Genomic DNA, 72,089 nt, shown 5'->3' with positions numbered 1-72,089 from the left:
TGACAGAAGGTTTTTCACCTTAATGCATAGGATGCATTAAGGTGAAAAAACACGAGGGTTTACAACCCCTTTAAAAAAAGGCCCAATTCACGTAACATAAAAAACACACAAATGAAAACTCCAAAGTACCACTTCTGAAGCAAAAGCCCTGAACTCTGTGTATTACTTAATCCTGAGCCCTGAACTCTTTGCATTATTTAATCTTGACCCTGAAACTCTGTGCATTATTAAATCCTGGCCCTTTGAATTTGAAAATTCGAAAATTCGGAAATGCAAAATTCGGAAATTTGGAAATTCTAAATTTCGGAAATTGAAAAATGCAGAAATGCAAAAATTTCGGAATTAACAAATTTGTCAAAATTAATTAAAAAATGAATTTGGAACTAAACGAATTGCACATGTCTAATCATTGGGCAATACAGTACTTACAGCAGATTCAGGTCACCCCAGGCATACTATTAGGGGGATCTCGGTGTGACAAATTTAAGAGTCCGTTGCATTTTTTGAGAAGACAGGGACGTTATACAGGAGTCGGATGTACCACCATTTTATCCAGCGAGGCCAATCACAACCAGATCTTAATAGGGTTTTGGAAATGCTACAAGCACACATAGAGTATCCCTATTAGAAGAGAAAAGGAGGAAGAAAAAGGAGCAGCACATACCAGTCTTTTCTACCCCATATAGTTTGGAGATCTATAAAGCCAGAAATATAGTTGAATGGTATATCCCTCTGCTATTTAAAGATGGAATTTATACAAAGACCTTGAACAAAGGCAAGCTCCATCTCTAAGTCAATATTTGTCCACTAGTGATTTTTCCAGTAATTTAACTAGGGGCACTCACATTTAAAGATAATTTAAAATGTGGTAGTGATAATTGCCCATGGCAATGGCAAGGTGTTTGAAATTAAGTCATTCATGAATTGTAAGGGCCGGTTCACACAGGGGGCGACACGAGGCGACACGACTTGCCGTGCCGCGATCTGACAAGTCGCCCCCGTTCTGTACAATGGAACCGTTCTGAGAGGAGTGACTCGAGTCGCTCCGACTCAGAAAAAAGGTTCCTGTACTACTTTTGGGCGACCTCGGGGCGACTTGCATTGACTTCTATACAGAAGTCATTTGCAAGTCGCCGCTGAGGTCGCGGCAGGTCGCGGCGAGGCAAGTCGGTGTCGCCTCGCATCGCCCCCTGTGTGAACCGGCCCTAACACATGTAATGTGGTATATTTAATTACATGTACTAAATATGCTACACAGTATGTTAGACACACAACAGGGTGGTTGCGGGACTGCCTTAGAGACCACATGTTCGATACATTTAAAAAACATGACACAAACATAGCGAGACACTTTAATGAGGCACATGGAGACAATACCATGTTTATATGTATACAAGCCATTGAGAAAGTGAATACCCTGAGGAGAGGAGGCGATGCATTTAGGTTGTTATGTAAGCGCAAAGTGCATTGGATATTCCACTTGAAAACTAAGATACCAGAAGGTTTAAACTTTGAATGGCATCTCACACATTTCTATGAGTAATCTAGAATAGACATGGTATAAGCTTAGATGTCTAATAATGCGCAATTTCTGATCTTTTACTAGAGGTATAGGTCAATACAGGTGTACGCATTGTTCTATCTGCGGGGCCAGTACCAATAAGTTAAGGAGGAGTGATTAACATTTCATCATATGTCCTTAGAACATATATTATATGTATTTCTGCAGTGAGTATAGAAATATGGGATGTTTATAGGGTTAAATATGTCAGTTTTATATGTGTCCGGTTTATTTGGTCATTTTTTAATTTTCTTGTTTTTTCGTTAACTTATTTATTGAGTATATAGATCTATAGCATCAACTACCCTTTTCAGTAAAATAATACTTTGTAATATTTGTTTTAAACTTCCTTCTAGTTAGTTTTCAGTCATGTCCCCATGTTTTTCCATTTTGGTTTCATCTTGAGAAAACTGCCCTCCTGTACCTTATTCAACCCCTTATATTTAAAGGTTTCATTCATGTCTCCCCTTTCCCTTCTTTTCTCCAGACTGTACAAATGAATCTCCTGAAGTTGCTCTCAATATGTTTTATCCCCCAGACCTTTCATCATTTTTGTATTTTATCAATATCTTTCTGTAAGTGAGGTCCCCAGAACTGGACACAGTATTCTAAAGGAGGTCTCACTAAAGATATATAAAGGGAAATCGGAACCTCCTTCCTCCTGCTGGTGCTCCCCTTTAGTGATGCATCCTAGAAATCCATTCACTTTCCCCACTGCCTGGTCACAATGTTTGCTCATTTTGCAATAGTCTGAAATAAGCACCCCCAAATCTTTTTCCTCTGTAGTGCTGACCATCATTGTACGCCCAATATTGTACTCTCTCAAGGGATTCATTTTCCTTAGGTGCATTAATTTAGATTTAGAAACATTGAACTGCAGTTTCCACTGCTTTGACCAAACTTCCAGCAATGCCAAATTTTAAAGACACTTCCAGGGATATCAACCCTATTACATACCTTTGTATTATCAGCAAAAAGACATACCTTGCCCAACAAACCTTTAATTATATCACTTAGATCAATATTAAATAGAAAGGACCTAGTACATAGCCTTATGGTACATCACTAGTGAATGCTCTCTGTTCTGAGTGAACCCCATTTATAACCACATTCTGGTATCTATCCTTTAGTCAACTGCGTATCCACTTCACCACCCAAGGGTTACGTCCTAGCTTATACAACTTTTGTAATCGATCATTATGTGGAACTATGTCTATGAAATCAATATATATGTTATATTCGTGGCCCCACCTGGTCCAAAACATTGGTAATATAGTTACATACATTACACAAGGAATTCAGTATAAAGGGGGACACCACTGCAAAATAAAGTATAAGGAAACTGCTATTGCTGAAAACAAGGATATCCCATACTAGGAGGCTGAATTTGCTAACCACCTTCTACAGAATGAGTTGTCTATCTGTCTATTTGGCTTCAAAACTTAGCCACTTAAGCCCCGAACCAATTTGCAGCCAAAGGAGCAAGCCCCTTTTTGCGATTCGGCACTGCATCGCTTTAACTGACAATTGCGTGGTCGTGCGATGTGGCTCCCAAACAAAATTGGCGTACTTTTTTGCCAACAAATAGAGCTTTCTTTTGGTGGTATTTGATCACCTCTGCAGTTTTTATTTTTTGCTCTATAAACAAAAGTAGAGTGAAAATTTAAAAAAAAAATCAATATTTTTTACTTTTTGCTATAATAAATATCCCCAAAAAATATATAAAAAAAAATTATTTTCCTCAGTTTAGGCTGATACATATTCTTCTACATATTTTTGGTAAAAAAAAAACGCAATTAGCAATTATTGATTGGTTTGCGCAAAAGTTATAGCGTTTACAAAATAGGGAATAGTTTTATAGCATTTTTATTAATATTTTTTTTTTTTTACTAGTAATGGCAGTGATCAGCGATTTTTATTGTGACTGCAACATTATGGTGGACACATCGGACATTTTTGACACATTTTGGGGACCATTGTCATTTATACAGCAATCAGTGGTATTTAAATGCACTGATTTCTGTGTAAATGACACTGGTAGTGAAGGAGTTAACCATTAGGGGGCAGTGTAGGTGTTATGTATGACGTTATGTGTTTTTTTTATTGTAGGGGGCATGGCCTGGCATGTGACGTCACTGATCGTCTTTCCCTATATCAGGGAACAGACGATCGGTGACGGCCACAGTAGGAAGCATGGGGAGAGGTTTGTTTGTGTGCTTGTGGTCCTCCTTACATCAGTGTGTCCCCCTCCTTACATCAGAATGCCTCCTCCACATCAATGTGCCCCCCACATCAGATTTCCCCTTCGCCTTACATGAGCATGCCCCTCTAGATCAGTGTGCCCCCTTCTTACATCGATGTGCCTCCCTACATCAGTGTGCCCTCTTCTTACGTCAGTGTACCCCCCTTACATGGGTCTGCCCCACCATTACATCAGCATGCCCAACCTAACATCAGTGTGTCCCTCTTACACCAGTGTGCCTCCCCCTTACATCAGTGCGCCCTTCCCCACATCAATGTGCCCCCCACATCAGTTTTCCCCTCCTTCTTACATCAACGTGCCCCCCTTCCATCAGTGTGTCCTCCTACATCAGCGTGCCCCCCTCCTTACATCAGCGTGCCCCTCTACATCAATGCGCCCCCCTTACATCAGTTTTCTCCTTCTCCTTACATCAGTGTGTCCCCCTATATCAGTACCCCCCCATCTTTTTACATCAATGTGCCCCCCTTGTATGTGTCTGCCCCCCTTAAATCAGTGTGCCTATGCGACCCCTTTAGTTATATTGTTACGTCACTGTTTATCTTGTTGTGATTCATATGAACGGATTTAGGCATGTTTGTACAACTCTCACATGACACTTATTGTTTGCAAACCATTGCATAATGATTCTGACTTTTTCAATGCATGTGGGCAAGGCTTCCTTGGATTGGGGCTGTTGTACTATATGTTAATGAATTTCAAAGGGCATTGTTTATTACATCAGCTGAAGACCGACTGAGAATAAGGATTACGGTACACTACAATCCTAATATGAAAGATAAGAAGTAGATCAGAAATATGGTATTTAGTTTGTATGATGTTAGAATCATTGTAAATTAAATATTAAATGGCCTCCCTGCAGGACCCAGCAGGAGATGGAAGGGGGGAAGCCAGCTGTGCTACAGGCAGAGGGACGGACCAGTGGAGCAGTGCCTGGACAAGGTCATCCATTACCCAGGGAGAAAATGGCCAACTGAACTTACATCAGAGTTCCCCCTCACATCAGCGTCACCTCTTACATCAGAATCCCCCCTTACATCATTGTCCCCTTTTGCATCAAAGTTCCCCCTTATATCAATGTGCCCCTTCACTCAATTACATCTGTGTGCCCCCCCCCTTACATAAATGCACCTCCCTCCTTACATCAGTGTGCCCCCTTCTTACGTCAGTGTGCCCCCTTCTTACATCAGTGTCCCTCCTTCTTACATCAGTGTCCCTCCATACATCAGTGTGTCCTCTTCTTACGTCAGTGTCCCCCCTTCTTACATCAGTGTCCCTCCCTACATCAGTGTGCCCCCTTCTTACGTCAGTGTCCCCCCTTCTTACATCAGTGTCCCTCCCTACATCAGTGTGTCCTCTTCTTACGTCAGTGTTGCCACCCTTACATGGGTCTGCGTCACCATCAGCATGCCCAACCTTACATCACTGTGTCCCTCCTACCCCAGTGTGCCTCCCCTCTTACATGAGTGTGCCCTCCCCCACATAAATGTGCCCCTCACATCAGTTTTCCCCTCCTTCTTACATCAGTGTGCTCCTCTTACATCAGTTTTCTCCTCCTTCTTACATCAGTGTGTCCCACTATATCAGTGTCTCCCCTTCTTATATCAGTGTGTCCCCATTTTATGTCAATGCGCCCCTTTTCTTACGTCAGTGTGCCCCCCTTACATGAGTCTGCCCTCCTTACATCAGTGTGCCTATGCGACCCCTTTAGTTATATAGTTAAGCCACTGAGGCACTGTTTATCTTGTTGTGAATTCATATGAAAGGATTTAGGTATGTTTGTACAGCTCTCACATGACACTTGTTCTTTGCAAACCATTGCATAATGTTTCTGACTACATGTGGGCAAGGCTTCTTTGGATTGAGAGCTGTTGCACTATATTTTAATGAATTTCAAAGGGCATTGTTTATTACATCAGCTGAAGACTGACTTAGAATAAGGATTACACTACAATCCTAATATGAAAGATAAGAAGTAGCTCAGAAATATGGTATTTAGTTTGTATAGGAAAAACGGGAATTGTCACAATTCCCTTTTTTCCTATCTGATTTTGTGTATATTTGGTGTACATTAGAGTTGCAACTTCCGAGAGACCCTGTGTTTTGGGTATTTTGTTCTATCTCGTAGCGCAGTTTGCCTTCCTTTTTCTTATTTAGTTTGTATGATGTTCAGAGTTCCCCCTTATATCAATGTGCCCCTCCACTCCATTACATTCATGTGCCCCCTGCCTTACATAAATTCACCCCCCTCTTTACATCAATGTGCCCCCCTTACATCAGAGTCCCTGCCGTACATCAATGTGCCTGTGTATTTAGATTCTAAATGCTTGTCTGTAAAATGGTGTATCATTATGTCATCTGATTTACTCAGTATGCCTTTTTTATATGTTTTTAGAGATGGCGCTACTTTTTAAAGCTTTGCAATAAATATAGTTATTTAAAATTTCAGTTTTTCGTATCTCATTTTCAATTTTAGCACACTCAAAGTCCCTTACTACCTTGGAGAGTGAGGCTGGGGGTAGTGCTCTCCATTTGTAGCCTCTCTTATTTTATTTACTCACATTGTGCCAATCCTTACATCAGTGTGCTTTCCATTACATCATTGTGCCCCCCTCCTTACATCAGTGTGTCCCCCTCCATTCATTAATGTGCCCCCTTCCTTACATCAGTGTGCCCACATCATTCATGAATGTGCCCCCTCTTACATCGGTGTGCTCCCCCTTACATCAGTGTCCCCCCTCCTCTCATCAGTGTGCACCCTTGTTACATCAATGTGCCCCCTCCTAACATCAATGTGCATCTTCAGTACATAAACGTGACCCCCTCCTAAAATCAGTGTGCCCTCCTTACTTCAATGTGCCCCCCTCCTTACACCAGTGTGCCCCCTTACATTAATGTGCCCCCTTACATTAATATGCCCCTCCTTACATCAGTGTGCCTCCCCTTATATCAGTGTGCCCCATCCTCCTTACATCACTGTGCCCCACCTTACATCAGTCTGCCCCTCTTCGCATCAGCATCCCCCTCAACTTACATTACTATGCCCCCCTTATATCAATGTGCCCCTTCTTTACATCAGCATGACACTCCACACCAATGTGTCCCCCCATATGTTTTCCCCTCCTCCTTACATAAGCGTGCTCCCCTTACATCAGTGTTCCCCCCACATTCGCATGCCCCTCCTTACATCAGTGTGCCCCCTTCTTACATCAGTGTGCCCTCCTAATTTAAGCAGCATGGCTGTAGCAGCATCAAAACTGGGAGGCTCCCATTACAGGCCTAAGTCCACTGTCCAGAACACTATGCATTGCAGGCCTCCTGAGACCACCATCAAGAGCACAGTGTGCATTACAAGCCTCCTCAGAACATCGTCCAGAGCACTGTGCAATGCATTACAGGCCTCCTCAGACCACCGTCCATTATTTTATTATTGTACTTGTTAGTGTGGATTTATTCACTTACTGGCACTTAGCACTTTGTTGTTGGAACGCAACACCATACACTGATTTTCCTTGATTTATTTTGGGTGGAGTTTGCACCCCTGTCAGTGGTTTGCTGCATCCAATTTTATATATATTTTTATTTTCTTCTTTATCCTAATAGCACGGGAATATCTATAATTTCTTGGTCTGAATATGTTTACCACAATTATGATAACTGGTAGCATTTACTGGTTATACTATGTGACATTATGCGAGGTGAAGTAATGGATAATCAGTATATTTCACCTCGCATGCGTTCTATTGTAATAGACTGAACCGCAATCCGGCCTGGGTTTTTCCAGCCTCTGTGGCAGGCTTGGTTCCGGTCTGGGTGTTGTGGTCTGCTTGAGTCCACGCTCAGGTGGACTTTAAATGAGCAGGAAGAGAGCACAGAAGGGCTCTGGCCTGAGACTCAGAATTGAATCTGAGAGAGAGGAGCTCTGTTTGAATTTAAAAAGATTTGCTTTACCACATGTTTTGTGGGTGATGGGGACCCAGCCCCACACTGTATAGACAGGAGTCTACTAGTTTACCACCAGACGGCAAGGATTTACTTTACTGTTTTTTTGTTTGTTTTCATGACTTTGCAAACCTCTTCTAAATAAAGCTGGCAACCAGATTAAAAAAAAAACTGCCTGCATGCTGACCCTAATTCCCAGAAAAGGTGATCCCCGTGAGCTAATCTCCCATAAGTATCGTAGGACATACAGTATTCCCTCTAACCGCAACCCCTCCCTTCCCTTCTGGCCTTCTTCCCTTCTGGCCCCAGGGAGGGGATTTATTTGTGGGTGCTGTCTTGGGCTAGCTCACTTCAGGGTGGGACCTCTGGTTGCAGGAGGTTTGATGGAGCCCTATTAGGTCCCCCTCCTTCGCCAAAGACCTGCAGAACAGAACCACGCTGGTCCTGTCCGTGTGGACAGAATAACTAATCGAAATATCGAAATGTCGAATATGTGTCAGCCTTATAGCATTTCCCCTAGTGGGAAATGTTCAATATGTACTGATACCGTTTTTTTCCCGCTTGCACTAGTCTATGCACTTTGCCTGTTTCTTTATATTTCAAAACTATTGCCATTTGTATTCCTCTATTCTGTTATAAATAAAGATTACTTAAACCCAAACTCCATATTCCAGACGAGGTCTTACTAATGATTTGTAAAGGGGCAAAATGATGTCTCTCTCTCTCTCTCTTGTCCATACCCAGATCTAGGGATGAGCTTCGTGTTCGAGTCGAACGTACTTTCGACTTGAACATTGGCTGTTCGTCGTTCGGCGAAATCCGAACATTTTGGTCCGTTCGTGTCAAATTCGCGTGGCGCTCACGGCCCACAATGCACTGCGATGGCGCAGTGCATTGCTGGCTCATGATTGGCCAAGCATGCACTGTGACCCCGCATGCTTGGCCAATCGCAGCACCAGCAGCGAGGAGAGCCATGATTGGCCACAGGCAGGATGCCTGTGGCCAATCATAGCTCAGGCTGTGTACTGCACGCCCCACACTATATAAGGCCACCATTGCGGCGGCCTCGTGTAGTGTGTTGGCGTCTGAAGCAGTGGGTGTTCTGTGTACCTTTAACACAGTACACACCGATAGTTTTCGGCTGATTTCCTATATTGCTGTTGTGTAGTGGCTATTGTCTGCGTGCCCTGACCGCAGTATACACCGCGATATTCACCTCACCTATATAGCTAGTGATCTATCTTTAATAATAGAGCTTGCAGTCAGTAGTGTTAGGAGATAGTGCGTGCTGTCTGCGTGCTCTGTACCCAGTACATACCGCTATATCCACCTACATAGCTGTTCTCTATTTGAGCCCAATTGCCATCTGCAGGAGTTATTGGAAGTTGTGTGTGCCTCCAGCACAGCACAGTATACATCTGTATATACCCCTTTATCTCTGCTGTTTTCTGGTTGTTGTCTGCGTGCCCTGACCGCAGTATACACCGCAATATTCACCTCACCTATATAGCTAGTGATCTATCTTTAATAATAGAGCTTGCAGTCAGTAGTGTTAGGAGATAGTGTGTGCTGTCTGCGTGCTCTGTACCCAGTACATACCGCTATATCCACCTACATAGCTGTTCTCTATTTGAGCCCACTTTCCATCTGCAGGAGTTATTGGAAGTTGTGTGTGGCTCCAGCACAGCACAGTATACATCTGTATATACCCCTTTATCTCTGCTGTTTTCTGGTTATTGTCTGCGTGCCCTGACCGCAGTATACACCGCGATATTCACCTCACCTATATAGCTAGTGATCTATCTTTAATAATAGAGCTTGCAGTCAGTAGTGTTAGGAGATAGTGCGTGCTGTCTGCGTGCTCTGTACCCAGTACATACCGCTATATCCACCTACATAGCTGTTCTCTATTTTAGCCCACTTGCCATCTGCAGGAGTTATTGGAAGTTGTGTGTGCCTCCAGCACAGCACAGTATACATCTGTATATACCCCTTTATCTCTGGTGTTCTATAAAAAAGGCATCTGCAGGAGTTAGTGGGTGTTGTGTGCCTCCAGCACAATATAAACTACCCAACTGCTGTTTTACCCAACTCCCTTCAGGCCATTACCATGTCTGGAAGGCCAGCAAGGAGAGGCAGACAGGCGCGAGCCGATAAAAGAGGGCAAGCAGGCTCTGTGTCTAGAGACAACAGTGCTGGTCGTGGATGCGGTGCATTGTCATCAGCACGTGGCCATGGGACATGCTTGTCCTTCTTTTCGGCAGCTGAACCGCAACATGCCAACGACTTGGTAGAGTGGATGACCAAGCCCTCTTCATCCTCCTCATCCTCTCTCACCCAGTCTCAGGGTAGTAGCAAAGCAGCTGCCAACGCATCATCTTCCCTCCTCTCAATGTCATCATCAGTGACTCCTTCCCTAGACCCACCACGTCCTCCTGAGGAGTCTCCTGAACTCTTTGAGCACAGTGTTGGGTACATGCTCCAGGAGGATGCCCAGTGTTTTGTGGGCTCTGATGATGACACTCAGCTAGAGGAAGGCAGTAGCGTGAGCGCAGAGAGAGGGGATGCTCAAGAAGGACAGCAATCTGGCAGTCATGTTCCACAAGCTGCAGCATACTGCCAGGTTTGCTACAGCGATGAAGAGGGAGGGGATGATGAGGGCACTGACTCCACGTGGGTGCCTGGAAGGAGGGAGGAGGAGGAGGAGGAGGCACATGTCCAACGAGGCAGGATGCCCTCCGGGGGCCAGCTTAGGGGCAGCACACCGACTGAATCACACCGCAGAGCTCCGCCTGTGCAGAGCGCTGCCTCTGCGCGTTATTCTAAAAGTTCTTTGATGTGGGCCTTTTTTGAGACGAGTGCATCAGATCGCACCGCTGCTATTTGCAACATATGTCTCAAGCGTATCTCACGTGGCCAAAACATCAGCCGCTTGGGCACCACATGCTTGACCAGACATATGTTGACCTGCCATGCAGCTCGTTGGCAAGCGTACCTCAAAGACCCACACCAAAGAACAAAGCGGACCTCTCCTTGCTCCTCATCAGCTGGCATCTCCAACCCCACTAGACCTTCAGTCCTCTCTGAAACCTGCTCTGAGAGGAATGAAGGTGTAGAATTAGGTGTGTCACAGCCAAGTGCTTCCGGGAACTCTGCTAGCGGTACACCCACGTCCGATTATAGCAGGCAAATGTCCCTGCCCCAGCTGCTGGACCGGCGGAAGAAGTTTACTCCCAGCCATCCACATGCCCAGCGGTTGAATGCTAGCTTGGCTAAATTGCTAGCACTTCAACTGCTGCCTTTTCAGTTGGTAGACTCGGCCCCCTTCCGTGAGTTTGTACAATGTGCGGTTCCTCAGTGGCAGGTCCCCAAACGCCACTTTTTCTCACGGAAGGCGATTCCGGCTCTCTACCGGCATGTGGAAGGCAATGTCCTTGCCTCGCTGGACAGGGCGGTCAGCGGTAAGGTGCATATTACCGCTGACTCATGGTCCAGAAGGCATGGACAGGGACGTTACCTGTCTTTCACGGCCCATTGGGTCACTCTTCTGGCTGCTGGGAAGGATGCAGGACAAGGTGCAGTAGTGTTGGAGGTTGTTCCGCCACCACGCCTCCAAAATGCTACTATTGGTTGTGACACACCTCTCTCCTCCACCCCCTCCTCTTCTTCTTCCTCCATGGCCTCTTCCAGTGCTCTGTCCTCAGAACCAGCGGTGCTCCGTAGGCGTTCCAGGGGCTACGCAAGTACGCAGGCAAAACGATGCCATGCCATGCTTGCGCTGGTTTGTTTAGGGGACAGGAGCCACACTGGGGCAGGATGTTTTGTCAGCTCTCCAGGGGCAGGCCGAGAGGTGGTTGACGCCACGCCAGCTTAAGCCAGGAATGGTGGTTTGCGACAATGGCACCAACCTCCTCTCCGCCCTCCGACAAGAACAACTGACCCATGTGACCTGTGTAGCTCACGTCCTTAACCTGGTGGTGCAGCGGTTCTTGGGCAGGTACCCCGGCTTACAGGATGTCCTGAAGCAGGCCAGGAAAGTCTGTGTGCATTTCCGCCGATCATTTAATGCCTGTGCTCGGCTGGCTGAGCTCCAAAAGGAGTTGAACCTGCCCAAGAACCGCCTTATATGTGACATGCCCACCAGATGGAACTCAACATTGGCCATGCTGCAACGGCTGCACACGCAGCAGAGGGCCATCAATGAGTACCTGTGCGACTACGGCACCAGGACAGGGTCAGGGGAGCTTGGTTTTTTCTCACCACGCCAGTGGGGCATGATCAGGGATGCATGCACTGTCCTGTCACCGTTTGAGGAGGCCACAAGGATGGTGAGCAGTGACAGTGCATGCATCAGTGACACTGTACCTCTTGTCCACCTCTTGGAGCATACGCTGCGTGGAATAATGGACAGGGCACTTGAGGCAGAACAGAGGCAGGAAGAGGAGGACTTCCTTGCCTCTCAAGGCCCCCTTTATCCAGACAGTGTTCCTGCTGTGCCACCCATCACACAGGAAGAGGATGAGGAGGAGGAAGAGGAGGAGGAGGATGATTGTGTCAGCATAGAGGTGAAGGCTGGTACTCAGCATCAGCAGCAGCAGCAGCAGCAGTCTTATAGGGATGATTTACAGTCCCAAGAAACACGTGGACTTGTACGTGGCTGGGAGGAGGAAGTTGCGGATCATGTTGTCCTTAGTGACCCAGAGGACTCCGGACCGAATGCCTCAGCTAACCTACGCTGCATGGCCTCCCTGATCCTGCAAAGCCTGCGGAAGGATCCTCGTATTCTTCGGATCAAGGAGAGGGACCATTACTGGCTGGCCACTCTCCTTGATCCACGGTACAAGGTTAAGGTTGCCGACCTTATCTTGCCATCGCAGAGGGAGCAGAGGATGAGACATCTCCGGGAGGCCTTGCAGAAAGGTCTGTGCAACGCGTTCCCAGAGACTGGGAGGTTACAAACTCCTGGTCCTGGACAACGTGTTGCTGAGGCATCGGTCAGAAGGAGCGGTGGAGAAGGTGGCCGTCTGACTGATGCTTTCAGACAATTTTTTAGTCCGCAGCCCCAAGGTATGATCAGTTCCAGCACCCATCGCCAGCGTCTGATTTACATGGTGCAGGAATACCTAGGGGCAAGGTCAGACTTGGACACCTTTCCCACCGAAAATCCTCTGGCTTACTGGGTCTTGAGGATGGATCACTGGCCAGAGCTTGCACAGTATGCAATTGAGCTACTGGCCTGTCCTGCATCCAGCGTTCTTTCGGAACGCACCTTCAGTGCTGCTGGTGGCTTTGTTACCGATCACAGGGTGCGCCTGTCCACCGAATCAGTTGATCGACTGACCTTCATCAAGATGAATCAGTCTTTGATCACCCACAGCTACCAAGCACCTGAAGCTGATGTAACCGAATAATTTTTTTTTAAATACCACATCCCTTCAAGACTGCTTATGCTGATGCTGAGTGACTGTCCTGTTATGTTGATTGTCTATCCTCTTCCTCCTCCGCTGATATGTTGAAAGAACATTTTTGGTTCTGGGTGATGCCAGCAGCCCAATTTTTCTGCCCCTGTTTAACAGGGGCGTTTAATTACAATTTTTGATGCAATGCTTTGCAGCAGGGCTAATTCCTGCAATAAAACTAGAGTATATGGCAGAGTTTGCAGTGTGGTGGCACCAGCACCAGTGCCTAAGGCCCAATTTTTCTGCCCCTGTTTAACAGGGGCGTTTAAGTACAATTTTTGATGCAATGCTTTGCAGCAGGGCTAATTCCTGCAATAAAACTAGAGTATATGGCAGAGGTTGCAGTGTGGTGGCACCAGCACCAGTGCCTAAGGCCCAATTTTTCTGCCCCTGTTTAACAGGGGCGTTTAAGTACAATTTTTGATGCAATGCTTTGCAGCAGGGCTAATTCCAGCAAAAAAACTAGAGTATATGGAAGAGGTTGCAGTGTGGTGGCACCAGCAGCAGTGCCTAAGGCCAAATTTTTCTGCCCCTGTTTAACAGGGACATGTAATTACAATTCTTGATATAAAATTTCACAGGAGGGCCCCTTCCTGTGCCCACCCAGAGTAACGGTGAGGACTTATAGTGTTGTGGCACCAGCACCACAACCACCAAAGGTCAATTTTTCTACCACTGTTTAACAATGGCATGTAATTACAATTCTTGATATAATCGTTCACAGCAGGGCGCTCCAGCGCCCACCAAGAGTCACTTTGAGGGCTTACAATGTTGTGGCAAAACCAACACCTTGTTCCGCCATTTCTGCGGAGCATATAGGGCAGGCCCCTACTTTCAAACATCCAACTTACAAACATCTCCTACTTGCAAACGCAAGGAGACAGCAGCAAGTGAGATGAAAAAAGATGGACGACAAAACTAATTATACAGGGGTGATAACCCTTCCCTATGTTTTCCAAAAAGCTTAAAAATAGTTTTTTTGACTGGAGCTACACTTTAAAAATGTACCAGTTGAAAATTACAAACAGATTCAACTTAACACAACAAACCTACACAGTCCCTGTCTTGTTTGCACCGCCTGTATACTGCTGTTCTGAGTATATAGGGCCTGGGGGCCACACGCATTTCCTTTTTTTAATATGGGTACAGGGTTCCCCTTAATATGCGTACAAGACCCAAATAGGCTGGTAATGGGCAGGGAGGGCTACCCATGCCATTTTTCTGAATGATTTTCAACCATATTGCAGGAACCAGATATAACATTAAAACCGCAAGCAGTTTTAAATGGTGTTATTTCCGTTTAATGTCATTTTGTGCAGGGACTGTTCTAAACACGGGAAACACGTGGCACTTCACAGGCATACTACAGACACCCCCCAGGCACCATATTTAAAGGAATATTTCACTTTTTTTTCACTTTAATCGTCAGTAAAATCAGTGCTCCCGCCAAAACGGCCATTTTTAAAAACATTTTAGGCATTGACCCATGTCCCCTGGGGTAGGAGCCAGGTCCCCAAACCCTTTTTAGGACAGTATCTTGCATATTAGCCGTTAAAATTAGCACTTTTCATTTCGAACGTTCGAGTCCCATAGACTTCAATGGGGTTCTAACGTTCGTAACGAACGTGGGGTCCGTTTGAAAGTTCTGGTGCGAACCGAACCGGGGGTTGTTCGGCTCATCCCTACCCAGATCCTTCTCTACCATTGACTCCCCCAGCTGTTTTTCTCCTAGTATGTAAGATGCATGCATATTCTTAGCCCCCAAGTACATAACTTTACATTTATCAACATTAAACCTCATTTGCCACACAGTTGCCCAATTAAACAGTGCATTAAGGTCAGCTTATAAATTGGAGACATCCTGTAAGGACGTTATTCCACTGAATAGCTTGGTGTCATCCACAAACACTTAAATGGTAATCCCAGACCCTATATCATTTATAAATATATTAAAATGTAAGGGTCCCAACTCTGAACCTTGAGGTACAACACTGATAACCTTAGACCATTCAGAGTAAGAATCATTAACCACTACTCCTCTGAATTCAGTCTTTTAGCTAGTTTCTTACCATTAACAAACTGATTTTTTCCAAGCCTGTAGACTTTACCTTAAATATTAGCCATATGTGGGGAACTGTGTCAAACAAGTTGGCAAAATCCAAATATACTGCACAGTACAACATCCACAGCCACCCCTCTGTCTAAGGTTTTACTTACCCCATTAAAAGTAATCTTCCCAACTATAGAAGTTAAACTAAAAGGTCTATAGTTACTTGGTAAAGACTTTGATCCCTTTTTAAATATAGGTACCGCATTAGCCTTATGCCAATCCAGTGATACCATTCCAGTCATTAACGCGTCACTAAATATTAGAAACAATGGCTTTGAAATGACAGAGCTCATAGAAACATAAAAAAGTGACAGCAGAAAAGACAGAGTAGTCCATTAAGTCTGACTTTTTTTTTGTTTTGCTTTTTTTGTTTTTTTGGCCAGTTTGTATCAAGCTCTACTTGGGAATTAGGAGACCACAAGTGATACAGCAGTGTAAAATTGGTCAGAAAGAGGGTTTTTTTTCTTGGGGAAGAATTGGGAGATGTACTAAAGAAAAAGAGTACTTGCAAGTGTTTTCCTATAAAAAGTAAGGGACCACAGATGACACATCAGTGTAAAATTTTCCAGCAGCAGAATAATTTTAAATGGAATGATTAGGCCCACAATTACTAGAGACAAACAACACAGGCTGGAGCTTTACTACAAGAAAGAAGATATTTCAGAGGATTTAGCAATGAAAAATTGGCCAGTAGCAGGACAGTTTTAATTAGAGAAAATGGATAAAAATATAATAGAGAAAAAGAGCACAGGCAAGTGTTTTACTAATGCAACTACAGATGACACAGCCGTGTAAAGTTAACCAGTAGCAGGACAATTTTAATGAGCAAGGCTTGGCCCATGTTTACTAGAAAGAGTACAGGTTGTGGTTTTAGTGCAAAAATTAAATACTGAAGAGGATACAACATTGTAAAATTGATCAGCAGCAGGACAGTTTTAATTAGGGATAATACACCTAACAAGTGTATTCCTAACTCTTATTTTATCGGGATAGGGGCATGCAATACATTTGAGTGATACAGTGTGAGATGGTTTAGGTGCACAGTGCATTTTTTGCTGCAAACAAAAGGCAGCTCTAAGGACAGATAGTCAGTATAGTCAGTAACAAGTGAATACCATGCTTAGAGCACCGCAAACTTAAAGGGTTACTAAACCCTCTTTTTAAAAAAAATAACAATCATGTCATACTTACCTCCTCTGTGCAGTTGGTTTTGCACGTAGTGGACCCAAACCTCCTCTTCTGGGGTCCCTCAGTGAAGCTAGTGGCTCCTCCTCTTCTCGAGTGCCCTGTTGGAGAAGTGCTCTCCTTCCGAAACACTCATGCGGGTGTGCTCTAGTGTTCTGCTGCTGTGTCTATTGACACAGACAGCAGAACTCGTCATTAGAGTTGATTGACAGCAGCGGGAGACAATGGCTGTGCTGCTATCAATCTAACCAATCAGGACATGAGGCAACGGCTAGAGCTAGTGTGCTTGTCCCCGGGCAAGAAAGACTGGGTTCAAGTAAGTAAAACGGGGGTCTGGGGGGCTGCTGCATGACAGAAGGTTTTTCACCTTAATGCATAGGATGCATTAAAGAGGAGCTGCACCTAAAAAAAAAAAGTATTAAAAGCCAGCAGCTACTAATATTGCAGCTGCTGACTTTTAATAAAATCACACTTACCTGTCCCAGGGTCCAGCGATGTCGGCGGCAGATGACGAGCGATTGCTCGTCTCGCTGCTGCCACCGCCGCCATCCTCTGTCAGGGAATCGGGAAGTGAAGCATGACGGCTTCACTGCCCGGTTCCCTACTGCGCATGCGCGAGTCGCGCTGCACGTCTCTTATGGTCCCTGCTGTGTCTCTGGGAACTGTGTGTTTCCCAGAACACAACGGGGGGGGGGCGGAGCGTCTGCGGGGGTCTGCGGCGGTCTGGCCAGAAGTGGGTGCAGTTACCTGGATTATCCAGGTAACTGCACCCCCCTCCCCCCTGAAAGGTGCCGATTGTGGCACCGGAGGGGGGAGGGATAAGATTAGCGGAACTTCCCCTTTAGGGTGAAGAACCGCTTTAAGGTGAAAAAACACGAGGGTTTACAACCCCTTTAAAAAAAGGCCCAATTCACATAACATAAAAAACACACAAATGAAAACTCCAAAGTACCACTTCTGAAGCAAAAGCCCTGAACTCTGTGTATTACTTAATCCTGAGCCCTGAACTCTTTGCATTATTTAATCTTGACCCTGAAACTCTGTGCATTATTAAATCCTGGCCCTTTGAATTTGGAAAATCGAAAATTCGGAAATGCAAAATTCGTCCGTTGCATTTTTTGAGAAGACAGGGACTGGAGTCGGATGTATCACCATTTTATCCAGCGAGGCTAATCACAACCAGATCTTAATAGGGTTTTGGAAATTCTACAAGCACACATAATAATCCTTATCAGAAGAGAAAAAGAGGAAGAAAAAGGAGCAGCACATACCAGTCTTTTCTACCCCATATAGTTTGGAGATCTGTAAAGCCAGAAATATAGTTGAATGGTATGTCCCTCTGCTATTTAAAGATGGAATTTATACAAAGACCTTGAACAAAGGCAAGCTCCATCTCTAAGTCAATATTTGTCCACTAGTGATTTTTCCAGTAATTTAACTAGGGGCACTCACATTTAAAGATAATTTAAAAATATTGTAGTGATAATTGCCCATGGCAATGGCAAGGTGTTTGAAATTAAGTCATTCATGAATTGTAAGGGCCGGTTCACACAGGGGGCGACACGAGGCGACACGACTTGCCGTGCCGCGATCTGACAAGTCGCCCCCGTTCTGTACAATGGAACCGTTCTGAGAGGAGTGACTCGAGTCGCTCCGACTCAGAAAAAAGGTTCCTGTACTACTTTTGGGCGACCTCGGGGCGACTTGCATTGACTTCTATACAGAAGTCATTTGCAAGTCGCCGCTGAGGTCGCGGCAGGTCGCGGCGAGGCAAGTCGGTGTCGCCTCGCATCGCCCCCTGTGTGAACCGGCCCTAACACATGTAATGTGGTATATTTAATTACATGTACTAAATATGCTACACAGTATGTTAGACACACAACAGGGTGGTTGCGGGACTGCCTTAGAGACCACATGTTCGATACATTTAAAAAACATGACACAAACATAGCGAGACACTTTAATGAGGCACATGGAGACAATACCATGTTTATATGTATACAAGCCATTGAGAAAGTGAATACCCTGAGGAGAGGAGGCGATGCATTTAGGTTGTTATGTAAGTGCAAAGTGCATTGGATATTCCACTTGAAAACTAAGATACCAGAAGGTTTAAACTTTGAATGGCATCTCACACATTTCTATGAGTAATCTAGAATAGACATGGTATAAGCTTAGATGTCTAATAATGCGCGATTTCTGATCTTTTACTAGAGGTATAGGTCAATACAGGTGTACGCATTGTTCTATCTGCGGGGCCAGTACCAATAAGTTAAGGAGGAGTGATTAACATTTCATCATATGTCCTTAGAACATATATTATATGTATTTCTGCAGTGAGTATAGAAATATGGGATGTTTATAGGGTTAAATATGTCAGTTTTATATGTGTCTGGTTTATTTGGTAATTTTTTAATTTTCTTGTTTTTTCGTTAACTTATTTATTGAGTATATAGATCTATAGCATCAACTACCCTTTTCAGTAAAATAATACTTTATAATATTTGTAATATTTGTTTTAAACTTCCTTCTAGTTAGTTTTCAGTCATGTCCCCATGTTTTTCCATTTTGGTTTCATCTTGAGAAAACTGCCCTCCTGTACCTTATTCAACCCCTTATATTTAAAGGTTTCATTCATGTCTCCCCTTTCCCTTCTTTTCTCCAGACTGTACAAATGAATCTCCTGAAGTTGCTCTCAATATGTTTTATCCCCCAGACCTTTCATCATTTTTGTATTTTATCAATATCTTTCTGTAAGTGAGGTCCCCAGAACTGGACACAGTATTCTAAAGGAGGTCTCACTAAAGATATATAAAGGGAAATCGGAACCTCCTTCCTCCTGCTGGTGCTCCCCTTTAGTGATGCATCCTAGAAATCCATTCACTTTCCCCACTGCCTGGTCACAATGTTTGCTCATTTTGCAATAGTCTGAAATAAGCACCCCCAAATCTTTTTCCTCTGTAGTGCTGACCATCATTGTACGCCCAATATTGTACTCTCTCAAGGGATTAATTTTCCTTAGGTGCATTAATTTAGATTTAGAAACATTGAACTGCAGTTTCCACTGCTTTGACCAAACTTCCAGCAATGCCAAATATTAAAGACACTTCCAGGGATATCAACCCTATTGCATACATTTGTATTATCAGCAAAAAGACATACCTTCCCCAACAAACCTTTAATTATATCACTTAGATCAATATTAAATAGAAAGGACCTAGTGCATAGCCTTGTGGTACATCACTAGTGAATGCTCTCTGTTCTGAGTGAACCCCATTTATAACCACATTCTGGTATCTATCCTTTAGTCAACTGCGTATCCACTTCACCACCCAAGGGTTACGTCCTAGCTTATACAACTTTTGTAATCAATCATTATGTGGAACTATGTCTATGAAATCAATATATATGTTATATTCGCGGCCCCACCTGGTCCAAAACATTGGTAATATAGTTACATACATTACACAAGGAATTCAGTATAAAGGGGGACACCACTGCAAAATAAAGTATAAGGAAACTGCTATTGCTGAAAACAAGGATATCCCATACTAGGAGGCTGAATTTGCTAACCACCTTCTACAAAATGAGTTGTCTATCTGTCTATTTGGCTTCAAAACTTAGCCACTTAAGCCCCGAACCAATTTGCAGCCAAAGGAGCAAGCCCCTTTTTGCGATTCGGCACTGCATCGCTTTAACTGACAATTGCGTGGTCGTGCGACGTGGCTCCCAAACAAAATTGGCGTACTTTTTTGCCAACAAATAGAGCTTTCTTTTGGTGGTATTTGATCACCTCTGCAGTTTTTATTTTTTGCTCTATAAACAAAAATAGAGCGACAATTTAAAAAAAAACAATATTTTTTACTTTTTGCTATAATAAATATCCCCAAAAAATATATTAAAAAAAATTATTTTCCTCAGTTTAGGCTGATACATATTCTTCTACATATTTTTGGTAAAAAAAAAAGGCAATTAGCAGTTATTGATTGGTTTGCGCAAAAGTTATAGCGTTTACAAAATAGGGAATAGTTTTATAGCATTTTTATTAATATTTTATTTTTTACTAGTAATGGCGGTGATCAGCGATTTTTATTGTGACTGCAACATTATGGTGGACACATCGGACATTTTTGACACATTTTGGGGACCATTGTCATTTATACAGCAATCAGTGGTATTTAAATGCACTGATTTCTGTGTAAATGACACTGGTAGTGAAGGAGTTAACCATTAGGGGGCAGTGTAGGTGTTATGTATGACGTTATGTGTTTTTTTTATTGTAGGGGGCATGGCCTGGCATGTGACGTCACTGATCGTCTTTCCCTATATCAGGAAACAGACGATCGGTGACAGCCACAGTAGGAAGCATGGGGAGAGGTTTGTTTGTGTGCTTGTGGTCCTCCTTACATCAGTGTGTCCCCCTCCTTACATCAGAATGCCTCCTCCACATCAATGTGCCCCCCACATCAGATTTCCCCTTCGCCTTACATGAGCATGCCCCTCTAGATCAGTGTGCCCCCTTCTTACATCGATGTGCCTCCCTACATCAGTGTGCCCTCTTCTTACGTCAGTGTACCCCCCTTACATGGGTCTGCCCCACCATTACATCAGCATGCCCAACCTAACATCAGTGTGTCCCTCTTACACCAGTGTGCCTCCCCCTTACATCAGTGCGCCCTTCCCCACATCAATGTGCCCCCCACATCAGTTTTCCCCTCCTTCTTTTTTTTTTAAAATCAAATAAGTTTTTATTGTAAAACACTTATGGTACAAACCAAACATAGGAGTAAAGTACAGTCTTACAGTAGCATTGGTTTTTACATCCAAAAGTATACAGAAAATAGAAAAATACAAATAGGTTCGGTTTGAAGACTGTTGAGACATGGAAAAGAACAATAAAACCAAAAAATAAAGAAGAAAGGAGGTAAGAAGAAAGAACCGAAAGTAAAAACAAAAGTAACGTTCTCTCATAGACCACTCCGCATCAGGAAACAGCCACATAGGTACCTTAAATATATACTACGGCCCACAGCCCATCACACAGTCCCACTGGTGTCTCCCTATACCCCGTACAATTACCGGATAAGGGAGAGACATAGAATTAGACCCATCCTGGAAACATGACCATTTAGGTACCTCCATATACCGGTCCTAGGACCTTCAGTCAACCCTGTAAAAGTCTGTCCTGTATAAGTTGGTGGGGAGCTAGTCCCGGGACCTCAAGCCAACCCCCCCACATGGCATTAAATTTGTGCGGTGCGTTTCTGTGTTGGCATGTTATCTTTTCTCTGATCAGCATCTGGTTCACCTGTTCTATCCATTGCTGCCTGGTGGGAACCCTGTGGGTCATCCACAATCTCGCTATCAATTTTCTAGCTACATATAGTAACCTGATAATGGCTGTATGGGCCGAGGGCGTCAATGATTCCTCATCCAGGGCCCCCAACAGGCAGACCAACGGACACCGCGGAATACCAACAGAGAACACTGAGGATATAGTGTCAAAAATTCCCGCCCAATATCGTTTTAGTTTCGGGCACCTCCAGAACATGTGCATAAGATCCCCATGGTCCCTCATACATTTAGGGCAAAGGGGAGACCCTCTAACACCCCAACTGTGCAGTTTAACCGGAGTTCTATAGGTCCTATGTAGTAAATATAGGTGGGAGAGCCTATGGGAGGCCGATACCGACACCAACGGAGCGGAGGACAAGCAAAGGTTCCAGGTCTCCGCGTCCACGGGCCCCAGGTCCGCCTCCCATCTCTGCCGACATGGAAGACGTGCCGGGTCCTGCACCGCGTCAAAAAGCATAGCATACCCCCTAGAGATCATGCCTTTATGGTCAATCTGCATAAATATCCCCTGCACCACAGGATGGTCTGTAGTCTGTAGCGCATGACGTAACTGTAAATATTTAAAAAAATCCCTACGTGGGATATCAAACTCAGCTTGTATTTCCATAAAGGACTTCAGTACCCGTCCACTATACAGTTGCGGGAGATACTGAAGACCACTCCTACTCCAGTTACCAAATCCCTTGAGCTTAAAAAGTTCACCATAATTAGCATTCCGCCAAATAGGGGTGAGGGCAAGGAAGCCACGTATTCGTAGCAGTTTTTTAACATGAGACCACAGGGTATTCAGCAGTATAATAGTCGGGGAACCCCTGTCCATATGAGGGAAGCCTGCCTCCAATCTAGACAATGCTGTGTCCGAGGCGACCGTGTCAGCCAGTATCCTTCGGATCGGGTCCAATGGGTCATCCAACCCCCACCCACCCAGGTGCTGGAGCTGCGAAGCTAAAAAATTCATCCTAGCGTGTGGAAGTGCCAACCCCCCTTCGTCCTTATTATATTGCAAGGTAGGTAAACTAAGTCTGGCCGTCTTTCTACACCATATTAATTCCCTAAACTGAGAGTCAATTTTATCGAACCAACGTTTCGGGATCCAGGTCGGGGAGTTATGACAAATATAGAGCAACTGCGGGGCCCACACCATTTTAATGAGGTTTACCCTGCCCACCACCGATAACGGTAGTTTACACCAGATCTTACATTTATCCCTGAACTTAAGTAACAATGGCATAAGATTCAGTTTGGCATATTCCGTCACCTCGGGGGATATCTGCACCCCCAGATACTTAAAGGATGTAACTGTCTGGATCATGCTTGCACAAGGGGGTAAGGGAGCCGTTAGAGGGGACAAGGGCATCAGTACAGATTTGTCCCAGTTAATCTTAAAACCTGACAATGTACCAAATAGGGTAATCAGGTTCATGGTGGCCGCAAGGGAGCCCTGGGTGTCCCCCAGGTATATAAGCGTGTCATCAGCGTATAGCGATACCACATCCATTCCAGTGGGCCTGCAGAAACCCACAATATCCGGATCCGATCTCATTCTGGCTGCAAGTGGTTCAAGCGCCATGGCAAAGAGCAGGGGCGACAGAGGGCACCCCTGTCTCGTGCCTCTATACAGCACGAATGGGTCGGAGAGCTCCGCATTAGCTCTGATTCTAGCCGTAGGCTTGGCATATAACAGTCGGACCCAGCTAATAAATGTGCTGCCCAGCCCCATCCGCTCCATCACTTTCCACAGATAAGGCCACTCAACACTATCAAAGGCCTTAGCCGCGTCCAGCGAGAGGATGGCCTGATTACCGGGGTTATCCACAGGGATCTGTAGGTTTAAGAATAAACGGCGAATATTTAGGGCAGTGGAACGTGAGGGAATAAATCCTGATTGATCCCTATGGATCAGTTTGTGTATTACCAGAGATAATCTCGTTGCCAAGACCCGAGCCAATAGTTTAACGTCTGTCGTGAGCAAGGAGATGGGCCTATATGCGTCCGGTGATGTTGCTACCTTACCCGGTTTCAGAAGTACAATTATGATTGCTTCATTCATAGAAGCAGGTAGGATCCCCGTCTCTAAGGCGTTGTTGAACACTTTCAAAAGGGTTGGCAAAAGAACCCCGGCATAACGCTTGTATACTTCGGATGGGAGACCATCCGCCCCCGGAGCTTTGTTATTATGAGAGTGTTCCAGTGCAGAAGCCAATTCCTCCTCCGTTAAGGGGGCGTTCAACAGCTCTCCGTCCGATGTAGACAGGCATGGAATATCACAACCATTTATTTCCCCTCCTTCTTACATCAACGTACCCCCCTTCCATCAGTGTGTCCTCCTACATCAGCGTGCCCCCCTCCTTACATCAGCGTGCCCCCTCTACATCAATGCGCCCCCCTTACATCAGTTTTCTCCTTCTCCTTACATCAGTGTGTCCCCCTATATCAGTGCCCCCCCTTCTTATATCAGTGTGCCCATCTTTTTACATCAATGTGCCCCCCTTGTATGTGTCTGCCCCCCTTAAATCAGTGTGCCTTTGCGACCCCTTTAGTTATATTGTTACGTCACTGTTTATCTTGTTGTGATTCATATGAATGGATTTAGGCATGTTTGTACAACTCTCACATGACACTTATTGTTTGCAAACCATTGCATAATGTTTCTGACTTTTTCAATACATGTGGGCAAGGCTTCCATGGATTGGGGCTGTTGTACTATATGTTAATGAATTTCAAAGGTCATTGTTTATTACATCAGCTGAAGACCGACTGAGAATAAGGATTACACTACAATCCTAATATGAAAGATAAGAAGTAGATCAGAAATATGGTATTTAGTTTGTATGATGTTAGAATCATTGCAAATTAAATATTAAATGGCCTCCCTGCAGGACCCAGCAGGAGATGGAAGGGGGGAAGCCGGCTGTGCTACAGGCAGAGGGATGGACCAGTGGAGCAGTGCCTGGACAAGGTCATCCATTACCCAGGGAGAAAATGGCCAACTGAACTTACATCAGAGTTCCCCCTCACATCAGCGTCACCTCTTACATCAGAATCCCCCCTTACATCATTGTCCCCTTTTGCATCAAAGTTCCCCCCTTATATCAATGTGCCCCTTCACTCAATTACATCCGTGTGCCCCCCCTTACATAAATGCGCCTCCCTCCTTACATCAGTGTGCCCCCTTCTTACGTCAGTGTGCCCCCTTCTTACATCAGTGTCCCTCCCTACATCAGTGTGTCCTCTTCTTACGTCAGTGTTGCCACCCTTACATGGGTCTGCCCCACCATTACATCTGCATGCCCAACCTTACATCACTGTGTCCCTCCTACACCAGTGTGCCTCCCCTCTTACATGAGTGTGCCCTCCCCCACATAAATGTGCCCCTCACATCAGTTTTCCCCTCCTTCTTACATCAGTGTGCTACTCTTACATCAGTTTTGTCCTCCTTCTTACATCAGTGTGTCCCACTATATCAGTGTCTCCCCTTCTTATATCAGTGTGTCCCCATTTTATGTCAATGCGCCCCTTTTCTTACGTCAGTGTGCCCCCCTTACATGAGTCTGCCCTCCTTACATTAGTATGCCTATGCAACCCCTTTAGTTATATAGTTACGCCACTGAGGCACTGTTTATCTTGTTGTGAATTCATATGAAAGGATTTAGGTATGTTTGTACAGCTCTCACATGACACTTGTTCTTTGCAAACCATTGCATAATGTTTCTGACTACATGTGGGCAAGGCTTCTTTGGATTGAGGGCTGTTGCACTATATTTTAATGAATTTCAAAGGGCATTGTTTATTACATCAGCTGAAGACTGACTGAGAATAAGGATTACACTACAATCCTAATATGAAAGATAAGAAGTAGATCAGAAATATGGTATTTAGTTTGTATAGGAAAAACGGGAATTGTCACAATTCCCTTTTTTCCTATCTGATTTTGTGTATATTTGGTGTACATTAGAGTTGCAGCTTCCGAGAGACCCTGTGTTTTGGGTATTTTGTTCTATCTCGTAGCGCAGTTTGCCTTCCTTTTTCTTATTTAGTTTGTATGATGTTCAGAGTTCCCCCTTATATCAATGTGCCCCTCCACTCCATTACATTCATGTGCCCCCTGCCTTACATAAATTCACCCCCCTCTTTACATCAATGTGCCCCCCTTACATCAGAGTCCCTGCCGTACATCAATGTGCCTGTGTATTTAGATTCTAAATGCTTGTCTGTAAAATGGTGTATCATTATGTCATCTGATTTACTCAGTATGCCTTTTTTATATGTTTTTAGAGATGGCGCTACTTTTTAAAGCTTTGCAATAAATATAGTTATTTAAAATTTCAGTTTTTCGTATCTCATTTTCAATTTTAGCACACTCAAAGTCCCTTACTACCTTGGAGAGTGAGGCTGGGGGTAGTGCTCTCCATTTGTAGCCTCTCTTATTTTATTTACTCACATTGTGCCAATCCTTACATCAGTATGCTCTCCATTACATCATTGTGCCCCCCTCCTTACATCAGTGTGTCCCCCTCCATTCATTAATGTGCCCCTTCCTTACATCAGTGTGCCCACATCATTCATGAATGTGCCCCCTCTTACATCGGTGTGCTCCCCCTTACATCAGTGTCCCCCCTCCTATCATCAGTGTGCACTCTTGTTACAATGTGCCCCCTCCTAACATCAATGTGCATCTTCAGTACATAAACGTGACCCCCTCCTAAAATCAGTGTGCCCTCCTTACTTCAATGTGTCTCCCTCATAAGCGTGCTCCCCTTACATCAGTGTCCCCCCCACATTCGCATGCCCCTCCTTACATCAGTGTGCCCTCCTAATTTAAGCAGCATGGCTGTAGCAGCATGGAAACTGGGAGGCTCCCATTACAGGCCTAAGTCCACTGTCCAGAACACTATGCATTGCAGGCCTCCTGAGACCACCATCAAGAGCACTGTGTGCATTACAAGCCTCCTCAGACCATCGTCCAGAGCACTGTGCAATGCATTACAGGCCTCCTCAGACCACCGTCCAGAGTACTGCGCATTACAGGCCTCTTCAGACCACTGTCCAGAGCACTGTGCAACATTTACAGGCCTCCTCAGACCACCGTCCAGATCAATGTGCATTATAGGCCTCTTCAGGCCACCATCCAGGGTGTCTGTGTAGTTTGTTCAAACCTTAATACCATGAATAACAACATGATATTAGATTTTCTTTTTACTCCAGGAGTATAATATAATGAGTTTGGAATTTCTAGAGAAATAATGCATTACAATTTAACTAAACCCTTTAGTTTTTAGTCGACTAAAATATACAGGAGATTTTAGTAAACGAAATACGGCTGAAACTAAAACAATTCAGAAGACTACAATACGCCTAAAATTAAAATGCCATTTGAGTCAAAAGACTATGAATAAAACTGAATCAAAATTTGACATTAAAATTAACTGGTGTGCACCCTCCTTACATCAGTGTGCCCCCCTCCCCACATCAGTTTGCCCCCATCCTCCTTACATCAGCGTGCCTCTTTTCAAACATCATTGTGCCCTCCTTACATCAGTGTGCCCCTCTCCTTATATCAGTGTGCTCCCATCCTTACATCAGTGTGCCCCTCTCCTTACATCAGTATGCCACCTCCTTACATCAATCTGCCCCCTCATTAGATCAGTGTTCCCCCTCTCCTTACATCAGCATGCCCCCTCACATAAATGTGCCCCTCCACATCAGTTTTGCCCTCTTCTTACATCAGTGTGCCCCCTTTCTTACTTCAGTGTGCCCCCCCCCCCCCATGCAAGTGATGTCCTTGGTTGTAAGGATACTGGTGGTCTTAGCAACTGATTAATTGGGGGGAGGTGTTCAGTATTTCAGAGCCCTCTCCTAGGCAGTTTAGAAGTGATCACACATTGATCTTTCTTTGATGAAAGTGATCTTTCAGCTGCTCTTGTCACTGTTGCCTACCTCTGAAAGATCGACTCTGTGTGGCCACTACTGCATTGCCTAGGAGAGCTCAGCTAGGTCAGCACAGTAGAACCAAATATGACAGGGGAGCCGAGTGGGTCAATGAGTCACAGTTTACCTTGTGAATTCATATGAAAGGATTTAGGTATGTATGTAGCTCTTATATGAGACTTGCTGCTTGCAAACCATTGCATAATGTTTTTGACTCTATCAATACATGTGGGCAAGGCTTCCCTGGATTGAGGGCTGTTGCACTATATTGTAATGCATTTGAAAGGGCATTGTTCATTACTTCAGCTGAAGACTGACTGAGAACAAGGGTTAAACTACAATCCTAATATAAAAGATAAGAAGTAGAGCAGAAATATGGCATTTAGTTTGTATGCTGTCAGAATCATTGTTAGAGTGCAAAGATTTTTGTGCCACCCCCTTCCCCTCCACAATGCAAACCTCCATCACCATATCACATACACTTTATTTGCACTCTATTAAGCTATAGTGGTTCTAGTGATTACAGTATTTGTTTTATAGAAAAAAAAACAGTTGTTCAACAAAATAATTAATTGTTTAATTTGTCCGCAGTAACAACCCTCAGTACTGGGGTGAGAGGCAGCAATAATAACCCCCAACATTGGTGCCAGTGGCCACAGTCATAACCCTCAGCACTGAGGTGAGCGGCAGCAATAATAACCTCCAACATTGGTGTCAGTAGCCACAGTAATAACCCCCAGTACTTGGGTGAGCGGCAGCAATAATAACCCCTAACATTGGTGCCAGTGGTCACAGTCATAACCCTCAGCACTGAGGTGAGCAGTAGCAATAATAACCTCCAGCATTGGTTTCACGGTGTGTCTGCAATATTAACCCCAAGTACTGGTCTCCATGGCCATGTTAATAACTCCCAGCTACTAAATTATTAATAGTAGTAACAATAATAATATAAGTAGTAATAGTAGTAGTATAATAGTAATGATGTAATCATAAGTGTGCTAAGCCTATTGCATTAGGGTGTGCACCCCAAAGCTCAAACACACACGTGTGTGTGTTTAATATTAATACAGTAGATACAGTACATACATACACAGACTCTTAAAGAAGAAGTAAAGGCTATTTTTATTTTTTTTTATATATAAAAAATGCAACCTGCATACTAGCTCATTATGAATAACTTACCTGAGAATGAAGCCCCCGAAGCGGTCCTCCTTCTTCAACTTTGCCGCCGCCATGTATCCCGGAGTGACTTCCGGGTCTCACTGCTCCAGCGCTGTGATTACGTCACTCCCGCGCATGTGCACGGGAGCCGACATATCGCCATGATCTGCGGCCTGCTTAGTGCGTCTGCGAGCCGCTGTCTTTTTGTAAATATCTCCTAAACCGTGTAGGTTTAGGAGATATTTCTTGGACCTACAGGTAAGCCTTAATCTAGGCTTACCTGTAGGTCAAAGTGGTTTGTAAGGGTTTACAACCACTTTAAGCAAATAAATAGTAAAGTAAATAGATTATACTTTTTTTTCTTCCACCACAGGTAGAAGGAAAGAAAATCACTGGATTCTTCCATCATCACAGTAAAGCCTCGTACACACGATCGGATTGTTGGCCAGCAAAACCGTGGAATTTTGTCCGAAGGGCGTTGGCCCAAACTTGTCTTGCAAACAAATGGCAAGGAATTGTGGGCCAACAAATACAAACGTAGTGACATACTACCTTGTTTTTCAGCTCTTTAGCTCCACCCTTTTGGCTCCTTCTGCTAATTTCGTGTTAGTAGAAGTTTAGTGAGTGTTTGATTCATGCTTTTCATTTTGCACTTTTCATTTCACACTTTTCATTTTGCTCTTTTCAGTTCACGCTTTTCATTTAGTTTGTGAACAGCCGTTCGTCAACCAGCCATGTTGTGGAATCGGAGGAGATAACGTGTTATTTATTATTGGCCTTGGAGTTATTGCTTTGACATTATATTTTTGGTTGAATAATGGTTTGATTTGGTATAGTTTCTATATTTTTGGATGCATAGAATGCACTTTTTGGTTACGCTCTATTGGTAGATAGCATGTCTAATTTTGTTTTCTTTTTTTAATGCACAATAAAAAAAATTGTGGAGAATAATACTTGGCTATGTGTTTTACTTCAAATGACATTTTGTGAGTAGGCAGTTACATTTAAAAAAATTGCAATGTAAAATTGACAAGGGACACCAACATAGTTGTATCTTTGATCTTCAAAACTATTGGATAATGGTGTTGAGGTAACTTGCCCAAATGAAAAAAAAAAAGCATAATAATATTATTCTTGATATCACTAGAAAGAAAAGCCTTTGAAAATTCATTTGCAATAACTCCATCAGTATCACCAGCAAAGCAGCTTCATTATTATCCCATTAAAGAACAAGAGAATTGTGCGCTGCATTTCCAGATTTCATAATTTGCCACGTCACGAATGTTAATTCTCCATTACGAGTGCCAGTTTACAAGACCGACCGCTTCTGGCCCAGCCTTGCTTCCAAGTATGCGTGTTTGTACTTTGGACTTTTGTCCGACGGACTTGTGTACACACGCTTGAAAAATCCGACAACAGACATTTGTCCGCGGAAAATTTTAAAACCTGCGATCCAACATTTGTCCGTGGAAAATCCGACAGCAATTGTCCGATGGAGCATGCACATGATCAGATTTTCCGCCAACAGACTGTCATCACACATTTCACGTCGGAAATTCCGATCGTGTGTACGATGGGATGGTTCCCTACTGTCAGATTACAATGATCGCTGCTGGAAGCTATAGTCACAGACAGTAATCGACTTCAGTGCAATCAGCCTGCCCATGGATGGATTGAAATTTGTCCGGTTCCTGCCTTATAAGTAAATGCACACAAACAAGTAGAAGTAAACCTCCCCTATCATTTTCAGGACAAGGAACTGCCATTTTTGCCTCTGTTTAATCTACTGCCATGATTCTGCACATATGATCAGTTATGGCACCCGCCATTGGATGGTATGACATGGATGGTATGACAGTTTGGTTGAGAGCACAACCAATGGGAGTGTTACATGTGCTGGAAGTTAAACTGTTTTATGGATGGGTTTACTATAGAGAGAGAAAAAAAGAAGTCCGCAGAGCTCCCACCAACAGTGGATGGATAGATTGGTAAGCTGCACTTTTCCTCTTCTGGGTGCTGGGCTTTAAACTTCCCACTCACACGTCTTTTTCTTTTAAACACAATACTGCCAGGGAGTGTGGATGGAACAGACACAGGAGAAGAGGGTGGGAGGAGGAGGAACAGAACCAGATCTCTCTCTTTCCCCTGCCATCTGTGAGGGGAGGAGGGGGGAACTGTCAGTGCTGGCTCTCAGTCTTATATACTTTCCAATGTCCCTTGCTGCAGTCCTGTGTCCTCTTCCTGCTGCTGATTGGCTGAGTGGTGGCTGTAGGAAGGAGGGGGTGACTGGACTCACACAGACACATTGCCACCTGCTGCTGCACTCTCTCTCTGTGCAGTGGTGGCAGCGGCGGGGTGTGTAAAAGAAGGAGTAAGCACAGTGGTGCCGGCGGGGCAGGAGGTAGAAGACAGCCCACAGCACAGACGCCTCTCTTCCGAGTCCACCACTGCCCACAGTGGCGAAGGAGAGGAATATCAAGGGAGACAGTCAGCACCAGTTGGCCCTCGGCTACACTAATGCACACCAGGTGATTAGAGTGAGCCCAGGATTAACCAGCACACCCATGAATATAATCTTAAAATCATCACTGATTATTAAAAAAAAAAATCTCAATGATAAAAAAAAAAACTGCAATAAAATCATAATGCTAATGCACCTGATCAGTTCCTTAAGGCTACTTTCACACTGATATCTTTACAAGCGCTACATCGCTAAAAATAGCACCTGAAACACTACATGCGATTCAGTATGCTGTTAAAGTGATGTGATAATCAGACGCTGTGTTCTCACTCAGGTTCTCCCCCCCCCCCATGTAATGAAGGCTCACCTTAAGGTGTATGACCTTACTGTTAAGCTTGGGCAATACACGCTTTGGAACCACTACCAGGTTCAGCAGTGCGTCCGGGATCCTGGATCAATCGCCAATGTGCCTCAGTAAAACAATGAAAAAAGGATCTCATAGTGTAGTATGTTTATGCAATTTATTGAACCAAAAATAAACAGGTCCCACACAGGGTACTCACAATATCCAGGCTCTTCAGTTCGCCATTCTACAGCAAGCAAAAAATGAATGGTTGAACCCAGCCGGTAACGGGATGGTATGCTGATCGTTCCTAGCAGCTGATCTGCTAAGCGTGCCGTCCTGTCCCCTTCCCCTACATGTGTTGACACAAGGGAATTTCATATCTTCCTAAGATGGTGAGGAAGATACCAAATTCCCTTGTATCGACACATGTAGGGGAAGGGGACAGGACAGCATGCTTAGCAGATCAGCTGCTAGGAACCATACCATCCCGTTACCAGCCGGGTTCAACCATTCGTTTTTTGCTTGCTGTAGAATGGCGAACTGAAGAGCCTGGATATTGTGAGTACCCTGTGTGGGACCTGTTTATTTTTGGTTCAATAAATTGCATAAACATACTACACTATGAGATCCCTTTTTCATTGATTTACTGAGGCACATTGGCGATTGATCCAGGATCCCGGACGCACTGTGAACCCGGTAGTGGTTCCAAAGCATGTATTGACTAAGCACACACACCTTAAGGTGAGCCTTCATTACATGGGGGGGGCACCTGAGTGAGAACACAGCGTCTGATTATTGCATCACTTTCACAGAATACTGAATCGCATGGAGTACCTGTTAATTGGATTCATTTGAACTTTGCCAGTACACTTAAGCACTTTTATAATTCCAGTAATGGATCTATTTAAATTTTCACTGACTTATTTGCTTTAAAACATTTTTTTATCACTATATGAATGCACATTGTCACTTTATTATTTGGCATTAAACACGTGTCATTTTATATATTTTTCATTATATATTTTATACATTATTATTACCACGGTATAGAGGATATAATTTTTTTTTTCCAGTTCAGAGGCTTTTTGCCTATACCTTTGATAGCACAGTGTTTTAGTGCGATTTTAGTATTTTTACTTGGTTTATGAGACATGTTTACCGCTTGCAGCTATTAAGCACGTGTCATTTAATATATTTTTCATTATATATTTTATACATTGTTATTACCACAGTGCAGATGATAGATTTTTACCAGTTCAAAGGCTTTTTGCTTATACCTTTTGATAGCGTAGCTTTTTAATGCGATTTTAACACTCTTTCACATTGCCCAAAGCCAGCACTAACAACCCCCCCCCAAACACACACACAGATGGGTGAGGAGAGAGGGCTCGATCTGCACCTCTTCCCCCCACCCATACCCCTCCATGTCTGCCCACACTCCAATCCTTGGCGCTGTGCCTCAAAATTTCCGGCCCCAACTTTCCTTTTCTAAGTCCAGCAGCCTCAGATACATCTGGATGAGAGGTGCCAAGGGGTGAGTGAGCTCACCATCCATCCCTGTCTGTGACTAAAGTCTCCCCCTTCTCTCTCCCACATCTGAGTAAGTACACCAAGACAAATCAGGGTTCTCAGAGCACCCCTTACATCAGAGTTCCCCTTTACACAAGAGGACACAGTGTTCCCCCTTACATCAGAGTCCTCTCCATACATCAGAGTTTTCAGTGTCCTTAAATCAGGATTCCCAGAGCATCGCTTATGTTAGAGGCCCCAGAAGTCTCTCATACATCAGAGTCTGCAGAGTCCCCCCTTACAGTGAAAGGGAACTCTGCGAGTTCAGATGTAAAAGGCGAACTCTATGGACTCTGATGTAAAGGGGGACTCTTGTTATTAACTTCATATGATTAGAAATGTTATTTAATAGCAAAATATACAGTTTCCCCTAAAATAAGACCTAGCGTGATTGTCGGTGATGGCTGCAATATAAGCCCTACCCCCCAAATAAGCCCTAGTTAAATTCCTTCTATGTCTTATTCTCAGGGTAGGGCTTATTTTCGGGGAAAGAGGGTGGGGCTTATTTGGGGGGTAGGGCTTATATTGCAGCCATCACCGACACTCACGCTAGGTCTTATTTTAGGGGAAACAGTGTATGTATAGTTTATACTATAAAAAAATTGCTATGAGCGGCTAAAGTGTTCGGGTTTGACTTGAAGAAAAAGGTGGCAACCCTAGGTATATTAATAATATAGTATGACAGAAGCTATACAGATTGCACAAGATATGCATACGAAAGACCATATGGAAGCTAAATTTGATGTCAATTACCTTTCAAAACACTTATATGACTGCTGTGTAGACTCTGTGTGCCAGTGTGTTTATGTGAAGAAAAATGGACTAACTACCCTATAGGTACTTGTAAAACGGGGTGGATGGACTCCACAAGGGTTTGTAAGAAGCATGAATAAAAGTAAAGTAATGCTAAAGCCGCGTACACACAGGCGGACTGTCTGTCCAACTTAGTCCGCCGACTAAGTCTGGCGGACTAAGTCTTTCGGAATTTCCGTAATATTGTCCGTCCAACTTTGGTTTCAGCGGACAGTCCGCTCGTGAGTAGGCTAGTTCGACGGACTAAGTATGGCGCATGCTCAGAAAGGATTTACACGGCGAAAGGTTGCATTGCTGTGTATTGGACTTCCTGTTTCTAGTCCCGTCGTACGTGCTGTACACGTCATCGCGAAGCTTTCGACGGACTGTCTGTTCATCCGTGTGTGGTCAAGTCCATTCATTCGAAAGTAGGACAGACTGTCCGTCGGATTGTCTGACGGACTAAGTTGGCCATACAGTCCGCCCGTGTGTATGCGGCTTTAGATGTAATATTGCAACCTATATCATAGTATGTTTAGGATGCTACTTTTAAAGTGCTTGTAAACTGTTTCTGCTGACGTTTACCTATAGGTAAGCCTAGAATAAGGCTTACCTATAGAAAGTGGAAATATCTCCTAAACGTGCGCCATTTAAGAGATATTTCACTTGTAGCGCCTGCGCTTTGAAGAAACAGACCACCATGATGTTTCTTCCACCAGTGTGTGCCATGACTGACGGCTCCCGAGCGCATGCGTGGGAGTGACATCACGCAACTCATGCGATGCATACTAGCCCATTATGCTTTTTATTTGCAGGCCTTGTGGGGAGCTAAACCCCAATGGGTTTTACTTCTTCTTTAAACACTGTTAGGAAGGGGGTAGGGGGGGTAGTTTGGGGGAGGATAAATTGAGGTGTTTAGTGGTAGTGCCAGCTGTGAGAAATTAGGAGATCGGCTATGAGAAATTAGGAAAGCAAAGTATATTATTACTATTACATGAACTGCTGCAGGGGAAGGTGATGATGGGAATGGGGGTGCAGAGAGGAGAGAGTGGGATGAGCAGTTAAGTGATAGTGCGAGGACTCCAGCCATGGCTGTCAACTGGGGGGTACGATTGGTCCTCCTGTAGGGGGTTCCCTACAGGAACGTTTCCAGGGGTTCTACTAAAACCTGTTTGCAGCTCTCAAGAAGGAAGGGAACATCCAATCTTGGATCTAAAAGCCCTCAATCACTTTGTGAAAGTTCAGAGGTTCAGAATGGAATGAGTTCGCTCAGTAGTCGCTGCACTCCATCAAGGGGACTCCCTGGCATCCTTAGACATCCAGGATGCGTACCGGCACATACCAATATGCCTCCGGCATTAAAAGTTTCTGTGATTGCAGTCGGGGAAGCCCACTACCAGTTTGTGGCTCTCCCTTTTGGTTTGGTATCAGCCCCCCGAGTCTTTACCAAGGTATTGGCTCCTGTGTTGGCGTTGCTATGGCAATGCAGGATTGTAATCGTGGGTTACCTAGACGATCTCCTCCTGAGAGCTTCTTCCACCTCAGAGTTAGAAGAGGATGTGGCGATCACCATGCAGACCCTGCAAGAATTTGGGTGGCTGTTGAACCTAAAAAAGGTCGGTGATCGTACCAACTCAGCGTTTGGAGTACCTTGGCTTGCTGCTGGACTCTAGGGAAGTGAGAGTGTTTATCCCTTCAGACAAGCTGTAGACTCTCAGACCCACGGTAAAACTGCTGATGAACCGCAAGTGGTGTTTTTTTGTGGTGGTTTTTCCACACACTGTAGTTTTTTGTGAGTAAAGTTTGTACTAGCTCTCACATGCCATGGTGGATGAAGTTTTATGCTGTTTTCCCACCCCTCATTTTGGCACTGATTGGGGATGTCCCAATGGTCTAAAGAGAGAAGCTGTGTTGGTCGGTGAATATAAGAGAAAATAGTATTTTTTTGTACTCACCGTAAAATCCTTTTCTCTGTAAATCTCCGACTGACACAGCCCCCGCCCCTCATATTTTTCTTTACATTATACTGCTTGTTGACGTACTGAGGCTGCAGTAGCATGCTGAGGGGTTGTTATGGGACCGCTAAGGGACCGCCCCTTGGGCGGAACTAGAAAGTTCTAGTTTTATTATCTCAATTTAACATGTTCTGCATGCTCTGCTGAAGGTGGCATAACAACCCGATGGTCTAAAGAAAGAAGCTGTGTCAGTTGGTGAATTACAGAGCAAAGGATTTTACAGTGAGTACAAACAATCCTATTTTTTTTGCTTTGCAGCCTGAAATGAAGACACAGTTATTGTGAAAGAAATAACACCAACATGTCAGGGCGGCACAGTGGTGTAGTGGGTAGCACTCTCACCTAGCAGTAAGAAGGGTCGCTGGTTCAAATCCCAACCACGACACTACCTGCCTGGAGTTTGCATGTTCTCCCTGTGCCTGCGTGGGTTTCCTCTGGGTAATCCGGTTTCCTCCCACAATCCAAAGACATGCAGGTAGGTTAATTGGCTTCTGTCCAAAATTGGCCCTAGTATATGAATGGGGAACTATGATTGTGGGATCCTTGAGGGTAGGGATCCATGTGAATGTAAAATGTACAGGGATAGGGACAATTGTAGAAACTCACTCAGGTTGAACTAAATGGACTGGTGTCTTTATTCAACCTTACTAACTATGAAAACTATGTCAGGGGGAAAAAAAAAATCAAAAACAAAATGTCAGAGTTAGAAAAAGGGTTAACTAAATAAATTTTTCTTTTCTTTCTCCATTTTCAAAAACAAATGAGAGCTGCAAAATACCATGCCATACCTTGGGGTGTCTACTTTCCAAAATGGGGCCATTCTTTGGTGTTTTGTGCTATCTTGACATTTCAGGGCCACCAAAACTGATAGGTAGTGAGGAAGTAAAATCACTTTTTTACACCCTTAGAAATCCTGAAGGCGGTGATTGGTTTTCGGGGTCCCGTACGTGGCTAGGCTCCCAAAAAGTCTCACACGTGTTATCCCCGTACTCAGGAGAAGCAGCAGAATGTATTTTGGGGTGTAATTCCACATATACCCATGCCACATGTGAGAAATATATTATTTAGTGACAACTTTGCATAAAAATAAATACTTTTAACTTCACCGAAACTTGTGGCAAAATATAAAATATTCCATGGACTCAACATGCCTGTCGGAAATTACCTTGGGGTGTCTACTTTTCAAAAAGGGGTCATTTGGGGGAGCGGTTTGAAGTGTCCTGGCATTTTATGCACAACATTAGAAGCTTATGCCACACATCACCTACTCGTCTAACCACTTGAACCACCAAACATTATACATATAGTTACATAGTAGGTAAGGTTGAAAAAAGACAAAAGTCCATCAATTCCAACCTATGTGTGTGATTATATGACAGCATTACATTGTATATCACTGTATGTTGTGGTCATTCAGGTGCATATCTAATTGTTTTTTGAAGCTATTGATGCAACCCGCTGAGACCACCGCCTGTGGAAGGGAATTCCACATCTTTGCCACTCTTACAGTAAAGAACCCTCTACGTAGTTTAAGCTTAAACCTCTTTTCTTCTAATTTTAATGAGTGGCCACGTATTTTGTTAAACTCCCTTCTGTGAAAAAGTTTTATCGCTATTGTTGAGTCACCAGAATGGTATTTGTAAATTGAAATCATATTCCCTCTCAAGTGTCTTCTCCAGAGAGAATAAGTTCAGTGCTTGCAACCTTTCCTCATAATTAATATCCTCCAGACCCTTTATTAGCTTTGTTGCCCTTCTTTGTACTCCATTTCCAGTACATCCTTCCTGCGGACTGGTGCCCAGAACTGGACAGCATACGCTAGAAGTTATTGCCGTCCTTAGCTTAGCATTGTCCACAAATACAGAGATTGAACTTTTTACCCCATCCTCCACGTCGTTTATGAACAAATTAAATAGGGTTGGTCCCAGCACAGAACCCTGGGGGACCCCACTACCCACCACTGACCATTCCGAGTACACCCCATTTATCACCACCCTCTGAACTCGCTCTTGTAGCTAGTTTTCAATCCATGTACTCACCCTGGTCCATGCAAACCAACCATATTTTGTACAGTAAACATTTATGGGGAACTGTGTCAAATGCTTTTGCAAAATCCAGATGCACCACGTCTTCGGCCCTTCCATTATCTAGATGGCCACTCGCCTCCTCATAGAAGGTTAATAGATTAGTTAGGCAAGAACGATTCTTCATGAATCCATGCTGATTACTGCTAATGATACCGTTCTCATTACTAAAATCTTGTATATAGTCCCTTATCATCCCTTCTAAGAGCTTGCATGCTATTGATGTTAGGCTGTGCCGCCTTAACTACCTGTGTACCCCACCAAGATACTAATGTGAAATAAACTCAAATATATGCCATAGCTAATAAGTAATCAGGTTTAATCCATATATAACATAATGAACAAAGTGAAAAAAATAAATATAAGTGACAGTCATTAGAGTGTTTAAGTACCAAATTCACTGTGCTGCCTTAATCGTGTGAAGGAGCACAGCCCAAAATAGCATAAAAAGTCCTTCTATAGAGTATTGAAACAAAGTGAAAAAATATAAAGTGACATTCAATAAAGTGCTTAAGTGCCAAATCCACTGTGCTGCCTTAATCGCATGAAGCAGCACAGCCTAAAATCGCATGAAAAGTCCTTCTTTGATGAAAGGTCTATAGATCCATCAATGCAATTCAAACAGTGCTGTGATTCCACAAACAGGTTCTCCCCACCCTTAGGTAATAGCTGCTCACCTTAGAAAGTGTGACCTTGCGTTTAAGCAATAGTCAAAACACGCTTCTGAATCGCCACTGGATTCTGAGTGTACTGCGGGATCCCAGACTGGTATAGGTGTCTCCTGCTTTACGATGCTGTCTCCTCATAAACAAATGGCAAAAGAGGCTCGATGATGGTGTGATGTCGTTTGTATAAAATTTATTTAAGAAAAAGGCCCCTAAATGGGGTACTCACATGATAAATGTGCGTCAGTGCACCGCTCTGTATGAGGAATAAAAAACTCTGGGGATGTGTGTGCGAGTGGATGTTCCTCCTCTGTAGGCAGACCTGCAGCCTTCTCCACCATCCTGTCCCCTCCCCTACGCACCTTTCATACAGGGATAACGTATCTTCATCAGGGGGAATAAGCCACTTTGTAACCAGTCGCGGTCCACAATGAGCGGAGTGGGTGGATGACTGGTCCGTGTTCACTCTGCATTTGCAAAGCGGACACAGACACAGCCCACTCTACTCTTTGAGCCCTCTGATCCCATCAGATGGAAGGGGACGGATCCACTTCTGTTTTTTTTAGCAGATCGGATTGGAGGTAGGCGAGTGTAAAATCACACAAGTCTGTTTACCTCTACCGCTCCATAGAGGTGAATGGAGGGAGGGTCCAATTGGGTCAGACCAACCATGTGAAGGGGTCCTAAGGCTGCTTTTTACCCTGATGTTCTGCAGTCTACTCACACCATGGGTCTGATATCTTGGCTTTTTATGGCCTTCAAAACTGTGATATGTAATGAGGAGTGAAATGAAAAATGTACGCCCTTTGAAAGCCTGAAGGGGGCGGTGCTTGGTTTTTGGGGACCCGTACGTGGTTAGGCTCCCAAAAAGTCTCACACATGTGGTATCCCTGTACTCAGGAGAAGCAGCAGAATATATTAAAAAAAAATTATTTTTCCTGCAACTTGTTTTAAAATATAAAATATTCTATGGACTCGACATGCCTCTCAGCAAATAGCTTGGGGTGTCTATTTTCCAAAATGGGGTAATTTGGGGGGGGGTGTTTTTGGCATTTTATGCACAACATTTAGCAGCTTATGTTACATATCACCCACTCTTCTAACCACAAAGCCCTTTCTGACACTTTTGTTTACATGAAAAAATATATATATATATTTTTTTGGCAAGAAAATTACTTTGAACCCCAAAACATTATAGATTTTTTTTAAAGCAAAGGCCCTACAGATTAAAATGGTGGGTGTTCCATTTTAGGGTTTTTTCACACGCATTTTTTTTGGAAAAAACACACTTTTGTTAATATGTTTTTTTCAATTAACAATTTTTTATTGATCATAAAAGCAGGTAAATGGACAAAACATTGGTTCTGTAATATACAAACTTCAGCGTAGCTGCAATATGACCAGCATATATCAAATAACAGTAAACCGTAATACAAAAAAGAGAGGAAGTAGTAGACAGAAGAAAGATAAGAGGGGTGGGGAAGGGGGGGGATTGTATGGCTCGTCCATCAGCTCAGGATGGATCCTCTCGCATGTGCCCGTCCTCCCAGATTCAGTCTTGTGTTTCCAGCCTGTCCTGTAATCGGCTATAATTTTTTCCATCAGCTCTATATCTTTTATTCTAGTGTACAAATCTGTCTGGGAGGGTGGGACATTTCATTTCCAATGAAGGGCAACCAGCATCTCGCAGCCGTCAGGACATGTCCAATCAATTTTTTGGAATGTTTAGGAATCTGTAGGGGTGAAACTCTCAGGAGGAATTTTGGGGTCCTGGGTACCTGTGATCTGTAACGGAAACCTGTGTTACATCAGAGGGGGGCGGGGTCACCCGTACATCACTGGGGAAGCCCGGGTTTCCCCTTGTATCAGAGGGGACGGGTCAGGTGACGGGTGGCCCTGTCCTCCTCAGCTAAGACGTGTCAGGCTGCCGGGATTCCCGCAGTGTCTCTGGTGGAGACAGGATGGATGCGCTGCGCGGAACCATCGGGAAAAGGGATCAGCCATCACTGGATAGCAAGAGTGGATTACCACCGCTGGAATCTTTTTTTATTTTTTTTTTTATTTTTTTAATAAAGGTCTTTTCCCAACGGTGTTTGTGTGTTTTTTAAAACATTTTTACACTTTCTTTGTTAAATGGCAGGGGTACTTTTTTACCCCCTTACATTTTCAAACAGGGGGCGGGATCTGGGGGTTCCCTTGTTAAAGGGGGCTTCCAGATTCTTATAAGCCCCCCGCCCGCAGACCCCCACAACCACCGGCCAGAGTGTGGGGATGAGGCCCTTGTCCCCATCAACATGGGGACATGGTGCTTTGAGGGGTCACAGACCCCTAATCCTCCCAATGTTGAGGGCATTTGGCCTGGTACAGTTCGGGGGGCACTCTCTCCTCCCCCACTCTTTTCCTGCGGCCTGCAAGGTTGCGTGCTCGGATAGAGGGTCTGGTATGGATTTTTCGGGGGAACTCTGTGCCATTTTTGCATTGATACATGTCCTCTGGGGCAGGACCCAGGTCCCCAAACACTTTTTATGAAAATAACTTGCATATAAGCCTTTAAAATTAGCACTTTAGTTTTCTCCTATAGACTTTTACAGGGTGTTCCGCAGCTTTTTCAATGTGTGGCTAACACCCCAAATTGTTCGCTGTTCAGTAAACAGGCTAACAGGCAATGTTCGACTCGAACATGAGTTCGACTCGAATTCGAAGCTCATCCCTAATTTTAACCCATTAAAACATACTATATTGCCCAAATGTTTGATGAGATAAAAAAGATGATCTTAGGCCACATGGATGCCAAACATGACATGCTTTAAAATTGCGCACAAACGTGCAGCGGCGACAAACTACATACATTTTTAAAAGCCTTTACAGGTTACCACTTTAGATTTACACCGGAGGTCTACTGATAAAATTACTGCATTCGATCTGACCTTTGCGGTGTTACCTCACTTGCATGGTGCAATTGCTGTTTACACATGACGCTAGACTGACACTTGCGTTCGCTTTTACATAAGGGGGGGGGGGGAGTTTTTTTTTGTTTTTTTTATTTTTAAAATGTTCCCTTAATTATTTTTTATTATAATTACCAGCATATTTTTGGAGTGTGGGAGGAAACCGGAGTACCCGGAGGAAACCCACGCAGGCACAGGGAGAACATACAAACTCCAGGCAGGTAATGTCGTGGTTGTGATTCGAACCAGCGACCCTTTTTACTGCTAGGTGAGAGTGCTAACCACTACACCACTGTGCCGCCCAGTTTCAGAAGCAAAGGAAGCTTCTCATTTGTCAAGAGCCATCGTGAGGGAGAGGCCATGACAAAACAATTCACATGACTAAAATACCACTAAAGCTGAAACAATTCATATGACTAAAACAATTCAAATGACTAAAATATGACTATAGCTAAGGTCCCCCAGTTGCCCAGGAGAAAGGGGCAGTACCAGATATATCAGCAGTGCTCTGCTGGTCCTAGGCTCCCCGCTCTAGAGGGCAGGGTAGGGGGGTAAGTGAGGGCTGGGTAGGGGGGTGAGTGAGGGCAGGGTAGCAGGGTAGGGGAGTGGGGGGGATAAGTGAGGACAGGGTAGGGGAATAAGTGAGGGAAGGATGAGGGGGTAAGTGAGGGCAGGGTGGGGGAGAAGTGGGGGGATTAGGGGCAGTGAAGGCATGGTGTGCGGAAGTAGGGGGATAAGTGAGGCCAGGGTAGGGGAGTAGTAGGGGATAAGTGAGGGCAGGGTAGGGGAGTGAGGGTAGGGGAGGAGTGGGGGTTAAAGTCTGGGGTGGTTGGGATGCAGCTGCATCCCAACCACCCCAGACTTTAACCCCCACTTCTCATGCTGCATCCCAACCCAACCCAGACTTTAACCCCCACTCCTCCCCTACCCTGCCCTCACTCCTCTACCCTGCCCTCACTTATCCCCCTACTTACTCCCTACCCTGCCCTCACTTATCCCCTACTACTCCCCTACCCTGCCCTCACTTATCCCCCTAATTCTGCACACCCTGCCCTCACTGCCCCTAATCCCCCCACTCTGCCCTCTCATACCCCGCTACTTCTCCCCCCACCCTTCCCTCAATTATTCCCCTACCCTGCCCTCACTTATGCCCCCCACCCCCCTACCCAGCCCTCACTTACCCCCCTACCCTGCCCTCACTTACCCCCCTACCCTGCCCTCACTTACACCCCTACCCTGCCCTCACTTACACCCCTACTCCCCTACCCTGCCCTCACTTATCCCCCTACTACTCTCCTACACTGCCCTCACTTATCCCCCTACTACTCTCCTACACTGCCCCCACTTATGCCCCTACTACTCCCCTACCCTGCCCTCACTTATCCCCCCTACTACTCTCCTACACTGCCCCCACTTATGCCCCTACTACTCCCCTACCCTGCCCTCACTTATCCCCCTACTACTCTCCTAACCTGCCCTCACTTATGCGCCTACTACTCCCCTAACCTGCCCTCACTTATCCCCCTACTACTCTCCTACCCTGCCCTGACTTATCCCCCTACTTTCCCCCTGGAATCCTTTTAAGTTTTTTTTTAAACTTTACGTAGTTCCTCACTCTTGATCTTACTCTCTTCAGAACTCGCTGCCGTTCTTCAGCTGTCATTAATGGAGGTGGATCTGCCACCTTTACTTGGCTAGATGTGGGGATGGGGGTAGATCCTCTGTGCCGATTCTCCGCGGGGGTAGATCCACTGTGCTGATTCTCCACGGGGGTAGATCCTCTGTGCCGATTATCCACGGGGGTAGATCCTCTGTGCCGATTATCCACGAGGATAGATCCACTGTGCTGATTCTCCGCGGGGGTAGATCCTTTGTGCCGATTCTCCTCCGGGGCAGATCCTTTGTGCCGATCTGCTGGGGCAGATCCTTTTTGCAGGTTGTTGGCAACAACATAGGTTGTTGGCACTTGTAACCCACACAGTCTTCCCTCTTCCATCTGTTTTATTTCATCCACTGCCTTGTGCTTCAGCCGGCAATATCTACATCTGTGAAAATAGAAAAAGATAAGTTAGATAAGTGTATTTAGGGATTCAAGAAAGGGACGGGTTTAGCTCAATGTAAAATTGTCTCCACCCACCCTCTACAGGTGGAAGGGGAAGCCCTGCACTGAGAGCTATAGGAAGTGCTAAATCAACTTACCCAAAGTAGATTGTTAGCACCATGCCCAATAGTATTATGAGGAGCAGAAGTCCTCCACAAATCCCCATGACTATTAAGGTGCCATTGTCTTTTAATACTTGGACAACATCTGCCATTCTCATGAGGTCCAGATCTTCATTTTCACTGGCTTGCCGTGACTGGGATTCCTCATCCTTCATTGGCTGATTAGGGTCTGTATGAAACACATCACAAAAGAAAGTTATTTTTCAAGGAACATTTACTTATCTAAAATATAAACAGTAGATCTAAAAGCTATACACAAATCAAAATCTATTGCAGTCTTCTAGGTATTCAGGTTGTGAAGTCAGACTTTGGATCTGTTGTTATGTAGAAGAACAGCCCTAGAGCCTGCACCTTTGAAAACGAGTATGCTGCCCTCATATTTCTATCATCACTGATATATTGTAAGGCTAGCTTCACACTCCCTTTGCATGTATCACCGCAATGCACAGTAGTGCACCATGTATGTATTAGGGCATTCATTTTAAATGAGACCTCAAACCTGCTAACACACCTGAATTGCAGTGCACCGTATGACAAGTTGGTGCCAGGTACAATTTCTGGCCCATTAACGTGTAACAAGTTAAGGCACTGCACCAGAGCGCAAAGGTATGAACGGGGCTTATAAGATTATCACGTTATTATTATCACTTCTGCGATGTCAGACATCACATGTGATTTGTACTGCTATGCAGATCACATGAGATATATGTATGTGCGATGTGAATTCAGTAATACCGTTTTTATGGCTGAATTCGCATCACAGTCAGACCAAAATGGTGCAGACCCTTTTTTTGTCCGCACCAGAATTGGATCGCATGGGTGTTCACACCCTTTCCATCCAATTCCTGTCTGAATTCACAGTTCGCACTGTGATATGCAAACCGATCTGGGGGCGACATTGACTTTCTATTGAAACCCACAGGGGTTCGCATAGGGCAGTGTGAACTGCCTGCTAGTTCTATGCGATACTGGCCCTGGAATCGCTCTGGTTCCCGCATCGCGCTGGTGTGAACCGGCAGTAAAGGCCTGTTTTAGATTTCAACTAATGCAGACCAGAGTTCACTGCTAACTGGGCCCCGGCCAATCAAATTGCACACAGGCAGGCAAGCTGTCTGAGTGGACCTGATAGAGAAATGATTGCCAAAAGAAGGTCCACCGCACTAAGACCATCTACATTCTTGCTAGGATACAACACAAGCTGTCTAGGATACAGGCAGCTCACAGCATCTAGCAACCAATAATCAACATTTATGCTATAAGCTTAACACACGTTACAAAACATTTACATGCATCTAGTGATAACAATTTGCATCTAACTTCTGGAAACAAGATCCAGCACTGATATGCGTGTTTTATTACACTTTTACTGTCTTTAGAGGCATGTAAAACTTACCAATCTCCGTATCACTTTCCTTGACGAAAATATTGACCCTTGTGTGGCCTGGGAACTCGTCTCCATTTATGGCAAAGCGGACCTCATAGGTGCCGCTATCATTAAGATGAACCGGATTTAGCCAAAGGGAGCAAATTCCTTGGCGCACCTGTGCCACATCCACCCATACATTTCTAGTGGGGTGTTCTACTGGCAGGAGCTTGGTATCATACACCTTAATGATTGGATGAAATGTATCTTCTCCTATGGGCCTCATGCTCCATTTCAAGAGGACCAGATTATTGCTGAGGGGTTTATCCAGATTGAAATGGCATGGGATGATCAGTTGTTGTCCCACTGTAGTATTCAGTTCATGGCGGTAGGTCTGAACACTTTTTACTTTTACACCTGGAGAAAGAAGAAAATAACGATTAGTTTCACCAGCTTCAGCTTACATCCTATGGACAATTGTAAAGCACAAGTACACATTTCTAATATTTTCTGCCTGGTATGCAATAGCGGCTGCAGAATTGTGTCATCAAGCATTATCTCCCCTCCCCCAGTGATCAATCACTGCCACTGGTATAAGAATATAACTTTCTGGCAGCTAATAAAGCGAGAGGCAGCAGCAGGGGGCTGACCTGTGTGACACATGTATATGCAGCCCAGAACCAGGGCTGCCGTTAGAAATCATGGGGACCCCCATACAGCCTACCTGACAGGGCAATCCCCCCACCCCACAATTATAACAATTTTAAAAATGTAACATTATTTTGTTCTAATTTTTAAAAATAATTTTTTATAACTGTAAAAAATATTTTTTTTACAATTTTTCTTACAACACTGTTTTCTGTTACTTCAATGACATATCAGGGGTCTAAACAGACCCCTGATATGTCATCTCTGAGACAGAGAAAGGTATTGAGGACACAGATTCCCCAATTCTTTTCTCTGTAGCTTCAGCTGCACTGAAGATGTAGATGTGTCAATTGTTCAATCCTTCTGGAAGGGATTGACACATCTACACGGATGTTTTCTGTACCATTTTAATAATATTGGCTGCCTGGTCCTATTTTTGCCTACGTTTGCAGTCTGTACTACAGAGCTGCTGTTCTTTTTTTTTCGCCCCCTATAGGAGGCCTGGTGGTACCACCCCCCTTCCATTGGTGGCAATGTCCAGAACAGGTTTTAATTTTATATGGGAATCTCACCCAAGGAAGTAGAGGATTACTCTGCATAACTAAAGCCTGGTACACACAGTACGTTTTATTTTATTTTTCCCGTTCATCCCACCGGGCTGAATGAAAAACCTAACTGAACGCTATACTAGCACAAACGCCGTTAGTTTAGCGATCTCCCCCAATGTGCTATTGTGTTCTGAGGGGGACCACCCCCTGCCAGAACACACAGGTCATTGCTCGCTGCCAGCACTCATCGGGCGCTGGTTTTTCACCATGCCTGGTCAACAGGAGTTGTACACGGGATGAATGTCAGCTGGTTTCTACTATTTCGGGCGATATTCGCCCTGTGTGTACCTGGCATAAAGCTGGTCATATACTCAGTTGCGACTATTTTTTTGGGGGGGCAAACAAACCATCAAAAATAGCCCCCCCCCCCGGTCAGCCGGCAGCACTGACTGCAGCCCATGTGCCTTTAATGGACCTGCCGCTACTGCATATACTTGTAGCATTTCAATTGAACGTTTTTATGACACTATCTCCATGGTATGTTTCAATAATGCCTTCAGGACCTTGAACAAAGTCATTCGAAAGCACTTAAAAAGCCCACAACGTGGCCCTATTATCTTGTATGTATGTAATCATTGCAGAAACGTTTACATGCATGCTGAGTACATACATTTTACCCAGGATGTGGCACCCAGCTTCTGGCAGCAAGATCTGCCATTGATAGGCATGTTTTATTACATTTACACTGTCTCTATAGGCTGTAATACTTACGGCTTTCCCTGATGTGAACATCAACTCTTGTGTCTCCTTGGAACTCGTCTCAGTTTATGGCAATGCGAAGATCGTACATGCCGCCATCATCGCGATGAACTGGATCTATCAAAAGGGAACAATCTCCTTGGCGCACATCTGACAAGTACATCCTTGCTCGTTTGTTGATGTCTTTTACTGTCAGGTGTGTGGCATCTTCAATCTGATAGATTGGTTGAAATTCATCCTCGTCTGGTGGCTTCACACTCCATTGCAGTTTGATCTTATTATCTGCGAGGGGTTCAGTCGTTTGGAAATGACATGGGATCAGCAGTTGCTGTCCCGCTTTAACATTCAGTTCATGGTGGTAGGTCTGAATGCTTTTTATTTGTACACCTAGGTAAAGAAGAAAACAACAATTAGTTTCTCCAGCTTCAGCTTACATTCTAAACTTCGGTCAATCGTAAAGCAGCTTTTGTTGCAGCTGGATTTGCATCCATAAAAAAATAAAATAAAAAAAAAGGAAAAAATAAATGTACAGTGGCGTGAATGGGGCCTAATAATAACATAACTGGCAGGTAAATAAAGTGAGAGGCAGCAGCAGGGGGCTGATCTGTGTGAAACGTGCCCACGCAGCCCAGAACTGGCATCTCAGCCAAGGATCAGACTATGACTAAAGCTCGCCATACACGATCCCACTCATGAAGCTCGCGGCGGGCGCTTTTTAAAGGGCGAAGTACAGGTACGCAATTATGCCTATATGTGCCCTTTTGCCGCAGCATATGCGTGTAAAGTGGTCGGGAAGCGGTTAAAGCAAGGAAAAAAGTTCCCGCGTTTTGATCAATAAATAGACCCAATTGTCCTGTTCTGTTTTTTATTTGTGTACATGTATACGTATGCATGTCCTCAGATGCTTTTTTCTGGGTTTTGTGTTATGGATCTGAAGGCCGTACATTTTTATTCACCTGTGTGAATGGAATGCCTCCATTGAAAGTATTGCAGCTGCATTCACATCCATAAAAAAAAGGAAAAAACTGTACAGTGGCGTGAATTGGGCCTAATAATAACATAACTGGCAGTTAAATAAAGTGAGAGGCAGCAGCAGAGGGCTGATCTGTGTGAAAATTCAAATAATTTAAAATTGTGTTTGCTTATAACATTTGTTTTTTTGATCTAATTGAACTTCCCAAATGTAAATTTTTTTTGGGGCACTACATTTGAAAATAATAGTGGTTTTGATCCCATTAACCCATTGAGTCCCGGTTCACACTGATGTGGTGTGGGATTGGCAGTGATTCCTATATGTTTCCAGCACCGTATTACAATCTCACTCTGTTCATGCAAACTGCTGCAGGTAATTTGCTATGGGCACCTGCACTGAGAATGTGCCACCAGAGGTGGGTACCTGAGGGTGGTTGAATCTGTAATTGCTATGGGCACCTGAACTGAGACTGTGCCACCAGAGGTGGGTACCTGAGAGCATTTCAATCAGTAATTGCTATGGGCACCTGCACTGAGAATGTGCCATCAGTGGTGGGTACCTGAGGGCAGTTCAATCTGTAATTGCTATGGGCACCTGCACTGAGAATGTGCCATCAGAAGTGGGTATCTGAGGGCGTTTGAATCTGTAATTGCTATAGGCACCTGCACTGAGAATGTGCCATCAGAAGTGGGTACCTGAGGGTGTCTGAATCTGTAATTGCTATGGGCACCTGCACTGAGACTGTGCCATCAGAAGTGGGTACCAGAGGTCGGTTGAGCCAGCGAGAGAGGGAAGCCGGCAGCACTGCTGGGGGACATGGGGGGCCCAGGCACACAGGGAAGAATCTAATGTGGGCAGCACAGGAAGGGGGATTGGTGCAGGGGGACGACAATTACAGAATGATGCACTGTGTCTGTGTCTCTCCCTCTCGCGGTAGGGAGAGGGGGAGACACAGACACCGCGCATCGCTCTGTCTCTGTAATTGTCCTTGCATCCCTTCAAAATTTTCAGCATACCTGGTCGACAGAAGCTGGTGATTGGATAGGGATTTGGGCAACCCCTGTGTACAGATCCCTATCCAGTGACCAGCTTCTTTTGACCAGGCATGCTGAAAAACCAGTGTCAGATTAGCGCTGACAGCGCGTTTGAATGTCAGACGATTTCTACTGTACTGGCTGATTTCTCCAAACAATCATCTCACCGGTCAGCTGGCAGCACCCCAGTGCACTGCTCTGCGCCCTGAGCCCACCCTTTTTTTAAGCCTATTAGAGTCCCCCCTTCCTTGGAGTCAATAAATCTGGTGCGCTGCATGCAGATTTGTAGCCGGACACATGGATGGGGGGGCACCACTGCATATACTTGTAGCATTTCAATGTTTGTATGACACTATCTCCATGGTATATTTCAAAAATGGCATCAGGACCTTGAAGAAAGTCATTCAAAAGCACTTAAGCCCACATTGTTGCTAGGATGCAGTCGGCACTTGACTCCTAGCGACCAACGGTGCGCATATGCTATAATCTTGCATGTATGTAATCGTTGCAGAAACGTTTACATGCATGCTGAGTACATACATTTTACCCAGGATGTGGCACCCAACTTCTGGCAGCAAGATCTGCCATTGATAGGCATGTTTTATTACATTTACACTGTCTCTATAGGCTGTAATACTTACGGCTTTCCCTGATGTGAACATCGACTCTCGTGTCTCCTGGGAACTCGTGTCCATTTATGGCAATGCGAAGATCATACATGCCACTATCATTGCGATGAACCGGATCGATCACAAGGGAACAATCTCCTTGGCGCACATCTGACAAGTGCATCCTTGCTCTTCTGTTATTATCTTTTACCGTCAGGGGTGCAGTGTCTTCAATCTGGTAGATGAGATGAAATTCATCCTGGTCTGGTGGCTTCACACTCCATTGCAGTTTGATATAATTATCTGCAAGGGGTTCATCCAATTGGAAATAACAGGGGATCAGCAGCCGATGTCCTGGTTTAACATTCAGTTCTTGGTGGTACGTCTGAATGCTTTTGATTTCTACACCTGGGGAAAGAAGAAAACAACGATTAATTTCACCAGCTTACATTCTAAACTTCAATCGTAAAGCACAAGTTCACATTTCTAACATTTTCTGCCCAGTATAGGACAGGGACTGGAGAATCGCATGGTGCACCACAAGGAGGCATTTTCTCAATCTCCCAGTGATCGCTCACTACAACCGTTAGGGCCGGTTCACACTGCGGCGCGAGGCGAGGCGACACGGCTCGCCTCGCCTCGCTCCCGCAAGTTGTCCCCATTGAGTACAATGGAACCGTTCTGAGAGGAGCGACTCGAGTCGCTCCGACTCAGAAAAAAGGTTCCTGTACTACTTCGGGGCGACTTCGGGGGCGACTTGCATTGACTTCTATGCAGAAGTCCTCTGCAAGTCGCCGCTGACCCCCCCTGCAAGTCGCGGCGAGGAAGTCGGAGACGCCTCGCCGCGGCTCGCAGTGTGAACCGGCCCTTAGGCCTCAATTACATGACCCCAACACAACTGTAAACAATGTAATGATCAAGCAAGGAACAAAAGTTCCCACATTTTGATCAATAAATAGATCCATTTTTGAATGCGTAAAAATGGCCCTGTTCCTTTTTTCAATGGTGTACATGTATACGCATGTCCTCAGATGCAGGTTTCTGGGTTTTGTGTTATGGATCTGAAGGCAATACATTTTTATTCACCTGTGAGAATTTGAAAGAGTTGCAGCTGCATTCACATCCATAAAAAAAGGGGAAAAAACTGTACAGTGGTGTGAATTGGGCCTAATAATAACATAACTGGCAGGTAAATAAAGTGAGAGGCAGCAGCAGGGGGCTGATCTGTGTGAAATGTGCCCACACAGCCCAGACCTGGCATCTCAGCCAAGGATCAGACTATGACTAAAGCTGGCCATACACTAGTAGCAGTCTGGTCAATATATCCAATAATGCCATAAGATACTTGATAAACGTTATAAGCAAACACAATTTTAAAGTGCTGTCAAATAACATTTGATTTGTGGAACTAATCGAACAACAAACATTTTTATTGTTAAAATTTCAGACACTTGAAAAAAAAAGTTCCACCCCGATCCTTTTGATCTTTTGGAGCACTACATTAGAAAATAATAATAGAGGTTTTAATCCCATTAACCGTATTACAATCCTACTCTGCTAATGCAAACTGCTGCAGGTATCAATATTAAGTTAACAACACCCGAAAAATGGTTTGTAAACGCACCGCTTCAGTAGCCAGTAAATATTACATTCAATTTGATGGCTATGGGCACCTGCACTGAGAATATATCAGCAGTGGGTACCTGAGGGTGGTTGGATCTGTGATTTCTATGGGCACCTGCACTGAGAATATATCAGCAGTGGGTACCTGAGGGTGGTTGAATCTATGGGAACATTGCCATGTTAACGTAAATATAATGAACTCAAAACTAAAAATGTATTATTTTGTGGCTGACTGATTCTAAAGCCTCATACACACAATCGGACTTCCATCGGGCTCTTCCATGGATTTTGGTCCAAAGGGGCATTGGCAGTGAACTTGGTATGCATACACAAGGCAGAACTTTTTCAGCCAACATTCGGCAAATCATGTGGTTTTTCAGCTCTTTACCGCCACCCTTTGGGCAACTTCTGCTCTTGTCTGATCTTTAGCATTGGTTCTGATCATGCTTGTTTGTACTTTGGATTTTAGTCTGATGGACTTGTGTACACAATCGGATGATGCTCCATTGGACATTTGTTGTCGGAAAGTTTGAGAGCATGCACAACAAACATTTGTCCGATGGAGCAACACGCCATACACGCATCCCCTACTACACTCCATACACACATCTTCTACTTCACTCCATAGACGCATCCCTACTACTCTCCATACACGCATCCCCTGCTACACTCCATACACACATCTTCTACTTCACTCCATAGACACATCCCCTACTACACTCCATACACGCATCCCCTACTACACTCCATACATGCATCCCCTACTACACTCCATACACACATCTGCTTCACTCCATAGACGCATCCCTACTACACTCCATACACAGATCTCTTACTACACTCCATACACACATCCCTACTACATTCCATACACGCATCCCCTACTACACTCCATACATGCATCCCCTACTACACTCCATACACGCATCCCCTACTACACTCCATACACGCATCCCTTACTACACTCCATACACAAAGCATTTCCACAAGGAGAAGGATCTTTATCTACCCATGTGACTGCAATGTTCTCATTTCATGAATAGGTGTCACTATGCAGTCCTAGAGAATAAAGACTCCTTGTCCTGCAGTGTTAGCTGTGTGATTTCTACAGTAAGGTGTAACACTGATCAGTACACTTACCTGTCACAAGGTGCAGAAAAAGAAAGAAGATGCAAAGTCTGAAAAGCATTCTTCTTCCTCGTCACTAAATGTCACTAAATGTCACTAAATGTCTTCACTGACTAAATAACCCGAAAACTCCTTCAAAATTTCTTCAAATTATCTCAGTCCACAAAAAACAATCAATGTCTCTGAGGAGCAGATCAATTGCTGTCTTACTCTGAGAAAAGTCAAAGACCAAATGACAGGGCTGTGGCCGTTTTTCTACCTATATGCTGTAACTGCCATTCTATTTATAGACCGTGATGTCATAGTGACAGCCTGCACCAATCAGCTGCTAGGAGAGCTCTATGATCCTTTTTTTTTTTTCCTGTATGGTTGCTATAGTAACCAGCAAAAGCACTTTTTTTTTATGGTCACATTAAAGTGTACCTGTCATCTGCTGTAGGGAAACCTGAGAAGACCTGCACATTATTAATGTTTGTACCCGTAATTCACACGGCTTCTTCACACCATCATTATGCATTCTGGATGCATTTTTGCATACATATTTATGACATGTTTTTGACACATTTTTAATATGTCTTTTCCTCTTTTTTATTTAAAAAAAGGTTATTTTCATCAGGACAGTGTCAATTCTGGTGCGTTTATCCATGTTTTTGACACATTCCTATGCATTTTTTCCCCCCTTTTTTTTTTTTTTTAGTTGACACCTAAAAAATTTTACATTTTATCAGGACAATGTAAATTCTGGTGTGTTTACAAATGGGTTTGATGCATTTTTCACACTTTCCTATGCATTTTTTCCCTTGAAAAAACTTTATTTTCATTAGTACAATGTGCAACTGGTGCGTTTACACACATTATTTATGCTTTTTTATGCGTTTCCAATGGTGTTCATGTATACGCATGTCCTCAGACGCAGGTTTCTGGGTTTTGTGTTATGGATCTGAAGGCAATACATTTTTATTCACCTGTGAGAATTTGAAAGTGTTGCAGCTGCATTCACATCCATAAAAAAAAAGGGGGAAAAACTGTACAGTGGTGTGAATTGGGCCTAATAATAACATAACTGGCAGGTAAATAAAGTGAGAGGCAGCAGCAGGGGGCTGATCTGTGTGAAACGTGCCCACACAGCCCAGAACTGGCATCTCAGCCAAGGATCAGACTATGACTAAAGCTGGCCATACACTAGTAGCAGTCTGGTCAATATATACAATAATGCCATAAGATACTTGATAAACGTTATAAGCAAACACAATTTTAAAGTGCTGTCAAATAACATTTGATTTGTGGAACTAATCGAACAACAAACATTTTTATTGTTAAAATTTCAGACACTTGAAAAAAAAAGTTCCACCCCGATCCTTTTGATCTTTTGGAGCACTACATTAGAAAATAATAATAGAGGTTTTAATCCCATTAACCGTATTACAATCCTACTCTGCTAATGCAAACTGCTGCAGGTATCAATATTAAGTTAACAACACCCGAAAAATGGTTTGTAAACGCACCGCTTCAGTAGCCAGTAAATATTACATTCAATTTGATGGCTATGGGCACCTGCACTGAGAATATATCAGCAGTGGGTACCTGAGGGTGGTTGGATCTGTGATTTCTATGGGCACCTGCACTGAGAATATATCAGCAGTGGGTACCTGAGGGTGGTTGGATCTGTAATTTCTATGGGCACCTGCACTGAGAATATATCAGCAGTGGGTACCTGAGGGTGGTTGGATCTGTGATTTCTATGGGCACCTGCACTGAGAATATATCAGCAGTGGGTACCTGAGGGTGGTTGAATCTATGGGAACATTGCCATGTTAACGTAAAAATAATGAACTCAAAACTAAAAATGTATTATTTTGTGGCTGACTGATTCTAAAGCCTCATACACACAATCGGACTTCCATCGGGCTCTTCCATGGATTTTGGTCCAAAGGGGCACTGGCCTTGAACTTGGTATGCATACACAAGGCAGAACTTTTTCAGCCAACATTTGTCAAATCATGTGGTTTTTCAGCTCTTTACCGCCACCCTTTGGGCAACTTCTGCTCTTGTCTGATCTTTAGCATTGGTTCTGATCATGCTTGTTTGTACTTTGGATTTTAGTCTGATGGACTTGTGTACATAATCGGAGGATGCTCCATTGGACATTTGTTGTCGGAAAGTTTGAGAGCATGCACAACAAACATTTGTCCGATGGAGCAACACGCCATACACACATCTTCTACTTCACTCCATAGACGCATCCCTACTACACTCCATACACGCATCCCCTACTACACTCCATACACGCATCCCCTACTACACTCCATACACGCATCCCCTACTACACTCCATACACACATCTGCTTCACTCCATAGACGCATCCCTACTACACTCCATACACAGATCTCTTACTACACTCCATACACACATCCCTACTACATTCCATACACACATCTTCTACTTCACTCCATAGACGCATCCCTACTACACTCCATACACGCATCCCCTACTACACTCTATACACGCATCCCCTACTACACTCCATACACACATCTGCTTCACTCCATAGACGCATCCCTACTACACTCCATACACAGATCTCTTACTACACTCCATACACACATCCCTACTACATTCCATACACACATCTTCTACTTCACTCCATAGACGCATCCCTACTACACTCCATACACGCATCCCCTACTACACTCTATACACGCATCCCCTACTACACTCCATACACACATCTGCTTCACTCCATAGACGCATCCCTACTACACTCCATACACAGATCTCTTACTACACTCCATACACACATCCCTACTACACTCCATACACACATCTGCTTCACTCCATAGACGCATCCCTACTACACTCCATACACAGATCTCTTACTACACTCCATACACACATCCCTACTACATTCCATACACGCATCCCCTACTACACTCCATACACGCATCCCCTACTACACTCCATACACGCATCCCTTACTACACTCCATACACAAAGCATTTCCACAAGGAGAAGGATCTTTATCTACCCATGTGACTGCAATGTTCTCATTTCATGAATAGGTGTCACTATGCAGTCCTAGAGAATAAAGACTCCTTGTCCTGCAGTGTTAGCTGTGTGATTTCTACAGTAAGGTGTAACACTGATCAGTACACTTACCTGTCACAAGGTGCAGAAAAAGAAAGAAGATGCAAATTCTGAAAAGCATTCTTCTTCCTCGTCACTAAATGTCACTAAATGTCTTCACTGACTAAATAACCCGAAAACTCCTTCAAAATTTCTTCAAATTATCTCAGTCCACAAAAAACAATCAATGTCTCTGAGGAGCAAATCAATTGCTGTCTTACTCTGAGAAAAGTCAAAGACCAAATGACAGAGCTGTGGCCGTTTTTCTACCTATATGCTGTAACTGCCATTCTATTTATAGACCGTGATGTCATAGTGACAGCCTGCACCAATCAGCTGCTAGGAGAGCTCTATGATCCTTTTTTTTTTCCTGTATGGTTGCTATAGTAACCAGCAAAAGCACTTTTTTTTTATGGTCACATTAAAGTGTACCTGTCATCTGCTGTAGGGAAACCTGAGAAGACCTGCACATTATTAATGTTTGTACCCGTAATTCACACGGCTTCTTCACACCATCATTATGCATTCTGGATGCATTTTTGCATACATATTTATGACATGTTTTTGACACATTTTTAATATGTCTTTTCCTCTTTTTTATTTAAAAAAAGGTTATTTTCATCAGGACAGTGTCAATTCTGGTGCGTTTATCCATGTTTTTGACACATTCCTATGCATTTTTCCCCCCTTTTTTTTTTTTTTTTTTTAGTTGACACCTAAAAAATTTTAAATTTTATCAGGACAATGTAAATTCTGGTGTGTTTACAAATGGGTTTGATGCATTTTTCACACTTTCCTATGCATTTTTTCCCTTGAAAAAACTTTATTTTCATTAGTACAATGTGCAACTGGTGCGTTTACACAAATTGTTTATGCTTTTTTATGCGTTTCCAATGGTGTTCATGTATACGCATGTCCTCAGACGCAGGTTTCTGGGTTTTGTGTTATGGATCTGAAGGCAATACATTTTTATTCACCTGTGAGAATTTGAAAGTGTTGCAGCTGCATTCACATCCATAAAAAAAAAAGGGGAAAAACTGTACAGTGGTGTGAATTGGGCCTAATAATAACATAACTGGCAGGTAAATAAAGTGAGAGGCAGCAGCAGGGGGCTGATCTGTGTGAAACGTGCCCACACAGCCCAGAACTGGCATCTCAGCCAAGGATCAGACTATGACTAAAGCTGGCCATACACTAGTAGCAGTCTGGTCAATATATCCAATAATGCCATAAGATACTTGATAAACGTTATAAGCAAACACAATTTTAAAGTGCTGTCAAATAACATTTGATTTGTGGAACTAATCGAACAACAAACATTTTTATTGTTAAAATTTCAGACACTTGAAAAAAAAAGTTCCACCCGCTCCTTTTGATTTTTTGGAGCACTACATTAGAAAATAATAATAGAGGTTTTAATCCCATTAACCGTATTACAATCGCACTCTGTTAATGCAAACTGCTGCAGGTAGCAATATTAAGTTAACAACACCCGAAAAATGGTTTGTAAACGCACCGCTTCAGTAGCCAGTAAATATTACATTCAATTTGATGGCTATGGGCACCTGCACTGAGAATATATCAGCAGTGGGTACCTGAGGGTGGTTGGATCTGTGATTTCTATGGGCACCTGCACTGAGAATATATCAGCAGTGGGTACCTGAGGGTGGTTGAATCTATGGGAACATTGCCATGTTAACGTAAAAATAATGAACTCAAAACTAAAAATGTATTATTTTGTGGCTGACTGATTCTAAAGCCTCATACACACAATCGGACTTCCATCGGGCTCTTCCATGGATTTTGGTCCAAAGGGGCATTGGCCGTGAACTGGGTATGCATACACAAGGCAGAACTTTTTCAGCCAACATTCGTCAAATCATGTGGTTTTTCAGCTCTTTACCGCCACCCTTTGGGCAACTTCTGCTCTTGTCTGATCTTTAGCATTGGTTCTGATCATGCTTGTTTGTACTTTGGATTTTAGTCTGATGGACTTGTGTACATAATCGGAGGATGCTCCATTGGACATTTGTTGTCGGAAAGTTTGAGAGCATGCACAACAAACATTTGTCCGATGGAGCAACACGCCATACACGCATCCCTTACTACACTCCATACACACATCTTCTACTTCACTCCATAGACGCATCCCTACTACTCTCCATACACGCATCCCCTGCTACACTCCATACACACATCTTCTACTTCACTCCATAGATGCATCCCTACTACACTCCATACACGCATCCCCTACTACACTCCATACACGCATCCCCTACTACACTCCATACACGCATCCCCTACTACACTCCATACACACATCTGCTTCACTCCATAGACGCATCCCTACTACACTCCATACACAGATCTCTTACTACACTCCATACACACATCCCTACTACATTCCATACACACATCTTCTACTTCACTCCATAGACGCATCCCTACTACACTCCATACACGCATCCCCTACTACACTCTATACACGCATCCCCTACTACACTCCATACACACATCTGCTTCACTCCATAGACGCATCCCTACTACACTCCATACACAGATCTCTTACTACACTCCATACACACATCCCTACTACATTCCATACACACATCTTCTACTTCACTCCATAGACGCATCCCTACTACACTCCATACACGCATCCCCTACTACACTCTATACACGCATCCCCTACTACACTCCATACACACATCTGCTTCACTCCATAGACGCATCCCTACTACACTCCATACACAGATCTCTTACTACACTCCATACACACATCCCTACTACATTCCATACACGCATCCCCTACTACACTCCATACACGCATCCCCTACTACACTCCATACACGCATCTCTTACTACACTCCATACACGCATCCCTTACTACACTCCATACACAAAGCATTTCCACAAGGAGAAGGATCTTTATCTACCCATGTGACTGCAATGTTCTCATTTTATGAATAGGTGTCACTATGCTTGTCCTGCAGTGTTATCTGTGTGATTTCTACAGTAAGGTGTAACACTGATCAGTACACTTACCTGTCACAAGGTGCAGAAAAAGAAAGAAGATGCAAAGTCTGAAAAGCATTCTTCTTCCTCGTCACTAAATGTCACTAAATGTCACTAAATGTCTTCACTGACTAAATAACCCGAAAACTCCTTCAAAATTTCTTCAAATTATCTCAGTCCACAAAAAACAATCAATGTCTCTGAGGAGCAAATCAATTGCTGTCTTACTCTGAGAAAAGTCAAAGACCAAATGACAGAGCTGTGGCCGTTTTTCTACCTATATGCTGTAACTGCCATTCTATTTATAGACCGTGATGTCATAGTGACAGCCTGCACCAATCAGCTGCTAGGAGAGCTCTATGATCCTTTTTTTTTTTTTCCTGTATGGTTGCTATAGTAACCAGCAAAAGCACTTTTTTTTTATGGTCACATTAAAGTGTACCTGTCATCTGCTGTAGGGAAACCTGAGAAGACCTGCACATTATTAATGTTTGTACCCGTAATTCACACGGCTTCTTCACACCATCATTATGCATTCTGGATGCATTTTTGCATACATATTTACGACATGTTTTTGACAAATTTTTAATGTCTTTTCCTCTTTTTTATTTAAAAAAAAGGTTATTTTCATCAGGACAGTGTCAATTCTGGTGCATTTATCCATGTTTTTGACAGATTCCTATGCATTTTTTCCCCCTTTTTTTTTATTTGTTTAGTTGACACCTAAAAAAATAAAATTTTTATCAGGACAATGTAAATTCTGGTGTGTTTACAAATGGGTTTGATGCATTTTTCACACTTTCCTACGCATTTTTTCCCTTGAAAAATCGTTATTTTCATTAGTACAATGTGCATCTGATGCGTTTACACACATTTTTTACGCGTTTTCAATGTGTTCCTGTGTGTTTTTTTTCCTCTTTTTTTTATTCTGACACTTAAAAAATCTTAATTTTCATTAGGATAATGTGCAATCTGGTGCTTTTACACGTTTTTAATGCATTTTTAATGCATTCCAATGGAATTCTCTCTTTTTTGGATTCTGATACTTGAGAACTTTCTTTTTTCATTAGGACAATGTGCATTCTGGTGCATTTACACACATTTTGATGCCAGACAAAACAATACAGCAGGTTGTTTTGTTAAAAGCATTGGAACTGACCACACTGGTGTGAACTAGGGCCACTAGAATACATGGCAAACACCATGCATGCGTTCTGGATGAGGTTTAAAAATGCATCTGGTATAAAGCATCTTAAGTTTTATACTCCTTATAAAAATGGGTGAATCATGGGTGAACACATTGATAAATAGACCTCTTAGTCTGAGTGCAAATCAAGAGTTTTCAGCTGGATTATCAGAGCTGCGCAGTACATCCCCTGGAATGCAGGCTTTTCTATTGGTCAGGAAAGCACAGGGACGGAGCTACAAAGTTATAAAGGGGTTGTAAACCTTGTGTTTTTTTAACTTAATGCATCCTATGCACTAAGGTGAAATAACTTCTGACACTGACCACCCCCCAGCCCCTCCGTTTTACTCACCTGAGCCCGTCTGTTACCTCGGCGGAGACGCACGCTTCCTCTCTGCCTGTTTTCTTGGCTCTTGATTGGATAGATTAATAGCAGCACAGCCATTGGCTCGTGCTGCTGTTAATCAAATCGAATGTTGAGGGGCGGAGTCTGGCATTCTGTGTCTATGCACGCAAATGCTGGACTCAGGAGCGTGCCCGCAAGGTAACCACCGGGGGGAGCCCTTCTCTAAGGATGTTTACCGGTGCAAGGAGGAGCCGCAGTCGCCGCCGCGGGATCCCAGAACATGATGATCAGGGCCACTCTGTGCAAAACTAACTGCACAGTGGAGGTAAGTATGATATGTTTGTTATTTAACCACTTCAATGCTGGGCACTTTCGCCCCCTTCCTTCCCAGACCATTTTTCAGCTTTCAGCGCTCTTGCACTTTCAATGACAATTGCGCGGTCATGCTACACTGTACCCAAATTACATTCTTATAATTTTGTTCGCACAAATAGAGCTGTATTTTGGTGGTATTTATTCACAACTCTTTCTTTTAATTTTGATGATTAAGGCTTACAGCTAGTGAAAACCCCAGATATCAGCATCTCAAAAAAAAATTATATTACATAAGATCAATAAAAAAAAGGATTTCTAATACATAAATGTTGGCTTACTGAAAAGTGTGTCCATGCACAGTATAGTATGTACTCAATACTTGGTTGCCGCTCCTTTTGCATGAATTACTGTATTAGCGTGGCATGGAGGCGATCAGCCTGTGGCATTGCTGAGGTGTTATGGAAGCCCAGGTTGCTTTGATAGTGGCCTTCAGCTTGTCTACATTGTTGGGTCTGTTGTCTCTCATTTTTCCTCTTGACAATACCCCACAGATTCTCTATGGGGTTTAGGTCAATCAAGCACAGTGATACCATGATCATTAAACCAGGTATTGGTAATTTTGGCAGTGTGGGCAGGTGCCAAGTTCTGCTGTAAAATGAAATCATCATCTCTATAAAGCTGGTCAGCAGAGAAAAGCGTGAAGTGCTCTAGAATTTCCTGGTAGAGGGTTGTGCTGACTTTGGACTTGATAAAACACAGTGGACCAACACCAGCAGATGGCATGGCTCCCCAAATCATCACCGACTGATGACTTATCAGCTCCATGCCATGTCTGTCATCACAGACAGGCTTATCGCCTCCATGCCACGCTGCATTGATGCTGTAATTCATGCAAAAGAAGCCCCAACCAAGTATTGAGTGCATACTATACTGTACGTGGACATACTTTTCAGTAAATCACTTCTGTGGTAAAAATCCTTTTTGTATTGGTCTTATGTAATATTCTAATTTTCTGAGATACAGAATTTTGGGTTTTTCACTAGTAAGCCATAATCATCAAAATTATTTAAAAAAATAAAAAAAATCCTTGAAATAAATCACTCCATATGCAATGTATCTATATAAAATATGAGTTTCACTTTTTGAATTGAATTACTGAAATAAATTTGATGATATTCTAATTTTATGAGATGCACCTATATACAGAGCTCCCATCTGCAGAGTAAAATGAGCAGTTATAGGGCTGAACATTGGGCCTGATGAGGGTTGGAGGGTGTTGGGAAATTTTATTAGCCGGGAATGGACAACATACATATACCGTGTTTCCCCGAAAATAAGACCTAGTGTTATTTTCCAGGAGGGCTGCAATATAAGCCCTACCCCAAAAATAAGCCCTCGTTTAAAATGCTTGTAGAATCCTATAATCTACTGTATTACAGTACTATATAATGTACAATGTGTGTGTTTCTGTAATATAATTGTGAGGAAGAGCGCTCCGGCGGGTCACAGAAGCGCAGAGCGGTCGCTATAACGAAGTTATTTGGCACAATTATATTACAGAAACACACAAATTGTACATTATATACTACTGTAATATTGTAAATGATAGGATTTTACAAGCATTTAAACTCAGTTCACACTGGAGATTCCTGACAGGCAGGGAAAGAGAGAGGGAGAGAAAACAGCACATTACATGGGAAGACCTAGCCTGAAAATAAGCCCTACTGTGTCTTTCGTTGACAAAATTAATATAAGACCTGGGCTTATTTTTCAGGGAAAACGGCAGTGGGTACCTGAAGGGTGGTTGAATCTATGGGCACATTGTCATGTTAACGTAAAAATAATGAACTCAAAACTAAAAATGTATTATTTTGTGGCTGACTGATTCTAAAGCCTCATACACACAATCGGACTTCCATCGGGCTTTTCCATGGATTTTGGTCTGAAGGGGCGTTGGCCATGAACTTGGTATGCATTCACACGGCAGAACTTTTTCAGCCAACATTCACCAAATCATGTGGTTTTTCAGCTCTTTACCGCCACCCTTTGGGCAACTTCTGCTCTTGTCTGATCTTTAGCATTGGTTCTGAGCATGCTTGTTTGTACTTTGGATTTTAGTCCGATGGACTTGTGCACACAATCAGATGATGCTCCATCAGACATTTGTTGTCGGAAAGTTTGAGAGCATGCACAACAAACATTTGTCCGTTGAAACACCGAAAACATACATGCATCCCTTACTACACTCCATACACGCATCCCTTACTACACTCCATACACGCATCGCTTACTACACTCCATACACGCATCGCTTACTACACTCCATACACGCATCCCTTACTAAACTCCATACACTCATCCCTTACTACACTCCATACACGCATCCCTTACTACACTCCATACATGCATCCCTTACTACACTCCATACACGCATCCCTTACTACACTCCATACACTCATCCTCTACTTCACTCCACAGACGCATCCAGGGCCGCTGATAGAAATCATGGGGCCCCGTACAGCCTACCTGTCGGGGGCCCCCTTTAGCCCCACCCCTATCCTCTTCCAGGCTTTCAGCGGCTGCAGGAGGAAATTGGAGTGATCGGTTCCTCTAGCTCAGTGTTTCTCAACATTTTACCAGTCATGTTGCAATATATTGCCTCTTTACTGCCTGTCAACTGCCTCTGAAAAGCGATCCAAGCCTGGGTTGCTTTTCAGAGGAATGGTGTTTTCTTGTTGGTATTATGAACCGCTCTAAGAAAATCAGTTTTGATCGTTCAGAAAAAGGGCGTCAAGTTTAAAAGTAGTGTGTATACACACATGCATCTAAACACACATGAACGCACATATACACACACACACACACACATATAAATACACACACATACATATAAATACACACACATGCATATACATACATACACACATACATATACATATATACACACATACCTATAAATACACACACACATATACATACACATATATATATATATATATATATATATATATACACACACACATGCATATACATATATACACACATACATATACATACATACATACACACATACATATAAATACACACATATACATACACATATAAATACACACACACGTAAATATACACACACATAAAAGCACACACACAGACATATCTCTTAAACGGTAGCTGTCTGCTAAGGAGGACCTGTTGTTACACATGGCAGAGGTCATGAGGCTAGATTTACATAGCAGCAGGCAACTTTTTTTGGGACAGGGAGACAAAAATGACAGATTTCTGCCCATGCTTTCTCAACAGAATTGGCCCCTCACTTCTAATGTATATCCAAAATCTGTGCATTTGAAGGGTCTATTGTCTCCTTTCCTGAGGGGATACTGTGAGAATTTACCATCTACTATAGTCCGTTAAATCCCTCTTCCCTGCTCTCTGATTCTGAGCACACACACATGCATAATTACAAACATATACAGATTGTTTTTTTTTAAATTGGCAGTGGCACTATACCTTCCATCTCCATGCTGGGTACTGCGCTGTAGGGGGAGGCAGAGAGCGCAGCACACACTGCAGGACATCTCTCCCTTTGCTTTCACTTTCAGTGTAACTGTAAACTGAGATCAAGTTCCTGCATCAGGCAGCCACCTCTCTAACAATTCAGGCATGGGGGGGGCATACGGACCCCCTGCAGCATGGGGCCCAGGCTCAATGGTGACCCCTATATGTCTGCCCCTGCCTTGAGCAGAGGGAGATGAATCACTCTGCATGGGAAGGGAATATGCCAGTTGAGCCAGTTGTGAAGCGGCTGTGGAAGTGACATGTGCCCCAAATAGAAAAAATAGTACCTCACATCCACCACACATCCACAAGAACATGAATACGGAGGCACCCAGAAAGAAGAAGAAACCTCAGATAAGTCACATGCTGGCTGAAGAAAGACTTTTTTTTTTTACTCTGCATTCTTATTCTCTGTTTGCCGGTGTCCCATCATATAAGGTCCCCCATCGGATAGTGTCCGCTGTGTACTGCGCATGCGCAGTACCCAGCAACACAGATTCCGAAAATAGCCGAGGATGAACGGCGCCTACGCCGTGAGTCCAGGTTCTATCCCCACCATCTAAGTGGACATAGAGTAGGAATATAAAAGAGCCGAGCGCAGCTACACTCCATACACGCATGCCTTACTACACTCCATACACACATCTCTTACTACACTCCATACACACATCCCCTACTACACTCCATACACAAAGCATTTCCACAAGGAGAAAGATCTTTATCTACCCATGTGACTGCAATGTTCTCATTTCATGAATAGGTGTCACTATGCTTGTCCTGCAGTGTTAGCTGTGTGATTTCTACAGTAAGGTGTAACACTGATCAGTACACTTACCTGTCACAAGGTGCAGAAAAAGAAAGAAGATGCAAAGTCTGAAAAGCATTCTTCTTCCTCGTCACTAAATGTCACTAAATGTCTTCACTGACAATAACCGAAAACTCCTTCAAAATTGGTCAAACTATCTCAGTCCACAAAAAGCAATTAATGTCTCTGAGGAGCAAATCAATTGCTGTCTTACTCTGAGAAAAGTCAAAGACCAAATGACAGGGCTGTGGCCGTTTTTCTACCTATATACTGCAACTGCCATTCTATTTATAGACCGTGATGTCATAGTGACAGCCTGCACCAATCAGCTGCTAGGAGAGCTCTATGATCCTTTTTTTTTTTCTGTATGGTTGCTATAGTAACCAGCAAAAGCACTTTTTTTTTATGGTCACATTAAAGTGTACCTGTCATCTGCTGTAGGAAAACCTGAGAAGACCTGCACATTATTAATGTTTGTACCCATAATTCACACGGCTTCTTCACACCATCATTATGCATTCTGGATGCATTTTTGCATACATATTTACGACATGTTTTTGACACATTTTTAATATGTTTCTTCCTCTTTTTTATTTAAAAAAAAAAGGTTATTTTCATCAGGACAGTGTCAATTCTGGTGCGTTTATCCATGTTTTTGACACATTCCTATGCATTTTTTCCCTTTTTATTTTTATTTAAAAAAAGGTTATTTTTATCAGGACAATGTAAACTCTGGCGTGTTTACAAATGTTTTTGACCTGCTCCTATGCATTTTTCCTTCTTTTTTATTTTGACACCTAAAAAAATCTTTACTTCACCAGGACAATGTACATTCTGGTGCGTTTACACACATTTTGATGCATTCCAATGATGTATTTTTGCCACATTTTCAATGTGTTCCTATGTGTTTTCTTCCCCTTTCTTATTCTGACACTTAAAAAATCTTTATTTTCATCAGGATGATGTGCATTCTGGTGTGTTTACATGCATTTTGGTTCATTCCAGGCTAAAACAAAATGCAGCAGGTTGTTCTTTTGTTGAAAGAATTGGAACTTGATGCATTTTTATTGTGTTTTAATGTGTTCCTATGTGTTTTTTTCCTTCTTTTTTTATACTGAAAAATCTTTTTTTTTTTTTCATTAGGACAATTTGCATTCTGGTGCATTTACACATATTTTTGATGCTTTCCAATGCATTTTTTCCCTTGAAAAATCTTTATTTTCATTAGCGCAATGTGCAACTGGTGCGTTTACACACATTTTTGATGCTTTTTTATGCGTTTTCAATGTGTTCCTGTGTGGGTTTTTTTTTTCCTCTTTTTTTTTATTCTGACACTTAAAAAAATCTTCATTTTCATTAGGATAATGTGCAATCTGGTGCTTTTACATGTTTTTAATGCATTTTCAATGCATTCCAATGGAATTCTCTTTTTTGGATTCTGATACTTGAGAACTTTTTTTTTTTTTTATTAGGACAATGTGCATTCTGGTGCATTTACACACATTTTGATGCCAGACAAAACAATACAGCAAGTTGTTTTGTTAAAAGCATTGGAACTGACCACACTGGTGTGAACTAGGGCCACTAGAATACATGGCAAACACCATGCATGCGTTCTGGAGTCACGGATCGGATCATTTTTCAGATCAGAAAATAATTGAATTTGCAAAACCCTGTGAAAATTCCACCGCCACATAGTCCCCACTCTAATATCCACAAACTCCCCCACTGTAATATTGGCTGAGCATGGCTGGGTACAGCAGGGTATTGCAGAGTATGGTAGAGTATTGGCAAAGTATGGCAGAGTATCGGCAGGGTATGGCAGGGTATTGCAGAGTAGGCTGTCAAAGAGCAGCGCTGTGGGCACTACAGATGCAGCCCACAGTGCTGCATCCATCCGATCTCTCCCCCTCCACTGTACAGATCAGTACAGAGAGGGGAGAGAGGAACCGGCGTCATGACATGATGCCGGTTTGATCGCTCCATCATTTGATGGAGTGATCACATTGTAAATGGCCTGGGTGAAGAAAGACGGCCGCCGATTCGGAGCTAGGCCAAAGCCGCGGCCTTTCCTAAGGCCGTGACGAGGGCGTGCTCTGCGGATCACGGAGTGTGCCGATCCGAGCGGGGTGACCCGTTCGGATCACAGATAGGTGACGATCCATTGCATCCCTAGTTCTGGATGAGGTTTAAAAATGCATCTGGTATAAAGCATCTTAAGTTTTATACTCATTATAAAAATGGGTGAATCATGGGTGAACACATCGGTAAATAGTCCTCTTAGAGAGTTTTCAGCTGGATTATCAGAGCTGTGCAGTACATCCCTTGGAATGCAGGCTTCTCTATTGGTCAGGAAAGCACAGGGACGCAGCTACAAAGTTATTAAAGGGGTTGTAAGCCTGGTGTTTTTTTTACCTTAATGCATCCTATGCACTAAGGTGAAATAACTTCTGACACTGACCGCCCCCCAGCCCCTCCGTTTTACTCACCTGAGCCCGTTTATTCCCTCAGCGGAGACGCACGCTTCCTCTCTGCCTATTTTCTTGGCTCTTGATTGGATAGATTGATAGCAGCGCAGCCATTGCCTCCTGCTGCTGTTAATCAAATCTAATGATGAGGGGTGGAGTCTGGCATTCTGTGTCTATGCACGCAAATGCTGGACCCGTGCCCGTGCCCGCAACGTAACCACCGGGGAGAGCCCTTCTCTAAGGGTATTTACCGATGCAAGGAGGAGCCGCAGTCGCCGCCCGCGGGATCCCAGAACATGATGATCAGGGCCACTCTGTGCAAAACTAACTGCACAGTGGAGGTAAGTATGATATGTTTATTTAACCACTTCAATACTGGGCACTTTCGCCCCCTTCCTTCCCAGACCATTTTTCAGCTTTCAGCGCTCTTGCACTTTCAATGACAATTGCGCGGTCATGCTACACTCTACCCAAGTTACATTCTTATCATTTTGTTCGCACAAATAGAGCTGTATTTTGGTGGTATTTATTCACAACTCAATTTTTTTTCTGTAATTCATGCAAAAGAAGCCCCAACCAAGTATTGAGTGCATACTATACTGTACGTGGGCATACTTTTCTGTCAATCACTTCTGTGGTAAAAATCCTTTTTGTATTGGTCTTATGTAATATTCTAATTTTCTGAGATACAGAATTTTGGGTTTTTCACTAGTAAGCCATAATCATCAAAATTATTAAAAAAAATAAAAAAATCCTTGAAATAAATCACTCCATATGCAATGTATCTATATAAAATATGAGTTTCACTTTTTGAATTGAATTACTGAAATAAATTTGATGATATTCTAATTTTATGAGATGCACCTATATACAGAGCTCCCATCTGCAGAGTAAAATGAGCAGTTATAGGGCTGAACATTGGGCCTAATGAGGGTTGGAGGGTGTTGGGAAATTTTATTAGCTGGGAATGGACAGCATACATATACCGTGTTTCCCCAAAAATAAGACCTAGGGTTATTTTCCAGGAGGGCTGCAATATAAGCCCTACCCCAAAATAAGCCCTAGCTTAAAATGCTTGTAGAATCCTATAATCTACTGTATTACAGTACTATATAATGTACAATGTGTGTGTTTCTGTAATATAATTGTGAGGAAGAGAGCTCCGGCGGGTCACAGAAGCGCAGAGCGGTCGCTATAACGAGAGTATTTGGCACAATTATATTACAGAAACACACAAATTGTACATTATATACTACTGTAATATTGTAAATTATAGGATTTTACAAGCATTTAAACTCAGTTCACACTGGGGACTCCTGACAGGCAGGGAAAGAGAGGGGGAGAGAAGACAGCACATTACATGGGAAGACCTAGCCTGAAAATAAGCCCTACTGTGTCTTTTGGTGCCAAAATTAATATAAGACCCCGGCTTATTTTCAGGGAATAACAGTATACAGAATTTTATTTCCTCCAGTTGCTGTACAGCAGATGTTCTGTTGTATTATTTATCCAATTTGCCTGACTGTACATGAGCTTTAATGCATTATTGAAAGTAAATGTAAATTTATATATTAAAAGGGACAATTCACAGGATGATATTTGTAGTTACCTCTTATTCGTTTTTATAATCCCTAAGGCCGCGTACACACGGGCGGACTGTTCGCCCAACTAAGTTCGTCAGACAATCCGACAAACAGTCCGTTCAAAATTTGCATGAACGGACTTGACCACACACGATGAGCAGACAGTCCGCTGAAAGCGTGCGCGATGACGTGAACGGCACATACGACGGGACGAGAAATTCGACGTCCAATACACTGCAATGCAACCTTCGCCGTGTAAATCCTTTCTGAGCATGCGCCAAACTTAGTCTGTCGAACTAGCCTACACACGAGCGGACTGTCCGCTGAAACCAAGTTTGGACGGACTGTCTTACGGAAATTCCGTAAGACTTTGTTCGTCAGACTGTCCGCTGAAACAGTCCGCTGAAGCCCACACACGAGCGGATTGTCCGCTGAAACACTGTTCAGCGGACTAAGTTGGGCGAACAGTCCGCCCGTGTGTACGCGGCCTAAGGTTCCATTCACACTGCATTTCGTTCTAATGTGCGTTTTCCTGCAGCTGCCATGTTTGGGGTGCCATTGAGAATTAATGGTTCTGCAAGAACGAGGCGTGTTTTTTCTGCATTCACGAAACACGGTGTGAATGGGGCCTTAAAGGGGAGGGCCAGCTGAATTCTTTTTTTTAAGTCAGCAGCCACAAACAGTGTAGCTGCTGACTTTTAATAAGCAGACTTACCTGTCCAGGGCACCCGTGATGTTGGCCGCCCAAGACCGACCCGTCCCTTGGGTTCCGGTGCCGCCATTCTATCTAAGGAAAACAGGCAGTGGAGCCTTGCGGCTTCACTGGCCGTTTCCTACTGCGCATGCGCGATTCGCACAACGCTTTGTAAATGGGGTGCACTGTGTTCTGGGGCTTCTGTAACTCTAACCTGGTAACAGTAAAAAAAAATTAAAGCATCGCCTATGGAGATTTTTAGGTACTGTCGTTTGTCACCATTCCGCGCGTGCGTGCAATTATAAAGCGACATGTTTGGCATCTATTTACTCTGCGTAACATTATATTTCATTTTATACAAAAAAATTGGGCTAACTTTACTGTTTCCTTTTTTTTAAATTCATGAAAGTGTCCCTTTTCCCAAAAAAGTTGCATTTAAAACACCGCTGCACAAATACCATGTGACATAAAATATTGCAACAGTCGCCATTTTATTCTCTAGATTCTCTGCTAAAAAATATATATGATGTTTGGGGGCTCGAAGTAATTTTCTAGCAAAAAATATGGATTTTAACTTGTAAACACCAAATGTCAGAAATAGGCTTAGTCATGAAAGGGTTTTTAATATGGTGAAGGTGGTTTTCTAGCATTTACTGTGCCTAGAGAAGGACATGGGCACTGCAGAGGGGGTGTAGTGAGAACACTGATACCGTGGGTTGGGAATATCTATTTTGACTGGAGAAATTTCTAGGATTGGAGATCTCTTGAATCCACCAGTAGCTAAAGGTTGCAGAAAGGCAAAATCTTAGGGAGGGGTAATAACTCCTAGAAGCTGGGCCCTCCAGTTCTGTGTGATTAGTATCCACTCTTCCTGTAGGGGGCAGTATAACCCATGGTAAAAGTGCTGTGTTCAATGGACATTTTTTTTTCTTTCTTTCCAGCAACTTTTAATAACCTACACAAATAAGTAATTGTATACATCAGTGTTATTGTTAAAAGCAGGGGTCTCCAAACTTTCTAAATAATGGACCAGTTTACTGTCTTTAAGGGGGCCGGAATGTGGCCAGTGAGAGTAGGAAATGCCCTGGGATCAGTGGGAGTAAACAATGCCCCATCATTGGTATTCGTAGGAAGAATATTTCCCTATTGTTGGTATCGGGGGAAGGAATAATGCCCCATCATCATTGGTGTAAGTGGGAAGAATAGTTCCCTGTCATTAGTGTCAGTGGGAGGAATAGTGCTCTTGTGCTGGTATCAGTCACAGGAATTATGCCTTGTTTCTGGTGTTACTGGAATGAATAGTGTCCCAAGGGCTGGATAAAGCCAAGCAAAGGGCCACATCTGACCACCACTGGTTTAGAGTCAATGACTTTGGCCACAGTAGGCAAAGTAGCAGAAACGTGTGTTTTAGGGATTCCTAGGAACATGTACTTTGGCACTACCAATGATTTTGCCACTAACTCCTCACCACCAGATATGAAAGGGTTTTATCTTTAGAAGGAACTTTAGCATATCTTTTGTAAATAAAATTGAAAATCCTAACACTCATGCCTATAAAAATACATACTAGTCCATGGAGTCTGGCAAGACAAGTCCCACTTACTGTGCTCTGCTACCACACCAACATATTGAAATGAAGATCGGCACATGCAGCTGCCAGAGACCTACTGAATATGAGCAAAATCCAACGCATTGGCTCCTGATGTGTGTGATGTACACATCCCAGAAGGCAGCAGTGGCCTGATAAATGAACATGAAAAAAGTGTATTTAAAGCAGAAAAAAAAGAAAGCTGTCTCCTTGCTAGCGCTTTGTGTCAGGTGGCCGTGCGCCAAGCATTGGCGCCTTGTCTGACAGCACTGCAAGTGTTTTAAGGCACCCAGGAAGACGTGGCCCTATTAGGAACTAAATAATGTACAAATAAGGTGATCTCTTTTTTAAATGGCAAATCTAGTTTTACACCATAAATTACCCTTTGCAATAGATTAATAGAATCAAATTAAACCTATCATGTTGTTACCTTTCAAAAAATACAAGGGATGTCATTGCTGACCTTCTCCTAACAAGGCTACTTACCTGGCTATTGACCCAATTTCTTCTACACTTTGTCACTACTCCAGAACAAGCATGCAGATCAGGTCAATCTGTGTGCTGTGTGCTTGTTCTGACCAGTGGCTCAGAGTATTGAGCTTAGATAACATCCAGGCTTGCTATAAGCAATGTCAGCTTTCATAATTCTCACATTTCCATAA

The 72,089-nt window shown here is 43.5% G+C and overlaps 2 protein-coding genes across 2 annotated transcripts; both read right to left on the bottom strand.

Moving 5' to 3' along the window:
* Positions 1-43,328: 43,328 nt before the first annotated feature.
* On the bottom strand, positions 43,329-45,925 carry LOC143986766 (uncharacterized). The gene is made up of 4 exons (XM_077485170.1): positions 45,892-45,925; positions 45,458-45,844; positions 44,041-44,233; positions 43,329-43,886 (listed from the first exon to the last, which is right to left on the bottom strand). The coding sequence occupies exons 1-4, from the start codon at positions 45,923-45,925 to the stop codon at positions 43,400-43,402; spliced, it is 1,101 nt and encodes a 366-aa protein (XP_077341296.1). The 3' UTR covers positions 43,329-43,399.
* Positions 45,926-47,400: 1,475 nt separating this feature from the next.
* LOC143990273 (uncharacterized) lies at positions 47,401-52,893 on the bottom strand. The gene is made up of 3 exons (XM_077490335.1): positions 52,761-52,893; positions 50,031-50,405; positions 47,401-47,769 (listed from the first exon to the last, which is right to left on the bottom strand). The coding sequence occupies exons 1-3, from the start codon at positions 52,807-52,809 to the stop codon at positions 47,444-47,446; spliced, it is 750 nt and encodes a 249-aa protein (XP_077346461.1). The 5' UTR covers positions 52,810-52,893; the 3' UTR covers positions 47,401-47,443.
* Between the last annotated feature and the right edge of the window lie 19,196 nt (positions 52,894-72,089).

Source organism: Lithobates pipiens, unplaced genomic scaffold (genome assembly GCF_037356315.1).
Source record: "Lithobates pipiens isolate NorthernLeopardFrog02 unplaced genomic scaffold, aLitPip1_a1.2 Scaffold_18, whole genome shotgun sequence".
NCBI classification, from domain to species: Eukaryota; Metazoa; Chordata; class Amphibia; order Anura; family Ranidae; genus Lithobates; species Lithobates pipiens.
Note: the sequence above shows the minus strand (reverse complement) of the source record. Positions and strands in the feature narration are given on the sequence as shown.

Coding starts and splice junctions, on each gene's coding strand:
- LOC143990273 (XM_077490335.1), bottom strand. CDS start 52,809: ATGCTTTTCAGACTTTGCATCTTCTTTCTTTTTCTGCACCTTGTGACA. Junction 50,406..52,760: donor TTTTCTGCACCTTGTGACAG/GTAAGTGTACTG, acceptor TTCTTTCCCCAG/GTGTAGAAATCAAAAGCATT. Junction 47,770..50,030: donor TGTTCACATCAGGGAAAGCC/GTAAGTATTACA, acceptor TTCTTTACCTAG/GTGTACAAATAAAAAGCATT.
- LOC143986766 (XM_077485170.1), bottom strand. CDS start 45,925: ATGTGTACTTGTGCTTTACAATTGTCCATAGGAT. Junction 45,845..45,891: donor TTTACAATTGTCCATAGGAT/GTAAGCTGAAGC, acceptor TTCTTTCTCCAG/GTGTAAAAGTAAAAAGTGTT. Junction 43,887..44,040: donor GTGCTAACAATCTACTTTGG/GTAAGTTGATTT, acceptor CTATTTTCACAG/ATGTAGATATTGCCGGCTGA.